Below are 72089 nucleotides of genomic sequence, written 5' to 3' on the forward strand. Positions count from 1 at the left end.
AGTTCACAAGAATGACGTGGGTAACTCTCATTAAGTTTAAGAATGAGGTGTTTACAGAATTCCAGAAGTTCAAGGTGAAGGCTGAGAAGCAGAGTGGTCAGAAGATAAAGATTCTCAGAACGGATGGTGGAGGCGAGTATAACTCTACAGAATTCCAGAAGTTCTGTGATGATAATGGAATTGAGCATGAAGTTACTGCTCCTTATACTCCTCAACACAATGGTCTTGCTGAACGTAGAAACCGTACTTTGCTTGATATGACGAGAAGTATGCTTAAAGAGAAGAAGCTTCCTCATAATCTATGGGGAGAAGCTGTTGCTACTGCAGCATATGTGCTCAACAGTTGTCCAACGAAGAGGCTGAAGGAAATTGTTCCTTTAGAGAAGTGGACTAAAGAGAAACAGAGTGTTAGTCATCTGAAGGTTTTTGGTTCTGTGTGTTACAAACACGTTCCAGAAGCAAGAAGGAAGAAGCTGGATGATAGAAGCAAAGTGATGTTATTGGTGGGGTACCACAGTACAGGTGCATACAAGCTCTATTGTCCAGAAACTAACAAAGTTGAAGTCAGCAGAGATGTCATTGTGAAGGAATCAGAAGTTTGGGATTGGAGAGAGTCTCAACCAACTTCTGATGTAGAGATAACTTTTGAAGAAAAGTTGGAGTCAGAAGATGAAGAATCTTCTGAAGACGAGTCAGAAGATGAAGCATCTTCTGAAGATGAGTCAGATGGAGAATCTGATTCTGATCCTGATTCTGATGATGATCCAGATTCTGGTGGTAGTCATGATTCTGGAAGGGAAAACTCTGAAGACATAGGGTCTGGAGGACAAGCTTCTGGAGATGATCATGGAGGTGGTGACTCAGGAGTAGCTGACTCTGAAGTAGCTCAGCGACCACAAAGAGTCAGAACTATACCAAGAAGGTTTGCAGATTTTGACATGTTGCAAGACACAGAAGTTGACTCAGAAGGAGAGGTCATTCAGTGTGCTATGTTAGTAGATTCTGAACCAGTGAGTATAGAAGAAGCGCTCAAGAAGAAGGTCTGGTTGAATGCCATGAAAGAAGAACTTGAGGCTATAGAAAGAAACAAGACTTGGAAGCTGACAGAACTTCCAAAGAATAAGAAAGCCATCAGCGTCAGATGGGTTTTCAAAGTAAAGCTGAAGCCAGATGGATCAGTTGGTAAACACAAAGCAAGGCTAGTGGCTAGAGGTTTTCTTCAGAAACCTGGACTAGATTACTTTGAGGTGTTTGCTCCTGTAGCTAGACATGAAACAATCAGACTGGTGATTGCGTTAGCTGCGAACAGAGGTTGGTCCTTGATGCATCTGGATGTAAAGTCTGCATTTCTGAACGGTCCATTACAAGAGGAGGTATACGTGTCACAACCCCCTGGCTTTGTGAAAAAGAATAAGGAAGGGATGGTGTACAAATTACACAAAGCTCTGTATGGATTGAAGCAAGCACCCAGAGCTTGGAATTTGAAGATTGATTCATTTTTCAAGAAGCAAGGGTTTCAGAAGTGTGAGATGGAATATGGAGTTTATGTGCAACATTCTGGAAGCAATATGATTCTGCTGTGTCTGTATGTTGATGACATATTGCTTACAGGGAGTTGTCCAGAAGATCTGATGAAGTTCAAGAAGGTGCTTATGAATGAGTTTGAGATTACAGACCTTGGGAAAATGTCATATTTTCTAGGGATGGAGATTCTGTACTCAGAAGATGGTATCATTCTGCATCAGTTGAAGTATGAGTTAGAACTTCTGAAGAAATTCAAGTTGGAGAATTGCAAAGCTGCTGTTACACCGTCAGAAGTTAATCAGAAGTTGGACTCTGATTCTGAAGGTGAAGATGTTGATGCTACGGTATTCAAACAGCTGGTTGGTTCTCTAAGGTATTTGTGTAATACCAGGCCTGATATATGCTATGCAGTTGGATTGGTTAGTAGGTTCATGAGTAAACCTAAGTGGTCCCATTACCAAGCTGCTGTCAGAGTCTTGAGATATGTCAAGGGAACTCTGAAGTTTGGCATATTGTTTCCTTCTGGGAGAAAGGAAGAATCAGAGTTATTGAGCTATTCTGATTCTGATTGGTGTGGAGACAGAGTTGATAGAAGGAGTACTTCTGGATATTTGTTCATGTTTCTGGGAGGCCCTATCTCTTGGAGTTCCAAGAAGCAACCTGTTGTTGCTCTATCAACCTGTGAAGCTGAGTACATCGCAGGCGCTGTAGCTGCATGTCAAGCTGTGTGGCTTCTGAATCTATTAAAAGATCTGAAGATTAGAGTGAAGAAGCCTTTGAAGCTGATGATTGATAACAAGTCTGCAATCAGTCTTGCCAAGAATCCGGTGTTACACGGAAGAAGCAAGCATATTGAGACTAAGTATCATTTCTTGAGAAGCCAAGTCCAGAATGGAACATTAGAAGTTGTGCACTGTAGCACTCAGAAGCAAGTGGCAGATGTTCTGACAAAGGCGATCAAGACGGATCAATTCCTGCTCTTGAGGGATGGAATTGGCGTTGTCAGTTTTGATTGAAGAATATGAATTAAGGGATGGTATTGAAGAGTAATTCAATATTCAGAAGATGGACTGATCTTCTGATGGTTACTCAGAAGATAGTATTGACCAGAAGATGTTGTCTGGGTCCCATTAGCTTAGCTGTTTAGTAGTAAGGGTACTTTAGTATTTTGTAGTACTGTTTGTACCTTAGACTTGTTCACTAAGTTTACTGTTTTAGGGCTTATGTGGCAAGATTTTTCTTTTCTTATAAATAGCCTTGTAATAGCTATCATTAAAGTAGAATACAACATTTATTCTCTCATCTCTTTTGCGCCGTTATTCTATTATTCTCTTTGTCACCATCTTTATTCATTGTGCACCAACAATTTTACTCATGGGTTATGAAATGGTTTCTGGCTAGAGAATTAACCTGGGTAAGAGTAAGATTTTTGGTGTTTGTTGTTCCTCATACTTCCTGCCAGCAGCCTCGACTTTTCTGGGGTGTAAGGTAGACAAATTCCCTTTTAATTTATTGGGATTTACAGTGGGCGGTAATCAAAGTCCTGTTAACTTCTGGAAACCAGTGATTAATTCCTTGAAAGCTAAGCTTTTAGTTTGGAAGGGATGGCTCCTTTCCCTAGGTGGTAGAGTCACCCTATTGAATAGCGTTATTTCTAATTTATCGAGCTATCAATTGTCTTTTTACAAAGTCCCTTCTAAAGTGATTAAGGAGATTAGGGCAATCCAAATGAGGTTTTTGTGGCAAGGTGTGGTGGATAAGGGAGGAATGTCGTGGGTTAATTGGGATACCGTCTGCAAGTCTAGAAAACAGGGGGGCTCAGTGTCAAGGATATTGGCAAGTTTAACAAAGCATTACTATCTAAGTGGATATGGATATTTATGATTGAAGAGGAGGCTATTTGGTGTAGTTTGATGAATGTAAAATATGGTGATTTGAGGTCAAGAATGTGGAATATTGATGGAGGCAATTGTGGTCCGAAAGACTCAATTTGGTGGAGGGATTTAATGGGTTTATGTGCTGATTCTCAAAGAATTATTAACAGGTTGTCTATTAAGTTGGGCAATGGTGAAGTTGCTGGTTTCTGGAATTCCCGCTGGCTTGGCATATGCAAACTGGCTGAACTATTTCCAAATCTGTTCCAGGAAATATCTTCAAAAAATGCTTCTGTTAGTAACATGGGGACCTGGTGTGGTGAGGTCGGGTCTTGGAAATTTATCCAAGCGAAAGAGGTTTTGGGTTTGGAACGACGACAAAGTTAGAAGAACTAAACTCATTACTTATTGATGTTCGTCTAAAACTCAATGTTGTAGACGAGATAGTTTGGCCCTATGATTATTTAAAACGGTTTACCGTTTGATCTTGTTACAATTTGTTAATGTAGGAGCAAGGTGGAATTGAATTGGAGGAGGTTTGTAAACAAGGGCTGAACGTGGTTTGGGGGGCCGCTGTCCCATCTAAAATTAAGCTTTTTTCCTGGAGGCTAATTCGAGACAGCTTGTCGACACGAAAACAGTTGCTATGTAGAGGAATAATTGTGCAGAATCAAGAAGCTGTGTGTGTCTTTTGCCAACTACATGTAGAAGATGTAACACATCTGTATATGCACTGTCTTAAGTTACATAATATTTCTCTGATTAGAATTATATGCATTCTTGGCTGAAGATTGTTGCAGTCACCTACTTCTTAGCACACACTCACTGTTTGGAAGGTTGCCAAGGAAAAAGGTGGGGGCAATATGGTTGACAATATGGTGGTGTACTTGGAGACTTAAAAATGATGTCATATTTAAAATTGCTGATGTTGATAGTGAGGAATTATTTTTCTTGATCCTTTGGCATAATTGGTTGTGGCTTGCAATAGGAGCTAAGGATAGGATTAAGTGTACCTTTATGAGTGGTTTAAAAACCCGTTTTTATACTTTTAATTTGTGCTGAATTTCAGGTTTGATTTCTTGGTTAATCTTGTAAGGGTTTGAGTACCCCTAATACTCAATTTCTAATACAAAAGTTGCTTATGGAAAAAAAAAAAGCATACTATAATACTAAAGAGGTGAGAATAATAAGAGTTCTAATATGATCGTGATATATAAATAAAATTATAAATAATATGAAAAAAATTTATAAAATGACATAATAACATCTTATTTTTATAGAATGACATGATAATAACTAAAAAAAATTTAAAAAATATTACAATATATCTCTTCCACTACAATAAACAAACAAAAATCATGAAAATAAAAATGGAGTTACTTGACTAACATAGGAACACAGAAGAAAAAATTAATATGTTAAGATATAATATAATTTTATTGAAAATATATTATATAAAACTTTTTTCGGATTGGACATTGAATAAATTTTTTTTTAAAGTTTTGTAAATTATAGAAAAAACACTAAAAGAATAAGTGAAAAATATAATTTGAAAGCTAAAAAAACCTACTAATCTATTAATAAAATTAAAAAAAATAAGACGTACAAGTCTATTGCCCGCCAACCTGCTACCTTAGCGGGATGGGCTAGAAAAATTACAAACCGAAAAAACTTGACTGCAAGTTATCCAGTGAAGAAAAATTACAAATTGGAAAACTTGATTGCAAGTTATCCGGTGAAGAAAAATATAAATCGAAAAACTTATTGCATGCTATCCAGTGCACTTTGGTAGGAATGTGAAATAGTAAATATTAAATAATAAAATTATTTAATAAATTAAAAGGATAGAATTTGAATATTTTAAAAAATGTAGGGGTAGAGGGATAATGGTAAGGGTATGAGGTATGAGATAAAATTTTCCCATTTTCATTTGGTAGGATTGCCGCCCCACTCTTTTTTTAGCAGACTTAAGACAGAGCAGTACAGGCGGCCCGTTTTGTCACCCTTACTCTTATATGTATTATGAATTTAATGATTAATCACAAATATTATCTACAAATAATTTAATATAACATTTTTTTATAATATTGAATTATTCACATAAATATGGCAAATCTTTCAAATTTAAAGAACATAATTAAAAATAATTTATATATAAATTATTTGGAATTCCTCATATCTTTTAAAAATTTATTTATATTTACTATAATTTTAATCACGTTTCAGCATATGATATAAATTATTAAATTATAAATTCTAATGAAACTCGTGCAATGCTTGGGCCATATATCTAGTTACAAATAATTCTCTAATATAATAGATATTTGATTATAAAATAAAAGAGTCTTTTTAAATAAATAAATAAAAAGATAAATCTACCCTTTAAAATCTTAATTTATTTTAGTAGAGCTGTCCTTTTAAATTTACAAAATAAATTTATTAAATTAGTAGTAGAGATATACTTCATATTTACATTCAACTAAATCTTAACTTTCTAAAATCAAATTATAATCTTGCAAATATTCATCATCAAAAATATTTTTTATTTTATAATTAATAAAAATTATATTTTAGTTATGCAGTATAAAATACAATTAGAAAAAAAACATGTATATAAAGATTTTAACGCTGGTATCTTATAATTTAAAATGTAAAAATCTATATACCAACATAATCATCCTAAACAAGACGACGTCTACGATACCCTTCACATTCACGGTCATCTGCCAAATCAATCTCAACAACTTTAACATAAAAAATAATCTTAAATCCCTTGTTTCCACACTTTCTCCCCAATTTAACGGCATTTTGGACCTATATAAGCTGCCAAATCAGAGCTTATGGGTAATTTTGATAATTTTTGAGCCACATCAAAGGAAGAAAAGCTTGGATTTTTAATGAAATAGAAAAGAGGAATCTTTACCTTGTACCTAATCTTTGGTGACACAATGAAATTACTTTTCGTTGCTAAAGGTGGAATAATTTTAAAGGGTTGAACATAGAACTTATAGAATCCTTGAACATGAAGTTCTATTGTTGCTACTTTTTCTTTATCTTCTGATATTTCTGTGGTTATGGTGTGAGTATAGTTTTTGCTTGGTATTTTAAATTTTGATTGATTAAAGGAAAGTGAAAAAAGGTTTGTGGGGTTAGATGAAGAAGACATTGTTGCTTTATTGAAAGGCAAAGGAAAAAAAGAAAAGATACCTAGAGAAATATGAAGAGTAAGGTGAATGTATCTCACTTTTGTAGTTTGGTTAAATATATAATATTTTCACTCTACATATAAAACTTAGAAAAAGTACAAGAAATTAAATTTGAATTTATATGTATTAAAATTGATATTATTTATTGGTTCAGGCTAACCCGTGGACACTAGTTAACAATTTGAAAGTAAAAAAAAATTATATGAAATGATATCTTTTAAATATTTTTTTAATCTCTTAAAAATGGTCCAATTTAACATAAATGTTAGGCATCGATGAAACCAAGTTTGTTATGTGAGACAAAAATGTAGTTACAAATGAATAAGGGCCAGTTTGTTTCAACTTTAAAAAAATGGATTTTTTCTTTGTATTTTTGAAAATAGATTTTCTAAAACCGTTTTTCAAAATATTACAAGTTTTTTTATATTCATTTTTTCTAAAATGAAACACTTAATTTGACATCCTATAACATAAACATACATAACTGAAGACCAAAACTTAGTCAAAATTATAATTTTTTCAAAAAGTTGTATTTCAAAAATGATTTTTATGAAAATCTATTTGAAATAACTTCAAAATTAAGTGATTTTTTGAAATTTTGATATCCAAATTTTTTCTCCATAAATAGATGAAATACCTAAAATCACATTTTAAGAATAACTATTCAAACAAAATTTTCATTTGAAGCTTTTATAAAAAGTTTCTTTGTAAAAATATTTTTCACAAAATTTGATAACACTATAAAAATCATTTTTAAAAAAGCCAAAACAAACGGGCCCTAAGTCTTTCAATAGTTATGCTAGGGCTATGCAAAGACCCAAAAATGACAAAAAAATGGTAACGTGGAGTGTAGAGGTAAGAGGGTAGCAGGTCTTTTCCACAACTATAATTTTTCTTATATGGTAGATAGTGCTTGAAAATTTTTGAACATAACTCCTTTTGACTATATTGAATTGTACTTGATAATTTTTTATAGATTAATTATTCACCAATTTATTGATACAAAATTTCTTAGATTTTGTAACAATTGATCACTCATATGAAATATCCATGCATCTCAATAAACAAAGAATATAATATGAAAAATTTATAGGAATTGATTTCCTCCTTTTTGTAGGGTTATTGGACAAGGAGCCAATTTTCACATAAATTGTATTTTATGCGATAATGGTATTGAAGATTCTCAACATGTCTTCTTTCAGACAGCTAGAATTTTTTATAAATAATTAAATTTTTAAATTTTAATACCAAACTAACCAATCTATCTCCATAATTCTCAATATAAGTGCTCCAGACCTCTGTCCATTTTATTCATGTTGAAGTGTACGTACTAGCCAAAGATCTACAATACATGGTGACTATTTTGTATGCTTTCAGCCAACTTGGAACACAGGAAGAATTTATGGCAAATTGAGTGTTCGAATTCTTGTTAATACATTATTACCCCTTCTTAATTATCTGCCACTATACATAATTAAGGGCAAATTGAGTCTAAATCAACTAAATATCAGATAATTAGTTGCTTTTGGTTACATTATAATGCTGGTTTGGAACAAAACTAGCTGCAAATGTTTTTTTAAATATTATAATATTGTAACAAAGTTTAATTTCAACCAAACCTTCCTATATGCAAAAGCTTTTTAGATGCTGCTACTGCTACTGCTACATGACATAAAGTTCTGCTGCTACAAAATATATCTTCCCAATGCATATTTTTGTTGCTTCATGTTCTTTTTCTTTCCCCTTTTTTTTTTCTTTTTCTCGATTTCCTTCTCTTTCTCATTCTCACCTTCTTTCATTTTCTTCTTCTTATTCTCTTTCTTTCTCATTTATTTCACTCATCCTTCTTCTATCCATATTTTAATTTGTTGTCTTCAAATAAATTTGGGAATACATTTCAGATTAGGGTTTTTAAAAATTTATTTATTTTCTTCTTCAACTTTCATTTTTAACCAATATCTTATTTGACCATTTTTAACTTTCTTTTGCTTATTCTATTCCAGGTTATAAATTTGTCTTTCCCCTTGATATGATGCTTTCATTAGGTATGTTTTGTTCTACTTAATCACTATATATTTCTTTTATACGTTTATCTTGGTGATATTTTTCTTTGACAAGTCATTGAATTCGTTGTGTTCTCTTCTGGTTGGTTGGTTTAGTATTTTACATAAATGTGTGAATCAAAATCCTAAGAAAAAAATTTGATAGATCTGGAGAAAATTATATTTGGAGAAAAGCGATGTAAATATGGAGAATCAAATCGGTAGAAAATCCTTTTGTTTGATTTCTGTCATTTGTATTAAATATCCATTCTGCTTCTTTTTCATAAATCTCTTTTTTACTCTACCATCCTAAGGATTTTCTAAAGAAATTTGTGTTTTAAACACAACACATGAACATTAGGTTTATTTAAATAAATTTGTGTTAAGTATACACACAAATAAAATGTTTAGTTTTTATTTTCAGGTAATCTTGCTTTGAAAATAAAAAAGATGGAAGGTAAGAAAAATGTAAGAACTACAAAATCAAGTAGCAATGAATAAAAATAAAAAATTGTTTTTATATTTATTTTGTATATACTTAAGATTTTATTTTTTTTTGTGTTTACTAACTTGGAGATCTTTGAAATAATTTGATAATTTTACTTATTTATCCTGCTTGAACACAATCCTTTCTACTGGATTTTAATTTTTATGAATTATTAATATTTGACTTTTAGATTTGATTTTCAATTGAAGCTCTAAGGAGTACATTCATGGAGTAGTATTGAGATTTAGATAAGGTGATTTATATCTCATTATCTATTTTATTAATTTTTGTGTCTCTAATTTTTTTTGGATAATTAAAAATGTCAAATTTTTCCGTCTAATTATCTGATACAATTTATAATTGTTTTGTTCAGTTTGATATTGAAATTGCAACTCATAATCAAATAATTTTACATTTAATATTCATATTCAAATCTACAAAAATATTGTGGAAAAACCTTTGAATGTGCATAGTTATTAAATTATAGAGTAATTTACATTGTATAATTTTTTTGTCATTGACCTGACTAATATGTAGAGAGATTAATGGGAGCTTGAACCATAATGATATATTGTATTGTAAAAGTATAAATTATTATGGTTTCTGTCAGCTTTTCTAGCTTGTAGCGTACACATTACTTCCATCATTAATATCACATCAACTTGCATAAAAAATACAATAAACATACAATTTATATATAATTTATATTAGGTCATAATTTTAAAAATCAATTTGAAAAATTGAACATTAATTGGAAATAGAAATTAAAGAGAAACTAAATATCATTAATGATCTTTTTTAATACAATTCATTATTTATAATTTAATTACATTTATTTATTTCTTTCTTGCTAGCAAATAATTAAGAAAATTATTTATAAAATAATAACTATTGTCGCGTTAAACTTTAAAATTTATAACTATTTAGATATTTTATTTTTCAACAAAAATAACAATTAAAATAAATTAAAAAGTATATATTTCGAATTATGAACAACCGCCTAAATATTGAAATGTATTCGATTTCTGGTATGCTGAAATGCATTTAATTGTACCCGGACATAGTTTGAAACAGCCTAAAGTTTTTCAGCATATTTTGAAACATTTAATCTTACCATAATTTTTGATACGGGCATATTTTGAAATATATAGGCTTTTGCAACCTCATTGAAACAAGTTTTTTATTTCTGGTATGCTGAAATGCATTTAATGAATAGTGACTAATATCCTCGAGATGTACATTATCATAATCTCACCATATCTCCATTCTCTGGATTTCTCATCATTGCTTTTGATTTTTTTTTCAACCCACTTTCTTCAACAAACAAAACCCATCTTCTGAAACAAACATATTTATGGATATATCTTCTCTCAACAATTTAATTAATTAATGTTATTAATTAAAATTTATGCAATTAAAATAAAAATTTATTTATTTTCTAAGTGATTTTTGTTTTTGTTTTAAAAACTGAAAAAAAAAATTAATTTTAATATCTTTTGTTACATATATTTTTATAAATGTAAAAAAATAAATTATTGATATAAATATTTTTTATAAACGGGAAACAGTTTACTATTGGAACAATTATTTTTATAAATGAGAAAAAGTATATTGTTGATATAAATATTTTTATAAACGGAAAATGTGTATTATTGAACAAATATTTATTAACACAGGAAAAAACGTATTGTTGATTTAACAATATTGATATCATTTACATTTCATCTTCTAAATAAATATACAATAAATAATTTTTTTTGATTTAACAATTTAATTTTTTTTCATTTTATTTTTATATATATTAACAACAAATGCGCGTACTATACCAGTACCCATGCGAATGCACGGGTATCCCGCTAGTTTTATTCATGTTGAAGTGTACGTACTAGCCAAAGATCTCCAATACATGGTGACTATTTTGTATGCTTTCAACCAACTTGGAACACAGGAAGAATTTATGGCAAGATATTGATAGGATTGGCAGCACCATTAATTATCCTTGGATTATTATAGGTGACTTTAATAATGTGCTCAAGAGCAATGATAGGATTGGAGGGAGTCTTGTTCAGGAAAATGAGTACAAAGACTTTGCCTTAATGATGCAAAACCTGGACCTCTTTGAAGCAAGATCTAAGGGGTGTCACTATATTTGGACCAATAAAAGAACCATGAATCCCATTTATTCTAGTATAGATAGAATGATTGGAAATGTTGACTGGTTCCAAAAGTATAACAATGCCACTATGGAAGTCCTAAAACCTAGAATATCTGATCATGCACCTATAATGGTTGAAGATATTAAACAGATGCAACAAAGAAGAACTCTTTTCAGGTTTTTGAGTTGTGTGACACAGGAAATTACATACATCTAGTTGGTCTCAATGAGCAGGCAATCTGAGTTGAGAGGCGCAACTATGTACAAGCTTTGGACTAAGCTTAGAAGACTACAACCTATCCTCAAGCCCTTGAATAAAAGGTTCATTGATATCCAAATTCAGATTCAAAAGGCTAGAGATACTCTAAAGTAGGCTCAAGATAATTTGCAACATAATCTGTTTGGTAGTAATGCTATTGAAAGAGTGAAAACTTGTACTGATCAAGTTGTTAGATTAATCAGATTGAAGAATTTATTTTGATGCAAAAAGCCAAGATTAATTGGCTGCAATTTGGAGATTGTAATGATTCTTTCTTTCATGTATCTGTTAAGGAAAAGAACAAACATAAAGGCCTATACACTCTGTCTACTTTGGATGCATCCAGCCTCACCAATCATGAATCCATTGAGGATGAAGTCTTAAAATTCTATACTAAACTAGCGGGAACTAGAACTGAGGAACATGATAGCATTGATCTTCCTGCTATAAGGCTCACCAAACCCATTGAAGAGAATGAGATTTGAAAAGCCCTGTCTAGTATAGACAGCACTAAAGCTCCAAATATGGATGGATTTAATGCTTTCTTCTTAAAATTTGCCTGGCCTATAGTTAGAAAGGATGTGACTGACGCTATCAAGGAATTTTTCCAGAAGAGGTACATATACAAAGCTTTTAACTACTCTTTAGATAATTTGATACCTAAGACTTATAATGCTGATACAATTAGAGATATGAGACCAATTTCTTGCTGTAGCACTTTTATAAGACCCTCTCTAAAATCCTTACCACTAGATTGGGAAAAGTCATAAATGAGATTATTGATGATAGTCAGTTTTCTATTTTACCTGGTAAAATTATACATGACAACTGACAACATAATGATGGAACAAGAGCTTATCAGAGGTTATGGTAGGAAACACATCTCCCATAGGTGCATGATTCAGATAGATATACAAAACCCTATAATACTATTGAGTTGTCTACCCTCATACACATCCTCCAGGAGGTAGGTTTCCCTAATATGTTTGTTGATTGGATTGCTGCTTGTGTTATAATTGTCTCTTACAAGTTATGTATAAATGGAACTCCTTCTAGAATCTTGAAGGCCAAGACGGGTTGAGACTGTTAGCTGAAGATTTCGACTAGCAGATCGTGATACCTTGAAGTGTTGGATTATGATGAAGAAATAGTTCTCATAGAGATAGTTAAGGATTTTCTCCTTGGAAGAAGTATTATTCAACCAAGAGTAATTTTCTTCATATTTACAAGTGTCCTTCGACGGAAGCGCTAACATGATCGAAATGCCAAAGCGGGAAGAATTGAATTTCAAATGGAGCAGTTTTGCTTAACGGACGCGTGGGAACATCTGAAACGAAGTGAGCGTTTGATATATCGAACGTGGCAAAGATCTTTGTAGAGACCGTTAGGGTCGAAGTAGTATAAATAGGAGTACTATTGTTTAGTTTGATATGTTCGAATCAATATACAGAAAATTCACAAAATTACTCGAAGTACCGGCGCGAGAGAAAAAAGTCTTTGCTGAAACAATGTATGCGTGAAGGACATCATGTTTACATATTTCTATGTTATTTATTCAATGCAAAGTTATATGTAAAATTTATTTGTTTATACAGTTGCTTTATTTCATTTCAAAGTCATTTATTTATTGCACTTTACGTTAGAAAGTTGTATGTTTCTGCAAACTAGAAAGATTATTGAACATGAATCAAATTACTAAAACACTATTCGACAATGTCCTAGGATCAATCTAGTCGATCCTGCGAGTAACCAGATTGTATAAACACTTTGGAGGACTAGCGGTTGTTTGTCAGAAATCACTGGTAAACAGAGACATGGTGACCCCATCTCACCCTTACTCATTATATTGATCATGGTATATCTTAGAGTTTTGCAAACTCTTGCTCTGAACCCTAACTTTAATTTCCATCCCAAGTGTGATAAGATGAAGATAACCAACATATGCTTTGTAGATGATCTCCTTCTGTTTGCTAGAGGTGACTTCGAATCTGTCAGGCTCATGACGGAGAAAATCAGAAAATGTACTGCTACTACAGGACTTAAAGCTATCTTACCCAAGAGTAAAATTTACTTTGGTGATGAGGAGAAAGAACATCGATCATAGGGTACATAGAGCACTCGTCTAAACACAACCTCCGTTCCTTCATAAAGGTGAAGTTCAACCAATGTGTTAGTTACATGGGAACGATGATGCTTATGTAACATAGCAGGCAAGCACCTTCGTCTCAAAAAAGATCTATGAAAACGTGTCTACCGTTTCTAGGCCTTGGGGATGCAAAAATCAGGAGAGGTGGTTTTTGAATCTCTTAGGAGAAAAAGTGTTTTCTTCAATTAAGTCTATAGAGGTCTGATATGTCTTCAAATGCCTAGTTGACATCTTTTAGAGGTTTACCTCCAACTCCTTTTGGAAAACCGCTAGAAGATATATGTGAATGTAGTTGGTCTCTTGATTTACTTATGGAGTCCGAGGTATCCTCACACCCTAGGGAGGAACCCATTCTTATGGGATTTGGATGGATACCTTTTTGGGATACGTTTTTGAGATGAATATGAAGCATGCATACAGTCCTAAGGTTTCATCTACCTTTAAGACTTCGCTAGTATGAATGGAGGCGTGGTTGGTGGTTTGTTATGCTTGTGTTCGCGACACATGTCCCTTGATATTTCACTGTCATAGTAAAGGTTAAGTGGGAATTCATAAGATGATTTTTCATAGATGGCACCAAATGATATGGAAAACCTTTATCTTCAAGCGTTGGGTCGGTGATATTGTTGAATATGAAATCCTCCTTGATGAACGCCTTCTATTGTTGTATCGGATGGTGAGTACCTGTCTATGACTAGATAGCTTCGTTTACTACTACGAAAAACGAATTTTACAACGGTTAGAAAAGATATATAATCACATAGGTCCTGGCGTTGTTACATATAGAGTTTTGTTGTAAATGTGTTACTTACAATCACGGTCATGGGACCGTTGTAGTATACTGGAAAGCGCACGCGATATCATAACAGTTAGTTAACTCAACCGTTGTGATAGACCTAAAGGTCCCAGGTTCGATTCTTAGCAGCGGCATTTTGGAGTTTATATTATTTCTACGTTCAATATACAACCGCCGTTAGTTTTTATAACCGTTGTCAAAATATATATTATTTTAAAAAAGAAATTCTCTGCTTTTAAAAATATACACCCATTTGTGAATTGAATATCAAAACTTGTATTATATCAATGATACAATTCCATTAGGTACCAAACAATCCATAATGTACACATCATTACATCAAATTATGCATAAGAAGGAGTTCAAGGATCATCAAAGAAGGGAAAACAATTTGAAAAGACAAAGAGATGTAATTATCCAACAGCTCGAGGAAGCTAGTCATCCAGAAGATCTTTCCAAATCCCAAGAGAAGAAAATATGTAGTACTTCTGCTGAAACTCCATCCAAAAAATCAGAGAAGAAGAACAACCAAAACACAAAATGAGTACTTCATCCAATAGTGAGATAACAAAAGCTGCTACCAAACCTTTGAGACCCAGGAGAGCTCCCAGGAAGAGGAGATCAAGAAGAATAAGAAAGGTGAAAAGGCCAGTCATCATCGATTTTGATGATGATGATGAAGCATATTATACTTGGTCAAACCTTCTCTCAGCCAAAGGATTTAAATATGATTAATAAAAATGAACTTTTTATAAGTTTATTTAATGAAATTTTTATTCTATGGTTTCTTATTTGTAAGCTTAAGGTTACATCTAATCTAGAGCTTTCTTATATGATTAAGGTTTCTTATATGATTAATCTATCAGGTTTTATCCTATGCTACTAAATCTGAATAAAACCAAATCATAGTTGCAACAAAACAAAAATAAATGAAATGCTTCATACACAAAATCTAAAACATAAACAATATCTATAATATAAGAAAATTAATGGCTCTGGAAAAGATCAAATTAACCTTTCTTCTTTACCCTCTACCTCACTGGTTTGGGGGTAAAATGTGTCCAAAATTTACTTTTTCTAACCAATGTGTACTTTTGGTTTCAACTTAATTTTAGTTACATGGAGTTGTTCTATTTATCACATGCTTTTTGAATTGGTAGTTGAAATGAGACAATAAATAACTTTTCCAAAGTACACATACATTGAAAAGGTACTCTTTTGGTTTCCCACTTCCCCGTGCGTGTACTAATGCTTTCTATGCATTTTGAAAATTTGAAACCTAATTTCACTATCTTATGGAACTGTGCCACTTTTCAGCACCTGCTAATGTCACTTCCTGAACCATTGCTTTGTACGACGAAAGCATTTGTTCCCTATTTTTTTTATATCACATCTTCATTATTTTGGAGCATAGTTTCTCTGCCTTCAAGAACTTCTACCGCTTCTTCTCTCCTCATTCCTTCCTTGAACGATTTTCAGAACAGAAGAAATGGCTAGACCTTTTGAGGAACTGAAACACATTAACGACTCAAAGGAGCTGTGGAAAATCGCTGTTCGAATCCATCACAAATGGACCATTGTTTCGAAGAACAAGGAACATTTTGAGATGATACTATGCAATAAAGAAGTAAGTTTTATTTATGTTGCTGTTGTGACCCATCTATTTTAATTGTTTGTTGTTTCATTTTCCAGTTGTGACTCTGTGTTGTCGGTTTTTGTTTTCACAAGTTCATGGTTTTTGAAGATGATGGTTTAGAAACGGTTCTTTTAGAAGTTTAAGCGATAAACATAGTTCATGGTTTTCTTTATGAAGATTGATGTTCCGAAAGTTATTTCGTTTAACATGTTGTTTTGTTTGTGGTTTATAAGTTATGGTTTATGCTTTCATGGATTTTAGGGTATTTCGTGTCTTTCGGATTCATGGTTTATGAAGATGATGGTATAAAAATGCTTCCTTTTAGAAGTTTAATTTGTTAACATAGAACATGGTTTTTAGGTTTATGGTTGATGTTTTTTCTTTCTGGTATAACCGGGTTTAAGCCATAGTTTTCAAACCATATACCATTTTGGAACTAAACATTCTGTTTTGGAACCATTTTCAAACCTGTCATGAATCCTCTGTTTGCAATGGTTTATGGTTTATGTTTGATTTTGAAACTATGGTTTATGTTTGATTTTGAAAGACTTCATTTTTTGCATTTCAGGGATGTGATATTCAATGTAGAGTTCCTACTATGTATAAGCAAGCTTTTGATTCGGTGTTGATGGTCAATAGCACATATACAATATCTAACTTCCAGGTATCCTTGAATGATATGTTGTTCAAACCTACCGAACACAAATTCCTGTTGACTTTCACTGGTGGCACTTCTGTAACTGACATAAACAAGCATGACATACCTCCTAAACCCCTGAACTTCACACCTTTTGCTGAAATTTTAACAGGGGAATGGAAGAGGGATGTTTTAATAGGTCTGCATTATTTTTTCTCCTTTTACTAATCTATTTTTAAGCATTAAAAGATAAATATTATATATGGTATTTCATGATTTCCTCAGATGTCATAGGAATGGTCTCGGAAATTGGCTACACCCAAATTCAAGCTGGAAACAAGAAGCAACAGATAAATTTGGTCTTGAAGGATTTATGGTAAGTATGCAATATATGTTTTTCATACCATCTATGCAATTCTTTAATTTGACATTCTGTTCTTTATATGTGTAGCAATAATATCCTTAATTGTACATTGTGGGAGGGATACGCTATGCAGTTTCATGAATTCCATAGACAAAGAAAAGATCTTTCTTCACCAACTGTTATTGTTTTGCAATTCGCTAAAGTCAAAGAGGAAGGTCTATTGTCTTTGCTTTTTCTTGATCGCCACGTTTAGCTATCCATTGTCCATATCGTGACCCTGCATTTAACCATTTTATCTTACATTGTATATTTCATTATTCGTAGGAAAATATCCTGTGTGTGTTTCAAACACATTTAATGTAACAATGTTGCACATCAATGATGACCTTGTTGAAATTAAGGAATTCTTTAACAGGTTTGTCACTATAGCATATAACTTAATTATCTTTTCATGCCAACTGCAAATCTATAACATGTTTTATATTTCTTAATCATGTATTCTTCTTTTCTGGTAGTATCCCAAAACTTGGATTAGGAGATACATCCATGTCTCAACTGTCTCAGACATCTGGAAGTTCACAGATGACCCCGTACGACAAGTTTATGCATAAGGCTGTCGTTCTTCCAATGTGTGATATTATAAAGCTGAATACTGTGCGTGCTATCCCACTGATACAGTTTCATTTTTTTATGGCACTGATTATTTGATATTTTCTAACTAGCCAATCTCATTATGTGCATTCTTTCCCATCTGTCAATATGTTCACATAATAGACCACACAATGTGTCACCGGTTGTAAAATCAAATAACTAAAAGCTGCACAAGGGGGTTGGTATTATCTCGCATGCCATGCTTGTCCAATGTTTGCAAAAGGAAATCAACCACCTTATGTTTGTAGTGCCGGACATGCTACGGAAACTGAAATTTTAAGGTGGCATCTATTTATTCATATGCCAGATTAATTACTTGCTCCTACCTCATCATGAAGTTATTTATTAAACATTCATTACACTTTCATAGGTATAGAATTCTCATTGATGTTATCAACAATGGATCTCGAGCTACATTTGTTTTATGGGACCGCGAGTGCACATAACTACTGGATGTTACAGCAGCTCATATGCATAACACCCTTCTTGAGGTGGGATTTTCTGAGTTTTATCAATCCTTATTTTTTATGTATGTTGCAAGTATGTTGCAAGTATGGTAATACTTTGCTATTTGCTATAGGCTGGTGTAACAAACCCATTGGAATATCCTGTAGCACTGGATCGTTTAGTTGGGCTGAAGTTGGGATTTAAGGTCAAATGGCAACCTGATTGGGATAACGGAACAATTGTTTCTATATACAGGGATGAAGCTGTCATGTTAAAGCTTTTGCACTCATTTGGACAAGAAACGGTATTTATAACAAACAATATCATTATTGACAAATGTTTTTATGTTATGATCCTCCTTAAAAATATATATCTTAGCCATTTTTTATGCATTATATACAAGTATGTTGTTTCCATCTATAACATGTTTATTTACATATCAAAAGGGTGCGACTTCTATTTTATTCACATCTGCAAATTTTCTCTTTATTCACAACTGGATGAGAGTGTTGATGAGGCTATACCAATTGAGGGATGGACTGTGGTTGCCGTAAGGATTTGTTGTTAATATATGTATCGGTTATATTCTCAGCTGTATCGATTATATTCTGTTCATAAACTGTGGTTACTCTTGAAATTGCATTAGAACTTTTATCATTATTATGTTGCATTTTTACTCTAACTTTTGTTTTCCACTAATTTTTTCAGGACCTTGAAATTACATCAGAACTTAACCCTCAACCTGTTACGCCAACCTCTGCCACTAAAAGAATTGCGCCTCCTATTTCTACCGAAGATGCAGCAAGCTCTGAAATCCAGCAGGGAGACCATTCCTCCACCAAATTGAAAAAAATTATCAAGATGGAGAAAACTGCTACATGATGCCATGTTGTTTTAATGACTGGAAAAGTCATGGATTTGTCTTATCGTATTTATATATTGCCTTTTGTTGGGAGGTTTCAAACCTTCTGTTAAAATTGGAACAAAATTGTAATGACTGCTTTTGACTATAGTTCTGTTTAAAAACATATGCAACAGAAATTATGGAGGTCATTATGTAAAAACTATGTTCTAAAAACTTAAGTTTTATCAATTTCTTAGTGGTTTTGGAGCTGAAATTTCTCCATATATCGCCCTAATATAGTTCTGTGCTTTTAATATCGTATTCATCGTGTTTGCTGAATTGTGAGATAATGTAGATCAGGAAATCCAATGTATCTTAGGAAGTTGATGTGTGGCTGTCAAGTTGCTCATAGTTTGGAGGTTTTGATTTTCAGTGTCTGCAATTGCAAGCTATCACAGCCTGTTATATGATCAATTCTATTTCTGCTGAATAAACCATGTGTTGTTAGATATTTTCTACATGTCCCATACACTTTATTGCAACATCTAAGTATTTTATAATTTGATTATAAAATAAACAAGGGTTGTTCCCTTTTTATACGCATGTGCTTATTTGGTTGTCACAAGCAAAAAACCAGTCAAGCAAAGTTATTCATTCCTATTTACAAATTCAGCCAACCAAATTCTATGATAACTCAACCAAATATTAATCAAAGGACAACCATACTACATTTCTCAAATATATCAACAACATTTTACCACCAAACATTTATCAAATATATCACCAAAAATGCTCAAATAGTTGTTTATTTCATTGTTTGACTTTGTATTTGCTCATCACATCTTACTGTCACATTCTGATTTTCACCTTTCTTTAATCACCAATTTAGTACAAATATTTGAGATACTTAAACACTGTATAGCAGTTTGATAGACACACTAATGATGGCTACTTTCCTGCAAACTGTCCACACCTACTATAACTACAATGTTTCTGCTTCACTTTTATACACTGCTTCCAAGATATATCAAAAAGCATTTTACCTAATATTTTGATGCATATTTCATACTCCCGCCTGATTTTCTTTTCTTAGTTCTAGGCTGGTAGGGGTTATATTTTTTTGATGCATAGTAGGTACTCCCGCCTCATTTTTAAATGCTATATCTCTATACACCATTGATATCACACCTTTGCCTAATTTAAGTATGAGTTCATAACAGAAAGCAACACCCACCTATGATACTAACTAAGTCAAATCTTTTGTGATATCACAAAAACTACTTAACTTTTATTTCTTCTGAGTTAACTTACCAATGGATTCATCACAACCTAACTCTTCTGAAACTGCTGCATTCATGGCTAGAAAAAGGCGCAAGCTGACATTGATGAACAAAAAAATAGCATCATCAACGACCAACAAAGAAAATCATAACCCATCGCAACCGGGGTATATAAATGTTACTCCTACATCAAACCCGTCACTTAACAATCGGACACCTCTAACAACAACTTTACCAAACACACTTCATACGGTTCTGAGAATTCTGACTCTGACTTTCTCAATTCTAATGAAGATGAATGCCATGTTACGGTTGCTAGGGGAAATCCAAGTCAACAGGGTTCTATGTTTTTCAAACACCCTGCCTTAACATTCTTTACTTATTTTCAAACTCATTAATTCCCTTATAGTTAATTACTTATTTACAAACATCAACAATGGTTTGCATATGCAGAATATTCAGATATAGGTGACCCTATTTGGGAATGCCAGCATTGTGAAACCTTACTGTGGTATCAAGAGCGCAAAGGAAAATCAAAACATACAACAATCCCAAAGTTTTCTGTCTGTTGCAAAGGAGGGAAAGTTGTGCTGCCTATGCTACAAACACCTCCGCCTTAATTGAATAGATTACTGTTCGATCACGGTAGTCCCGACACATCAAACTTTCAAAGTACCATTCGAACTTACAATGCTATGTTTTCATTTACTTCGCCGGGAATGAAATTTGACACCAAACCAATCAAGGGGACAGGTCCTCCTACATTGCAGTTGCATGGTCAGACTTGCCACCGAATTGGAAGTTTGCTACCCGAGACGGGACAAACTCCAAAATATGCTCAATTATATATCTTTGATACCGACAATGAAGTCAATAACAGAATCAAATGCTTCGGGTATAACTTCTGACTTTAATGCAGATCCAACCGTGGTGAATTTTTACATTGTTCCTGAAATATGGTCTTTTTTTGTCATTCATTTTGCAGGGACAGTGACAATATTAGAGAATCAGTGGTCGCCAGCTTATTGAAAATGTTGGATGAGAATAATCCTCATGCAAAAGCTTATAGAATGGCAAGGGATTCTCTGAAAAAGAATGCATACCAGGAATTGAAGCTGAAACTTATTTCTGATCGACAAACCGATGGTCGTGTCTATAACCGTCCTACTGTATCTAAGGTTGCTGCTCTAATAGTTGGGGATATAGACTCTGCATCTCAGAGAGACATAATTGTTCAGCACAACAATGGTCATTTACAAAGAATCGATGAATTCCATGCAAGTTACCTTGCATTTCAATACCCTCTGATTTTTCCATATGGTGAAGATGGTTATAGACCAAATATACTCAACAAATTTAGGCATGAAAAGGAGGTTACAAAGCAAAATCGACAGACAATAAAGATGTGGTTATGTTTTCGATTACAAGGACACAAAAGCGAAGCCAAAACACTGTTGCATTCAAGAAGATTATTCCAACAATTCTTGGTAGATGGCTACGCCATGATGGAGTCGGAACTCCTTAATTAGTTGAGGAAGAATCAGTCAAAACTTCGAGTTGGAAAATACCCAAAGCTATCTGAACAACAACAAGCTGGTCAGTCCACTCAACATGTCAAAAGAGGGAAACGAATTGTATTACCTTCCTCTTATGTTGGTAGCAAGAGATACATGGATCGACTCTATTTTGATGGAATGGCCATTTCCAGTGCTCTTGGCTTTCCACTCTTATTCATTACTTTTGAATGCAATCCTAACTGGCCTGAAATTACCCGGTTGTTATCGAAAGAAAATTTAAAGCCACATGATCGACCGGATATCATTTCCAAGGTCTTCAAAATCAAGTTCGAGGAGCTAATGATAGATTTAACTAAAAGACACATTCTTGGAAAGGTCCTGGCATGTAAGTAATGATATTTGTCTCCTAATGTATGAAAATATATTAGTATATATATATATTCATTTTGTTGTCACCTAATGTATGTGTATATCCTTTTTTTTGAAATTTCCCTTTATGATTAACATAGTGTGATGCTCATGATTTGGTGCAGTCATATATACAATCGAATTCCAGAAAAGAGGTTTGCCGCATGCACACATCCTACTTTTCTTACATCCACAGAGTAACTGCCTTCCCCGTCCGACATTGACAATCTCATAACCGCTGAAACTTCCTGATCCACTTATTCATCCAAGGTTGTATCACTTAGTAAAGACAAGCATGATGCACGGTCCTTGTGGTATGGCACGACTAAACTCGACGTGCATGAAAAACAATAAATGCTCTAAGTTTTTCCCCAAAAAGTTCAATGAAACAACCATTGTTGATAACGAAGGCTATCCTCTCTACAAGCGAAGTGCCAAAACACACTATATTGTTAAGAATGGTATATCCTTGGACAATAGACATGTCGTTCATTATAACACAAGGTTGCTTTTAAAATACCAAGCTCACATTAATATGGAATGGTGTAACCAAAGTACTTCCATCAAGTACCTGTTCAAGTATATTAACAAAGGGTACGATAGAATCACGACATCCATATATACAATCGAATTCCAGAAAAGAGGTTTGCCGCATGCATACATCCTACTTTTCTTACATCCACAGATTAAGTATCCTTCCCCGTCCGACATTGACAAAATCATAACCGCTGAAATTCCTGATCCACTTATTCATCCAAGGTTGTATCACTTAGTAAAGACAAGCATGATGCACGGTCCTTATGGTATGGCACGACTAAACTCGACGTGCATGAAAAACAATAAATGCTCTAAGTTTTCCCCCAAAAAGTTCAATGAAACTACCATTGTTGATAACGAAGGCTATCCTCTCTACAAGCGAAGTGCCAAAACACACTATATTGTTAAGAATGGTATATCCTTGGAAAATAGACATGTCGTTCCTTATAACACAAGGTTGCTTTTAAAATACCAAGCTCACATTAATATGGAATGGTGTAACCAAAGTACTTCCATCAAGTACCTGTTCAAGTATATTAACAAAGGGTACGACAGAATCACGGCATCCGTAGTTCCTTCAAAGAAATCATCAAAAGACCTTGAAACAATAGATGAAATCAAAGAGTACCTTGATTGTAGGTATGTCTCCCCAAGTGAGGCGTGTTGGCGGTTATTTTCGTATAAAATCCACGGACGAAAACCAGTTGTAGAACGTATGTTTTACCATCTTATTGGTGAGAATACAGTCTACTATCAGGATTATGAGAGGATGGAGAATGTTTTGGAAAAACCAAGTGTAACCAAATCGATGTTCACATCATGGTTGACTGCAAATGGACAGTTTGAAGAGGCCAAAAATCTTACATATGCACAGTTTGTGTCTAAATTTGTCTATGAAAAGAGAAAGAGAGAGTGGAAACCACGTAAGAAAGGGTTTACCATTTGCAGACTTATCTGGGTGCCACCAACAACCGGCGAACTCTATTATCTAAGAATGATGTTGACGGTCATGAAAGAGGCCAGTCAGTGGGATTCCGGACATTTTCTTAGAAAGTTGTTCGTCATTATGTTACTCTCTGGAACTATTAGCAGACCGACACATGTGTGGAATCAAAGTTGGATATTGTTGTCAGATGGTCTACTGCACTCTCACAGAATTATCGTAACAAATCCAGGTACTTTCCAAACTGCTTTAACAGTTTTTAAACTATTATGTCAACAACATAAAAACGAATTCTAAACTTCCAGTTTAATAAAATATGAACTATACCTTGATGTTAAAGCATGATATTACTCATTCACTGTGCATGTCTTCATTTACTTTTCAAAATTATTGTCTCACTTGCTGCCAAATGATTCTAACGTGTTATTCGAAGTCTAACGTGTTATTCTCCAACTTCCTATCTTATATAACAGATTTGCAACTCACTGTGGAAGAAATGCAGAATTTAACTTTAATTGAGATTGAAACCTTACTTCAAGCCAATCGTAGAAGCCTACACGATTTCAAACCAATTGCGTATCCGAGTGATTATGTCCTTCAACAGCTAGGGAACCGCCTAATTTTTGACGAAAGATCTTATAATATTACAGCCATGAAAAATGAAATCCAAGCACTACTCACTGCACTTACAGGTCTGTTTTTTAAACACACTATATTGCAATGGTTCATGCCTTAAATAATAATAATAGTCTTTACTCCAAATTTTGTGTTTTTTGGTTTTACAGAGGAACAAAGATGCATTTATGACAAAATCACGTCCGCTGTGAACAACCAAAAAGGGGGGGGGGTATTTTTCTTGCATGGTTATGGAGGTACTGGTAAAACATATATGTGGAAAACACTCGCAACTTCGTTGCGGTCCAAACATGAAATCGTATTGACAGTCGCTTCAAGTGGAATTGCTCCTCTACTATTACGTGGTGGTAGAACAGCTCATTCAAAGTTTAAACTACCAGTCCCAACATTGGAAAATTCTACTTGCGATATAACCTATGGTTATGAATATGACGAATTACTTCGCCAAGCTAAGTTGATTATTTGGGATGAGGCCCCTATGGCAAGTAAATTTTGTTTTGAAGCTCTTGATAAAACTTTAAAGGATGTCATGAGTAGCTACGGTAACTCGGAGGAAATATTTGGTGGTAAAGTTGTCGTTTTTGGTGGAGATTTCCGACAGATTTTGCCTGTCATCCCCAGAGGGAGTCGATCGGATATTGTTCACTCTACAATCAATGCATCTTCTATATGGTATTCGGTTGAGGTATTGACCTTGACTAAAAATATGCGTCTTCATGGGGGGAAAAGGGATGAAGAAAAATGCGATATTGCTGAATTTTCAAAATGGCTGTTACAGTTAGGTGAAGGTCGAATTTCTGAGCCAAATGATGGTTATGCTGAAAATGAAATACCACCTGAGCTTTTAATTCAAGACTTTGACGACCCTATTGTTGCTATTGTTGATAGTACATATCCAGCTTTCATGGATAATTACAAGTCTTATGACTACCTAAAGAGTCGGGAAATCTTAGCATCAACCATCGAAGTTGTTGATCAAATTAACCGTCACGTACTTCAAATGCTACCAGGTATGACTTCTAATACAAATTGCCTAAATTTTATTCCTTCCTCAATAGATTTCTAAATCATATATTGGATGTATGCTGCCTATAATTTCAATTTTTCTTTTTAGGTGAATCAAAAGATTATTATAGCTCTATTTCGGTTGATCGATCGGAGATACACGATAACAACATTATTGATGTCTTAAGTCCTGAATTTCTCAGCTCTCTACGCACTTCTGGTTTGCCTAACCATCTCATTACATTAAAGGTGGGTTGCCCCATAATGCTTATGCGAAACATAGACCAATCTGTCGATGAGGCTATACCAATTGAGGACTGGACTGTGGTTGCCGTAAGGATTTGTTGTTAATATATGTATCGGTTATATTCTCAGCTGTATCGATTATATTCTGTTCATAAACTGTGGTTACTCTTGAAATTGCATCAGAACTTTTATCATTATTATGTTGCATTTTTACTCTAACTTTTGTTTTCCACTAATTTTTTCAGGACCTTGAAATTACATCAGAACTTAACCCTCAACCGGTTACGCCAACCTCTGCCACTAAAAGAATTGCGCCTCCTATTTCTACCGAAGATGCAGCAAGCTCTGAAATCCAGCAGGGAGACCATTCCTCCACCAAATTGAAAAAAATTATCAAGATGGAGAAAACTGCTACATGATGCCATGTTGTTTTAATGACTGGAAAAGTCATGGATTTGTCTTATCGTATTTATATATTGCCTTTTGTTGGGAGGTTTTAAACCTTCTATTAAAATTGGAACAAAATTGTAATGACTGCTTTTGACTATAGTTCTGTTTAAAAACTTATGCAACAGAAATTCTGGAGGTCATTATGTAAAAACTATGTTCTAAAAACTTAAGTTTTATCAATTTCTTAGTGGTTTTGGAGCTGAAATTTCTCCATATATCGCCCTAATATAGTTATGTGCTTTTAATACCGTATTCATGGTGTTTGCTGAATTGTGAGATAATGTAGATCAGGAAATCCAATGTATCTTAGGAAGTTGATGTGTGGCTGTCAAGTTGCTCATTGTTTGGAGGTTTTGATTTTCAGTGTCTGCAATTGCAAGCTATCACAGCCTGTTATATGATCAATTCTATTGCTGCTGAATAAACCATGTGCTGTTAGATATTTTCTCCATGTCCCATTCACTTTATTGCAGCATCTAAGTATTTTATAATTTGATTATAAAATAAACAAGTGATGTTCCCTTTTTATACGCATGTGCTTATTTTGTTGTCACAAGCAAAAAACCAGTCAACAAAGTTATTCATTCCTATTTACAAATTCAGCCAACCAAATTCTATGATAACTCAAACAAATATTAATCAAAGGACAACCATACTACATTTCTCAAATATATCAACAACACTTTACCACCAAACATTTATCAAATATATCACCAAAAAAGCTCAAATAGTTGTTTATTTCATTGTTTGACTTTGTATTTGCTCATCACATCATACTGTCACATTCTGATTTTCACCTTTCTTTAATCACCAATTTAGTACAAATATTTGAGATACTTAAACACTCTATAGCAGTTTGATAGACACACTAATGATGGATACTTTCCTGCAAGCTGTCCACACCTACTATAACTACAATGTTTCTGCTTCACTTTTATACACTGCTTCCAAGATATATCAAAAAGCATTTTACCTAATATTTTGATGCATATTTCATACTCCCGCCAGATTTTCTTTTCTTAGTTCTAGACTGGTAGGGGTTATATTTTTTTGATGCATAGTAGGTACTCCCGCCTCATTTTTAAATGCTATATCTCTATACACCATTGATATCACACCTTTGCCGAATTTAAGTATGAGTTCATAACAGAAAGCAACACCCACCTATGATACTAACTAAGTCAAATCTTTTGTGATATCACAAAAACTACTTAACTTTTATTTCTTCTGAGTTAACTTACCAATGGATTCATCACAACCTAACTCTTCTGAAACTGCTGCATTCATGGCTAGAAAAAGGCGCAAGCTGGCATTGATGAACAAAAAAACAGCATCATCAACGACCAACAAAGAAAATCATAACCCATCGCAACCGGGGTATATAAATGTTACTCCTACATCAAACCCGTCACTTAACAATCGGACACCTCTAACAACAACTTTAGCAAACACACTTCATACGGTTTTATCTGATCGTCATCACTACGGTAGGCACAGTTTGAAGAGACCAAGGTCAGAGATTAACCATGGAATTAATCTTATGGGTGCGTTCATCTCAGCACAACCAACTTTTGCACCAAACTTTGGTAGGCCTCTTTTTAAACGATCAATTAAATCTACTGCGACTGCACCTGATGTGGCACCAAACTTTATTGCAAGCCTTTCCCAAAATAATATGGTAGCTTCTATATCTACTGCAACTGTACCACCAGTGCCTCCAAACTTTGGTAGAGTGCCGGTTCAAATAGATGCAACAGCTTCTACATCTACTACAACTGTGCCACCATTGGCACCAAGCTTTAATTTATCTCTTGAGGATGCTTTGTAGGAGAAGCTTCATCTACAGCAAATGCACCGGCATCAACCACCAGAAATATGAACAATGCAACTTATTCATCAGATGACGGTTCTGAGAATTCTGACTCTGACTTTCTCAATTCTGATGAAGATGAATGCCATGTTACGGTTGCTAGGGGAAATCCAAGTCAACAGGGTTCTATGTGTTTCAAACACCCTGCCTTAACATTCTTTACTTATTTTCAAACTCATTAATTTCCTTATAGTTAATTACTTATTTACTAACATCAACAATGGTTTGCATATGCAGAATATTCAGATATAGGTGACCCTGTTTGGGAATGCCAGGATTGTGAAGCCTTAATGTGGTATCAAGAGCGCAAAGGAAAATCAAAACATACAACAATCCCAAAGTTTTCTGTCTGTTGCAAAGGAGGGAAAGTTGTGCTGCCTATGCTACAAACACCTCCGCCTGAATTGAATAGATTACTGTTCGATCACGGTAGTCCCGACACATCAAACTTTCAAAGTACCATTCGAACTTACAATGCTATGTTTTCATTTACTTCGCCGGGAATGAAATTTGACACCAAACAAATCAAGGGGACAGGTCCTCCTACATTGCGGTTGCATGGTCAGACTTGCCACCGAATTGGAAGTTTGCTACCCGAGACGGGACAAACTCCAAAATATGTTCAATTTTATATCTTTGATACCGACATTGAAGTCAATAACAAAATCAAATGCTTCGGGTATAACTTCTGACTTTAATGCAGATCCAACCGTGGTGAACTTTTACATTGTTCCTGAAATATGGTCTTTTATGTCATTCATTTTGCAGGGACAATGACAATATTAGAGAATCAGTGGTCGCCAGCTTATTGAAAACGTTGGATGAGAATAATCCTCATGCAAAAGCTTATAGAATGGCAAGGGATTCTCTGAAAAAGAATGCATACCAGGAATTGAAGCTTAAACTTATTTCTGATCGACAAACCGATGGTCGTGTCTATAACCGTCCTCTTGTATCTAAGGTTGCTGCTCTAATAGTTGGGGATATAGACTCTGCATCATAGAGAGACATAATTGTTCAGCACAGCAATGGTCATTTACAAAGAATCGATGAATTCCATGCAAGTTACCTTGCATTTTAATACCCTCTGATTTTTCCATATGGTGAAGATGGTTATAGACCAAATATACTCAACAAATTTAGGCATGAAAAGGAGGTTACAAAGCAAAATCGACAGACAATAAAGATGTGGTTATGTTTTCGATTACAAGGACACAAAAGCGAAGCCAAAACACTGTTGCATTCAAGAAGATTATTCCAACAATTCTTGGTAGATGGCTACGCCATGATGGAGTCGGAACGCCTTAATTCGTTGAGGAAGAATCAGTCAAAACTTCGAGTTGGAAAATACCAAAAGCTATCTGAACAACAACAAGCTGGTCAGTCCACTCAACATGTCAAAAGAGGGAAACGAATTGTCTTACCTTCCTCTTATGTTGGTAGGAAGAGATACATGGATCAACTCTATTTTGATGGAATGGCCATTTCCAATGCTCTTGGCGTTCCAGACTTATTCATTACTTTTACATGCAATCCGAACTGGCCTGAAATTACCCGGTTGTTGTCGAAAGAAAATTTAAAGCCACATGATCGACCGGATATCATTTCCAAGGTCTTCAAAATCAAGTTCGACGAGCTAATGATAGATTTAACTAAAAGACACATTCTTGGAAAGGTCCTGGCATGTAAGTAATGATATTTGTCTCCTAATGTATGAAAATATATTAGTATATATATATATATATTCATTTTGTTGTCACCTAATGTATGTGTATATCCTTTTTTTGAAATTTCCCTTTATGATTAACATAGTGTGATGCTCATGATTTGGTGCAGTCATATATACAATCGAATTCCTGAAAAGAGGTTTGCTGCATGCACACATCCTACTTTTCTTACATCCACAGAGTAAGTATCCTTCCCCGTCCGACATTGACAAAATCATAACCGCTGAAATTCCTGATCCACTTATTCATCCAAGGTTGTATCACTTAGTAAAGACAAGCATGATGCACGGTCCTTGTGGTATGGCACGACTAAACTCGACGTGCATGAAAAACAACAAATGCTCTAAGTTTTTCCCCTAGAAGTTCAATGAAACAACCATTGTTGATAACGAAGGCTATCCTCTCTACAAGCGAAGTGCCAAAACACACTATATTGTTAAGAATGGTATATCCTTGGACAATAGACATGTCGTTCCTTATAACACAAGGTTGCTTTTAAAATACCAAGCTCACATTAATATGGAATGGTGTAACCAAAGTACTTCCATCAAGTACCTGTTCAAGTATATTAACAAAGGGTACGACAGAATCACGGCATCCGTAGTTCCTTCAAAGAAATCATCAAAAGACCTTGAAACAATAAATGAAATCAAAGAGTACCTTGATTGTAGGTATGTCTCCCCAAGTGAGGCGTGTTGGCGGTTATTTTCGTATAAAATCCACGGACGAAAACCAGCTGTAGAACGTATGTTTTACCATCTTATTGGTGAGAATACAGTCTACTATCAGGATTATGAGAGGATGGAGAATGTTTTGGAAAAACCAAGTGTAACCAAATCGATGTTCACATCATGGTTGACTGCAAATGGACAGTTTGAAGAGGCCAAAAATCTTACATATGCACAGTTTGTGTCTAAATTTGTCTATGAAAAGAGAAAGAGAGCGTGGAAACCACGTAAGAAAGGGTTTACCATTGGCAGACTTATCTGGGTGCCACCAACAACCGGCGAACTCTATTATCTAAGAATGATGTTGACGGTCGTGAAAGGTCCAAAAACTTATGAAGACATTCGTAAGGTGGGGGAGACCCCGCATGACTCTTTTAGGGAAGCATGCTTCACCATGGGTTTCCTAGAGGATGATAGGGAATATATTGGCGCTATTAAAAAGGCCAGTCAGTGGGGTTCCAGACATTTTCTTAGAAAGTTGTTCGTCATTATGTTACTCTCTGGAACTATTAGCGGACCGGCACATGTGTGGAATCAAAGTTGGATATTATTGTCAGATGGTCTACTGCACTCTCATAGAATTATCGCAAAAAATCTAGGTACTTTCCAAACTACTTTAACATTTTTTAAACTATTATGTCAACAACATAAAAACGAATTCTAAACTTCCAGTTTAATAAAATATGAACTATACCTTGATGTTAAAGCATGATATTACTCATTCACTGTGCATGTCTTCATTTACTTTTCAAAATTATTGTCTCACTTGCTGCCAAATGATTCTAACGTGTTATTCGAAGTCTAACGTGTTATTCGAAGTCTAACGTGTTATTCTCCAACTTCCAATCTTATATAACAGATTTGCAACTCACTGTGGAAGAAATGCAGAATTTAACTTTAATTGAGATTGAAACCTTACTTCAAGCCAATCGTAGAAGCCTACACGATTTCAAACCGACTCCGTATTCGAGTGATTATGTCCTTCAACAGCTAGGGAACCGCCTAATTTTTTAGGAAAGATCTTATAATATTACAGCCATGAAAAATGAATTCCAAGCACTATTCACTGCACTTACAGGTCTGTTTTTTAAACACACGCTATTGCAATGGTTCATGCCTTAAATAATAATAATAGTCTTTACTCCAGTTTTTGTGTTTTTTGGTTTTACAGAGGAACAAAGTTGCATTTATGACAAAATCACATCCGCTGTGAACAACCAAAAGGGGGGGTATTTTTCTTGCATGGTTATGGAGGTACTGGTAAAACATATATGTGGAAAACATTCGCAACTTCGCTGCGGTCCAAACATGAAATCATATTGACAGTCGCTTCAAGTGGAATTGCTTCTCTACTATTACCTGGTGGTAGAACAGCTCATTCAAAGTTTAAACTACCAGTCCCAACATTGGAAAATTCTACTTGCGATATAACCTATGGTGATGAATATGCCGAATTACTTTGCCAAGCTAAGTTGATTATTTGGGACGAGGCCCCTATGGCAAGTAAATTTTGTTTTGAAGCTCTTGATAAAACTTTAAAGGATGTCATGAGTAGCTACGGCAACTCGGAGGAAATATTTGGTGGTAAAGTTGTCGTTTTTGGTGGAGATTTCCGACAGATTTTGCCTGTCATCCCCAGAGGGAGTCGATCGGATATTGTTCACTCTACAATTAATGCATCTTATATATGGCATTTGGTTGAGGTTTTAACCTTGACTAAAAATATGCGTCTTCATGGGGGGAAAGCGATGAAGAAAAACGTGATATTGCTGAATTTTCAAAATGGCTGTTACAGTTAGGTGAAGGTCGAATTTCTGAGCCAAATGATGGTTATGCTGAAATTGAAATACCACCTGAGCTTTTAATTCAAGACTTTGACGACCCTATTGTTGCTATTGTTGATAGTACATATCCAGCTTTCATGGATAATTACAAGTCTTATGACCACCTAAAGAGTCGGGCAATCTTAGCATCAACCATCGAAGTTGTTGATCAAATTAACCGTCACGTACTTCAAATGCTACCAGGTATGACTTCTAATACAAATTGCCTAAATTTTATTCCTTCCTCAATAGATTTCTAAATCATATATTGGATGTATGCTGCCTATAATTTCAATTTTTCTTTTTAGGTGAATCAAAAGATTATTATAGCTCTAATTCGGTTGATCGATCAGAGATACACGATAACAACATTATTGATATCTTAAGTCCTGAATTTCTCATCTCTCTACGCACTTCTGGTTTGCCTAACCATCTCATTACATTAAAGGTGGGTTGCCCCATAATGCTTATGCAAAACATAGACCAATCTGAAGGTTTGTGCAACGGCACTAGGCTCATAGTTACAAAAATGGCAAATCATGTCATTGAGGCTCAAGTTATGGGTGGAAAAGGCCATGGCAAGGTTATCTATATTCCAAGGATGGATACATCTCCCTCGCAATCACCTTGGCCTTTCATGTTGAATAGGAGACAATTTCCAATTATAGTTTCGTACGCAATGACCTTCAATAAATCTCAAGGGCAATCCTTGGATTGGGTAGGACTTTACATCCCAAAAGATGTTTTTAGTCATGGGAAATTATATGTTGCGATTTCTAGAGTAACGAGTAAAAAAGGAATCAAAATTTTGATTCATGATGATAACAACAAATCCAAGACATCTACCGCAAATGTTGTCTACAAGGAGGTTTTCGGCAATATATAGACAGTATGATAACTCATTTTAACCTCCATTCTTTAAAATTATATAATTCTATGTGTCATAGCCTTTTCTTTTATTTTTAACAACTTTCTTTTCAAAGATTATACACTTTTACTTAAACCTCCCTTATTTCAACATATAATTCTGTTTTGGCTCAACAATGGTGATGATAAAATTTTTGTTACGTAACCTCATATGTTATTCAGAAAACCATAAAATTCTGTCTGATATCAAGTACCAAAGATTATGAAGATATCATTCTATTTTGGATATATACTTGAAATTCTGATATGGAACTTATAATTCTGTTTTGGCTTTACAATGGTGATGATGAGATTCCCGTTCTGGAACATATGATTTTTTCAAAATACTCAGATTGCAGACAAAATAGGGTGTTTCACACATGACATACTTCTTTCAATTTTATGTTCACGATTGGAATTTCAACAGAACTACAACATTAGTAAACATGATTGTTTATATCATAATCCTGAATACAACTACATTCAACCAACTTTGTCAAGATCCCAAAAACATAATATTACAATAGCACAAAAGGATATTACCAACCTAAAGTCACTACACTACCAACCAAAATAACACATTCAAATAGAAATACAAACTTCATATGGACGGCATTTCAGTCTTAACATCTAGACAACATACTTAAACCCAATCTAACTCATCAGACTGAACCTTCAACCTTTGATCACCATGCATTTGGTCTCTGCAACAATTTCACAACCAGTTTGTCAGCAGCCCGGTTAATGGTCAACCCAAGAACATCTCTTCTTCTGAGCCTCTTTTTCTTAGCGTACTCATACCAACCCTTACATATATACTTCTCCCTCCATTCAACCTTCCCTTTTCTCTTGGCATAACGGATAACTACATTGTACGTGTCTCCGTTGTCTCCATCAACTAGGATAATCGACTTCTGGTTCCGACGCAACCATTTCTGTTACTACGCGGGGAAAAGGCTGCAACAGACATTACCAGAAATGCATTATGATAGATATAGACGGCCAGAATTGCAACAAACAAATTATTTTTACAAAAAATTAATGTCCACAGCTAATACCATAACATTCTTGCTTGAAATGTATCCAAAATCTATCTCCTTCTCCCATTTATATTCGCTTGCCTCTTCTTCGTCATCGGAACTACAAAAACCAGATTTCGGCCATAAAACTTAATCATACATCTCATATAAGATTTTCACAGTAACATTATAGATCTCAAATATACCTTGCATGCACTATTGCACAGCTATAATACATCATAGAATTTGAATCAAACGCAAAACAAATATCGATTTCAGAACAACAACATTTTTTTATTTTTCCATTCAATGCAGGGTAACTGATGTCATGCAATCTCTTATTTTACCTGCTACTATCAGAAGAAATACTAATGTACGACCGACTAGGAATGGCTTTCTCAGTGGAAACACCGGTGGTCACGCCTTTCAAATTTTTTCCTCCTCTCTCACCATGGCGTGTTTTTGGATCCTTCAGTGTTAACGGACTTTTGCCTTTGTCCGCCCGTTTCTTTGCCACAAGCGGTTTCGTCTGTGTTTTCATCCTCTGAGCATCATCCTTGGTCCTACTTGATGATCTGACGAAAAACAAATACATGATTGTTAAACAGCTTGTCGGTGCAAAACACATTCGACTAACAACATTCATATGATAACACAATCGACCCATATGAACTCAACTTACCCGACGAAGCTCAAACCAGCAAACTGTGAGGCCATCTCGATCAACGATTCCTTTCCCATTGACAAAATGTTCGGGACCCTAACCAAAAGCCTTTTCCTCTCACCAATAGCTAACGTTACAACTTTTTTATCGTTTCTGTGCTTAACTTATATAACTTAAATATGGGCTCAACGTAATACATCTATATTGGCCCAATGCAATAACCCTAAACCAATAAGCTGTCGTTTCTATGCTTAGCTTTTAATATTCCAATGCAATAACCCTACCTTTCAGGTTTCCTATTATAAATGCCCAATTAATGTCACACATTTCGACCTTTTCAAAATTGAAATAACTTATAAAAATACGTTTTTTAACCAAATTTATATTCTAACTTATTTAATTGATATTAAATTTGATCAATAAACAATATATTGTCTTTATAACTTATATTTCAAATAATACACCTGAGTGATATAAAACCTAACAAAATATTTTCTTGAAAACTTCAAATCTTTAAAATTCTAATTATAGGAATATATCAAATAATGTGTAAATATAAAATACCCCCACATGGACAGACTGTCTTTATAATATTATTTTTATTTTTTTTATTGTAATCATTCTATTTTTTTCCCTTTTTTTATTCTTCGTCTACTTTTTTAACATTTAATAACTTCTTTCCAACATCCACCGTTTCTTTGATTTTTTGACTTTTAAATTATTTAAATGACAATTCATTTCTTACCCAACAATGCGTATCAAAGACCTGAACCCGTGCGTATGCACGGGTTTCCCGCTAGTAGATTCATAAGAACATAAACATTTTGAATACCTTGTTCTCTTGGCATGTGTAGTATATTGGTGTTTGTTTCCATTTACTTCCTTTAACAACACCAAAACCTAAAATAACCCAATAATAAGTTTGTAACTACACAAATTATTGTTACAAAATCTACATAAGAACAACCCAATACACATCACAATGTCATTGTGTTATTATGTTAAAAAAGAAACCCTAGCGAAATTTTTTCAGAAAGCAGTACCATTACCACATCGAGTGAGAACAATAAATAAACAACAAACACATAATTGTAACGTACAATAAGTCGAAGAGGATAAAGATTATGCTATCGTCGTCGTCTCGTTTTCTATGGCACCCTTTTGTGTTATGAACGAAATGAATTGTTTGTTATGTTTTTATTAAGTGAAAAGTATTTTACAACGGTTGCAAGAAACAACCGTAGTGAAAGCTTGAGGTAAATAAGAAAATGCGCGCCTTTACGATAAAGGAATAAAATATTTGAGGGCGCTGAGGTTCGAACCTATGAAAGTTTGATAGTATCACCACAGTGAGTTCATTAACCGTTAATATATCTTAACAATTTTTAATTAAAAAGAAAAAATATTAGCGTCTTAGTTTAGAGATATCACCACAGTATTTGAAAGAGCTACGGTGACTTTGAGCGTTGTTGAATACATGTTTTATAGTAGCGGTTTTGACTCTTGAGATTAATTGATTCATCATAACACAAATTTCCCCTCAACCTAATCCAAAAAATATGAATTGATTAAAAAAATAATAAAATGAACCCTTTGAATTAAAAAATTAATTTAACTCTATTATTTAGCATTGATTTTAAAAGTTTAATTTTGAGATTAAATTTGACTTATTTGATTAATGAACTAAATTGAACGATCTTTTTTTTAAAGAACAATCTTTTTTTAAAAAAAGAAACTCACAACATAACAACATTTTTATAAATCATTCTAAACAAGACCACATGTTTCATACCCTTCACACTCACTATAATCTGCCAAATCAATCTCAACAAACTTAACATCAAAAACAATCTTAAACTCCTTATTTCCACACTTTCTCCCCAACTCGACAGCATTTTGAACAATATGTGGTTCTAAATATGCAGCCAAACTAGAACTTATGGGTAATTTTGCCAATTTTTGAGCCACATAAAGAGGAGAAAACGTTGGCTTTTCAATGAGAAAGAGAAGAGGAATCTTTAACTTGTAACTAAGCTTTGGTGACACAATAAAATAATTTTCCATTGTTAAAGGTGGAAGAGCTTTAAAGGGTTGAACATAGAGCTTATATAATCCTTGAATATGAAGTTCTATTGTTGCTCCTTTTTCTTCAATATTATCTTGTGATATTTCTAGAGTTTCTATGCTCATGGTGTGGCTATAGTTTTTACTTGGTATTTTGAGGTTTGACTGAAAAAAGAGAAATGATAAATGGTTTGTGGGAATATTGGAGGAACAAGACATTGTTGCTTGAGTTGAATGGAAAGGTAAAGAGGAGAAGACACCTAGAGAAATACAAGAGTGAAGGGGATGCATTTCACTTTTTTTTAAATTGATTAAATATATAAGTGTAGATTATTTTTATAGAAGACTAATAAAGGGTATATGTTTAAAGACTTTTATTATTCATGGAAAATACTAAAGCGGGGATGGTATATGTTTAAAAAATTCAATATGTTAAAAACTTCAATATGAAAAATTATGTAATTGTAAACACGTTAAGTGTATATGTTAAAAAACTTAATATAAAATGTTTTTTCGTTAACCGGTGTTAAAAGTTGAGACCTCTTCAGGAAAATAGAAAAAATTAATTGTAATACTAAATTTTATTAAAAAATCATATTATTTTAAAATTTTATTTATTAAAAGAAAGAGAGGATTTCCTAATATTTTCATAGATTATTTACTATATTATAAAACAATATTAACATTTTCTAAATTTCAAAATAAGTGTCCATTTAAAAAATTTATTTGTTCTAGAATGTTTCCACTTTAATTTTTGATGCAATTTTCATTTTCATTTTCATTTTCATTTTTATTTTTATTATTTAATTAATATTATAATTAATACTATGAGTGTAACACTCTAAACTCCGTACATAAATTATCGAAGAATTTAATCATATAAATTACAACCACTTAGAGTGTCATACACAACAAAACATAATATGCTCCGTAACACGAGTTACATAAGAATATTTAGTAGACATATTTGCACCTAGGGTGTTTACACGACATCAACTCATATGATCTGTAAACATACTTATAAAATAAAACATTCAACCTGTCATTGCGTGCTCACATTTCCTTTGGGTATCATCGTACCAGAATCATTATTAAATCAATTAAAGATAATATTGCAATTCGTGACATTTAGTCTCATAAAGAGTAACTTCATAACACAAGCAGAAGGAGTTGTGACAGTCAACTTAAAGCAACTTAGAAATTCCAACAAAACAAAATAGTCTTTAACTCCAATATAAACGACATAAGAATCAAATCAAGTGTTCTTCTCCAACTCGATGTTACATGATCGGAGCAAGACACCACTACTCAAAATGGTAAACTAAAGAAGTAACTCCAAGTACTATCTTCTACTTACTTTACCAACGCTACTTCTGAGTATCTGCAAGTTGCCCATAGTGGACAACATTAAAGTAAAAGAGTGAGAATACACTTCAATAGTTAATGGTGAAAACAAGCAGGGGTAGATTATCACATAACAACAACATACACATTACTCAATCAACACCACCATATCAAGTATTCTCATCATACAACAATCATCATTTATAATAAAAAAGCAAGATGAGAACTTTGGCAAGTTTGCCAAGTGTCGTCATTTTAGAGAATATTCTATTTTTGTTATTTCTATTATAGGAAATGTTTTCATTTATATCAATATTATTAAAAGAATTATTAATTATTTGTTATTAGATTACTTTATCTTAATTATTGGTTTTTGTATTGAAAATATTGTTGTGTTGATTCACCTTCTCCAAGCAAATAATCATCACCACAAAAAGAAAATATGCACACTTGAAACCTGTGTTCTTGAAGACATCAACAATTGAATCCATCCCTTCCTCTTCCAATCATCCTCGGGTCTTCCGTAAATTAATGCTTTCTCTTTTTCAATTCCTGATTCATCAAATTTTTGATGTTTTCAAATGCTTCGGTGAATCGATTCACTACATCTGACATCAATTGGGAAGCTATTTCCAGTGTACTTTTATAGTCTATAAATATTGGGAGCATCACAATTCATTCTCCAACAAAACCCTAACCATCGAAACTGCAACGGCGCTATAAAAACCTCACCCTCTGCCTTTTTCTCCGATCAAATCACAACGACGGCTCATCCTTTATGTTCTCCTTCTCTCAAGCTCAAGAGCGATGGTGGCTCTCTTCATCTTCTCCGGCGATCTCAACCTCCGTTTCATCTTCTCTCCTTCCGATTCGCTAACGGTGGCGGTGGTGATGATTCACGATTTGGGAACTGATGATGATGTTGCTTGTGTTTTTGAGGACTGATGATGATGTTGCTTGCGTTTTTTAGAACTGATGATTCACGTTGTTGATGTTGAACGGTCCGGTCGTTCGTTGAGATCTGCAGAAATGGGTTAGATCTTTCTGATTTTGTTGTTCTTTCTTAATCTCTCTTCCTAGAGCTTATCCTTTCCATGAAATTGAACCCAAGTGGCAGCGGTTTTGGGAGCAACACAACACTTTTAGAACCCCCGATGATGATATCAATATGTCAAAACCTAAATATTACATTCTTGATATGTTCCCTTACCTTAGGTTTTGAATTGTAGTTACTTCGATTATTCTATTTTTCGATTCATACTGAGAATTACAATGAAATTTAGATTATAATTTGTGCTTTTTTGTTGTTGCAGTGGAGTTGGTTTACATGTTGGACATCCGCTTGGATACAATGCCACTGATATTCTAGCTAGCTTGCATCCAATGGAGTGGGATGCTTTTGGATTACCTGCAGAACAATATGCAACTGAGGTCTTTTTTTTCTTTTTTTCTTTCTTCTTATTATAATATTACTGCCATTTCTGTGTTATTTACAATCTTTTTGAGTTATTTTTTGTCTTTTTAATTTGCCTTTGTTTTAGACAGGAACTCACCCGAAGCTCACCATAGTGACGAATATTAATTGATTTACCTCTCAGGTAAACTGATGACAAGTTAGTTTTACTATAAGAAGACCTTTTATTTAGTGTATTTTTGTTTTGTAAAAGATGTTCCGCCCTGGTAATTTTTTCAGTCTCAAATTTTTCAAAACTGTAAAACAACAATAGCTAATAAATAGTTTCTCTGTCCTTTAAAAAGTATGAATCAGAATTTACTTCAATTTGTTTCTCAGTATGTTTATAAGACATTAAGAATGGACAGGTTGAAAATTACAATAAATGTTTTCTTAGAATATGCACAACTTCTGCACTTAACATAATTTGTTCACTCTCAATGTTTGAATAATTTTATTAAATTTATTCATAACATTGCATCATCATAGTTAAGTATAACACACTGAATATCAGAAAAAGCACATATGAATACTTGTGGCTCAATAATCATTTGTATTTTTACAACTGTTAGTAAAAATGCGCAGCTTTTCTGACAATTTAGAACAAGAACGCCTAAATAGGAGATGAAACTTATGTGGCCAATTTTAAATGATTAGAGGTATCCTAGAATTATTAAAATTTGCTGCTATTGTTGTGCCAGGAATGAAGTTATGTGGTTAACTTTGGTCCATGTAAAAATCACTATTCTTTAGAAAATTTTGTGAAGTTGTAGTCGTGAATATTTAAGTAGTTTGCTAATTATCACTATCCCTCTATCAACAAGAACCTATTCGGAAAGAAAACTGATTTTTTTTCTAAAATAAGTTCTAATTTGATGCTGGGATTGAGAGCTTTTACCTTAATTTTAACATCAATTTTACCGTTCATCTCATTTTAGTTCATGACCATAAACATGAATCATTTTAATATCTAACCTAATCTCATGTTACTAATAGGAACTTCAATAGTATGGATGTTATTATAATGGCATGCTCACCTGAAAGTTCGATCGAAGCCTTTCTAATAGAAAGCATTAGCAAGCAAAATGTCTTGGGATGAAGGTGTGATGTGATTGATACTAAGATTCTGCATGATTGGATTTGTGGCGAATTTGACGGAATAGCAGCGAGCTACTGTGATTTTGCAAAAATTATTGAGTGTATCTTATACAAAACTATGGTGGCGAATCCGTGATACGAAACACGGACGAGTTTCTAACTTCTCATTGTTTTCATTCTACTTTACTTTAAGAGTAGATTCAATTTTGTAACAAATATGTTATTTTTCTTTAAAAACAAACTTGGATCAATTGTTTCTTAACTGTAATTATTATTTCTAAACAATATTGTACTATGATAATTTTATTTATGGATAGTTTTAAGCCCACTTTAAATGTAGATATATAGAATAGGAATATACAGGTTGACAATTATTAATGGGTTATTGTTATTCATGTAGATGCTGAAAAAATATTGACCAGAACATAATTGTTTTTTGTTACTCTAGATGATTGAAGATTGTCCACCAATTTATAGAAAGCCAGAAAATGAAGTTCCTAATGCATATGTGTAATATTAAAAGAATTAGTAGCTTAAATTGTTAGAATTTTTCGGGGTCATACATGTAATAAATTAATGTGTTAGGACCATTATTTAATTAGCCAAATTAAAGTGATCTATTTAATATAAAATTTATGGCTAAGGATGTAATTGTCATGAAAAATATTGTGTAGATACCAAAAGTCTTATTTCTATTATATTTCTATTATTTGTGATGGGTAAAATTGAAATAAGAAACCTTGAATAATCATGACCCTTCATGGAAGGGCATGAGATTCTAAACTTTAATAAACATGACTCTTCATGAAAGGGCATGTGATTCTTATAAATAAGGGGTTATGGTCCCCAATTGTAGACATTAAAAAAATATCATAGAATATTTATTCTCTTTATCCCATTGAAAGAGAAGCTAAGGAATTAAGGAATCTACAATTGGAAGGTCATTTTCTTATCAAGTTCATCATCATCTCATTGAAATTATATCGATCCTAAAGGTACGCTTCCGCTTTAGTTTTCATCTTGAATTGAGTATGGATTAATAAAGTTTTTGATTAATTAAGAAAATTTCCAACAAATGGTATCAGAGTCACCTACACTTGATTCAGATGTGAATTTTTGTAATTCATAATTTTAGTATATTAATTGAATTATGAATGAATATGGATAATGTAGTTTAGTTTTTTTTTTTTTTATGGATAATATGGTTTATTGTATTTATATATGAACCATGGATTTGAATTCTTTCCGATACTGTACAATTTTATAAACATTTATTTGCTAAGGCAGCGTTTCTGGAAAACAAATGCAAAATCGTTCCACTGTTATTTGTTGGGGACCTTACTCCTCAAACATAATTGAATTTTGCTTTCAATATAGAGTTTCGTGTAAAAGGATTTGCGGGTTTCTATGAGACTATTATTGAACGGATGCAATTTCTTTTAGCATTGATTCTAGTCTTAATACATCTTTTACATCTTTTTTTATCAATACATATACATATAAAGTATGCAAGTAAATGATGGGATTTCCGGCCTTCAACTTTTTTATGCTAACTTAGAATGTTAGAATTTCTATATGTATCAAATATGTGTTTTTTTTCTTGTATAGAGATGTTCTTTTTTATGTTTAAATTTTGGATTATATATAAACGAAAATAAATATGAGGTGTAAATATATCTCAGTTTTAAAAATTAATTTAATTTAATTTGTCATAATTTTAAATTAAAGTTATTTGACATTTTAAATGATTCTATTGAAACTAGAAATCACCAAAGTGACTCTTCTTTTATGGATTTGATCAGGAGAAATGTTGAATGTTAATGTGCATATGTTTCTATGTGAGTATTAGTTGGCCCAAAGGAAAATTGATATTTGACATGATTATATACACACTTTGTAATGATAAACATGTGATAATTTTAAGGCTTCATATGTGAATGATAAATCAATCCAAAGAGGGGTTTATTATTTGACATGTTTTTATTATCAATGTTGGATTGTTATAACAAGAGTATCACTAGCAATTAATATTATTGTCCAAAGACTTGATATTGATGGTGCACTAGATATCTTGAGATGAGTTATGACATTATTTGAAAATATATTATTTTAGTTTATTTATGATTGATTTCAAATCATTAGTTTCGGTTCTTAATGGTGCCAATTTTAAAGATTGGAAAGGAAAATATTTTAATTGTTTTTTGGCTGCATGGATCTTGACCTTGCATTAATGATAAATCAGCCCCTTCTCCTATAGACTTCAGTACCTTTAATGAAAGCAAAATTATGAGAAGCGGGACCGCTCTAATCGCATGAGTCTTATGATCATAAAGTGCGGCGTTCCAGAGGCATTCAAGGATACTATATCTAAAGAAATAACAAATGCTAAAGATTTTCTTGCTAAAATTGAGAAGCACTTTGCTAAAATCGATAAAGTGGAAGCAAGCACACTTCTTCAAAGCTTGATTTCTATAAAGTATAAAGGCAAAGGAAACATAAGAAAGTATATTATGAAAATGTCTAATATTTCTTCCAACAAATTTATGGCACAAAATCTTGAGTTGTCGGATAATTTGCATTTGGTATTAATATCTCTTCCTGCACAATTTGGTCAATTTAAGATAAACTATAATTGACAAAATGAGAGAGTACAAAGTGGACAAATTTTTATAGAACATTTAAGGACAAACTCCATGATAGCGGACCCTATGACAAAGGGGCTTCCACCCAAGGTCTTTCATGAGCAAACTGCTCACATGGGTGTTATAGAATTAGAGGATTCTTTGGTTTAGTGGGAGTTAATCATTGTTATCAATTATGTTCTATGTTTGATAGTATATTCATATTACGTTTTGATCAGAAATAAAGTTTAGTTATTCAGTTTATTGCACTTTGTATGATAATATGGATTTCATTAAAGTAAGGTGGACCAGTTGAAAATTGACATGTATTGATCACCTTCATGTGATTTTCATGCTGCACATTTCATGATTAATCTATGTCATTTAGTTGTGTTTATATTTGTGATCATTGATGGGTTTAATTATGACTGATATAATGAAAACCGCTTTGGTCCTATATATTGATGTAATTAATGGACGAGATGGGGATATGTCTAATGTTTATAATGGAAAATTTTGAGCTCATAAAGTCTAACACATTTATAAGGATACATATATGACCAGTGGGAGATTGTTAGAATTTTTTGGGGTCATACATGTAATAAATTAATGTGTTAGGACCATTATTTAATTAGCCAAATTAAAGTGATCTATTTAATATAAAATTTATGGCTAAGGATGTAATTGTCATGAAAAATATTGTGTAGATACCAAAAGTCTTATTTCTATTATTTGTGATGGGTAAAATTGAAATAAGAAACCTTGAAAAATCATGACCCTTCATGGAAGGGCATGAGATTCTAAACTTTAATAAACATGACTCTTCATGAAAGGGCATGTGATTCTTATAAATAAGGGGTTATGGTCCCTAATTGTAGACATTAAAAAAAATATCATAGAATATTTATTCTCTTTATCCCATTGAAAGAGAAGCTAAGGAATTAAGGAATGTACAATTGGAAGGTCATTTTCCTATCAAGTTCATCATCATCTCATTGAAATTATATCGATCCTAAAAGTACGCTTCCGCTTTATTTTTCATCTTGAATTGAGTATGGATTAATAAAGTTTTTGATTAATTAAGAAAATTTCCAACATAAATATATTTTATTGGCATCATATTTGATTGAAAAGTTATGTTTCAAAACATAAAAATGTTGAATTGGTTAAAATAATATGTTTTCATAACTCATAAAGTTTTCTTTCTCTATAAATTTGGTTTTGAATGTCTTGAAGAAATTTCTCATTTTTTTCAATTTATTTTGTCACTTTATATCTTATTATATGACAACAATCACTAAATTAAACTAAATTAAATTGATGTTTTGTTGTCCAGTAATTAGACATAAAGCCTTTGTTATTGTTTTTTTTAAATTCATGTCAATTGTTAGTTATAAAATATGTTTTTTTTTAGAATAAAAAATTGTATCCAGTGCCTCGCACGAGTATTCATTTAAGTCATTCTTTTTGGTGCTTCTAAAATAAAATTATTGATTTTGTTTGTAAAATATTCTTTTAAATTGTTTTATTTAAATCATTATTATATATGATTTTATAACCAAATATTTGAAAATACGTTGAATTTTAGAAATAATAAATTTTAGAAGAAATGATAGAAAATAAAGATTCGTCTTAATTGAATGAAATTTTTTCAAATGATTTCGTTTGAAGTTGAATGTTTAAATTAACAAGACAAATTAAAATAATTGTTACTTATATATCAATTATATTAAATTTTAAAAAAATAGTTTATATATTAAAATTTTAATGAATAAGTAAGATTTATAAAATTGATTTATTATTAATTTGTAAATCATTTTCATTTAAAAGAATAATTTGTTGATGATGTAAACTATTTTTTGATTAGTTGTTTAAATCCAAAAATAACTTAATATATATTATTTGACATATTTTAATTGAGTTAGAATTTGCATTGATAATTCTTGACAATAAATAAATAAAAAATGAAATTATAAGTTCTTTGATATGACACCGATGGTAAAAATAAGAAGTTGAATTGTAAATAATACCTGACAATAAATAATGAAAAGTTTGTTTTTATTTATTCTTTTTAGGAGGTAAAATATTTTATTTACATAAAATATTTGTAAATTTGTAATTACAACTTTATTTGGAAATTATAATTAGTTCTAAAATATATTATTTACTTAAATAAATTTTAACCTGTGCTCGCACTTTTGTATTTATTAGTTTGATCTAAATTTATTTTAAAAAGTTATATAATATTATAAAAGATCAAATAATTAAATTATATTTTAAATTACAAATGCAACTCATATCAAAATTATTTATATCAATATATTTTTAATTATTTTTTTAAAATTATAATATAATTTACCTTGGGTAATTTTTATATGATTAAATTATTAATAAACTAAATGATTTTATATGTGTTTTGTGGTATTTTTTATTTAACGAGTTAATTTTTTTTAAACTGACACAAATTATTAATAAATTAGAAATGCCCAAATAATTTTATAATTTATAAAAAAAATTAGCTAAATTAACTTGTATATATATATATATATATATATATATATACTATTAATAAGAATGACATTTTATCTATACAATAATAATTTTACTATAAGTAAAATTTCTAATTTATAAGTGTTTTTAAAATATTTTTTTACTTAAAAAATATTTAACCCGTTACCTCGCACGGGTCTAAGTACTAATTAATATAAATACAACACTTATGCAATATGCTCAACACCAACTCGACATGCATTTGGTACCAAGTACGAACACTCAGGTTCATCTCGCACCTTGATCCCCACCATTGGAACTAGAGCACGTCAAAATCACCATCATCGCCATAGGTAACACTTCACTAATCCTCCATAATAGGAATTTGCTACTCGCACCCGATCCATCACTATAGAATCGAGTATCACCAAAAAGAACCGAAGTTCCGACAACATGAATGCATGGACTCTGAGAAAGCAACAACAACACATACATATTGGCACCTCTTATCTTATCATGTATGCCACCAACAACATAAACATAGCATGTGTACAATTAAATATGCAACATCTTTAACAATCACCACAATTATTCTTACCTAACAATTCATTATCGACACATATAAGCATCTTCAGCACAACATTATTATAATCACACCATTATAACAACATCATCAATATTCAACATTTACATTGTTAACCAATTATAATTAACATTCTCAACATCATACATCATCACAAGATAACATCAACAAATACACATAATTTTCATCAATTATTTATCTTATCACGACACATTCAGCCCCTGAAACTAATTCCATTTCATGGTAAATTGTGTTATCTTTCCAACACTTCAAACGATAACTCATTTAGACTTACGAATCAAAAGTTATGGCCAAAATCGTCGGGCAGCGCAACAAAAGACAAAACAGACATTCTACAGTTTAAAGTCAATTTCCAGCCTCTATGACTCCTGCCAGCTATGGGTCGGCTCCCAACATGTATGGGTCAACTCCTACTGTACAGTTTTTAAAAATTCTTTTTTTGTTGGTTTGTGATCGACTCCAGCTGTTGTTTTTGCCTAAAACTCAATTTTTAACGTACATGGAAAGTCTTATACTGTTATAAAATCATCCAAACACTCCTTAACACAAAAACAACTTATTTCAAAGATTTTTTTTCTCAGGATCAAATATCACTCTTATCAAGCCCTAATTCTATTAATCAACACACTAATTAACCACCAATTCTCCAAATACTCATATCTCTAAAACCTTCTACATTCAACAATGGTGGAAACACACATATACAATCTATTGAATTTTTAGATATAAATCTACATGAATTTTAATATCAATAAAACCGGGAGGATATAAGCTCCTCAACAACAACCACAAAATTTATTAGAATCAACATACAGCAATAGTCATGGCATCAAATTCAAAATTTAGGAATAAAACACTCAATCCTAATGAGGTTAAAGGTCCCCCTACCTTGACTTTCCTAGCAAGTAATGAAATCTCTCTGTTGGAGCTCTTCTTCTCCTACCTGTAGACTCTTGCCTCTTTGTCAACTCTCCAATATTTTTCCGGTAAGAAAATTCTTATTCTACACTCTCCTCCTAATAAAAGAAACCCTAATTAGATATTCCATTACCACCTTTTATATTTTCCGTAATTTCAACATTGCTTTCAATTTCTCTACTCACTCTTATTTTCTTATTATTTTCTTCTTCTAATGTATTTACTTAATTAATTTAAATAAACTCTTATTATCTAATTATCAAAATAATTTTAAATAATTCTAATTTATTCCTATTAGCTTCTACTCTATATGATTATTTAATTGTTGTTTTTTTAAAAATAAGCAATGGAATCAAAGGGAGCAAAAGGGATGCTCCACCCCAATACAAAACGGAAAGCTCCTACCTCTCAAAGAATTCGAGAGGAAGAATATTCCAATAATAAAAGCTACAAAGATTCACCTTCTTATAAGAGGAACAAAGCCACCTCCACGAATTATGAACAATCTCCGACATACACTCGGTAAAACTAAAAGACTCCTCTTTAAAGATCACCGCATTACGCTTTAACCAAATAGACCAAACCGTAGCAAGCCAAACAATAGCCGCGATCATTCTCTTATTCAAGCAAAGAACCTTCCCATAGTTATGATTATTTAATTGTCACAACCCATCAATCAAATAAAATACACAAAATCACAAGCAATTCTTAAATAAGTTGATTAAAATAAACTAATTAAAAATGTGACATTACAATGAACATAGCTTTTAAATTATTATTATCATCTCAAATTGAATTTATTATAAATATTTATTTACTTATAAATATGACATTTATTTTTGAAATAGATGGAATTATTAAGAACAGGTTGATCAGAAAAGTATAGTTTAAAATTCAATGATTTTCATTAAAATACAAATAATAATAATAATAATAATAATAATAATAATAATAATAATAATAATAATAATAATAATAATAATAATAATTCTAAATATCACTACATTTTCAATGGTACTCGATGGAGTATTATATTTAAGGAAAAATATGTAGTAAATATTTTCATAAAATCAAGTTATTAATGTACAACTAATATTCTTATTTTATATTATAGGGTTAAATGACTTTCACCCCCTACAATAGTAACGAGATTTGATTTACCCCTTTTAAAAAAATATATTTGTTTTACCCCTATCATATTAAAATTGTAAGTCTTTTGCCCCCTAAGAGGGAAAAATACCCCATGTAAATTTTTTTTTTTTTTGATTTACCACCCTCGTTTTTACACGTTTAGGGGGTGCCCAAATATTACAGGGGTAAAACAATTTTTTTTAAAAGGAGGTAAATCAAATCTCGCTACTATTGCAGGGGTGAAAGCCATTTAATCCAATATTATATTATGTTTATTATAATATATTTAAATTTTTACACATGTTAACAAATATAATTATTGTTGTGTTAAAGATAAAAATTATTAAAAATTATTCTTATTAATGATATGTGAAAAAAAAAATTTAAGAATTGTAACCAAAAAAAATTTATTTAGAAAAGAGAGTAATTAATAATAAATATTTGAAGATATAATAAGAAAAATGTCGTTGATGATTTATTGGTAGTATAAAACAACATATAATTTAGTACATTTTTTTACCAAAACAGTTTATAATAAAAAAAAACAGAGATAGTGGTGTGGAACTTATTTGGAACGACGTCATACTTTACAAAATCAAGGTGAATCATCACAGCAACAAATAAGTTTCATAAATTTCACGATGATCATGCATCAAGATGCAAGGATTGATTGGAAAAAATATGTATCCAAACAGGCGTAAAAGTTCCATATAGCAACTTCATGATTTTAACGATGATCATGCATGGGGGACGTGAGAATTGATTGGAAAACACGTATTTAAACGAGCAATGTAGATCTATATAAAATCAAAGAATTTAAGTAAAACTAATACTCTTTAATGCTATAATTTAAGTATTTGCATGTGTGACACACTAATAACTTTTTGTAAAATACAAATTAAATCAGTTTGATAATCATCATTTTTATTAGTTTTAGTTAAATATTTATTTAGAAAAGTGCTATATAGTCGAAAAAAATCTCACAACATCTCACGAATGCATGTGTTTAGAAAATGGTCACCCTTTTGAGACAATGCTACTTAATAAAAAATAGAAATGAAAAATATATTTTTCTTATGCAAAAATTTGGTCTAGTGGATTCTCCCATCAATATAATTCTTGCTTAAAAAAAAAATCATTCTAAACAAGACCACGCCTTAGATACCCTTCACACTCACAATTATCTGCCAAATCAATCTCAACAAACTTTACATCAAAAACAATCTTAAACTCCTTATTTTCACACTTTCTCCCCAACTCAACAGCACTTTGAACAATATGTGGTTCTAAATATGCAGCCAAATCAGAACTTATAGGTAATTTTGCCAATCTTTGAGCAACATAAAGGGGAGAAAATGTTGGCTTTTCAATGAGAAAGAGAAGAGGAATCTTGAAGTTGTAACTAAGCTTTGGTGACACAATGAAATCATTTTCCATTGTTAAAGGTGGAAGAGCTTTATAGGGTTGAACATAGAGCTTATATAAACCTTGAATATGAAGTTCTATTGTTGCTCCTTTTTCTTCAATAATATCTTGTGATATTTCTGGAGTTTCTATGGTCATGGTGTGGCTATAGTTTTTACTTGGTATTTTAAGGTTTGACTGAAAAAAAGGAAATGATAAATGGTTTGTGGAGTTGGAGGAAGAAGACATTGTCGTTAGATTGAATGGAAAAGTAAAGAGGAAAAGACACCTAGAGAAATATAAGAATAAAGTGGATGCATCTCATTTTTTTTTAAATTGATTAAATATATAATAGTCTACATTATTTTTTATAGAAAATGCTAGTAAAGGGTATATGTTTAAAAACTTTTATTATTACATGAAAATACTAGTTTAGAAAGTACAATATGTTAAAACATTCAATACGAAGATATTATATGAACACGTTAAATGTATACGTTAAGAATTTTAATATATTGTTATTTTGTTAAGAGGTGTGAAAAAGTCAAGACCTCTTCGAAGAAAATGCGAAAAAATAATTTTTTCTAATTTTTAATTAAATTTGATATTCCTTTAATAAATTATTTCTTAAGAGAGAGAATGAGAAATAATTAATATTTTTCATAGATTATTATTATACTATAAAAAATATATAACATAATTTTTGCAATTTAAAATAAGTGTATTTAAAAAAATTATTAGTTCTAGAATAGGGTTCACTTTATTTTTCAATGCAGTTTTAATTTCAATTTTAAACTTTATTCTTTAGTTAATATTATGTGCACCACTCTCAAGTTATTATAATAATACTTTTAATCTATAATAAAAATATTACAATAATAATTAATAAAAATAATTTGGTAATATATTATCCTCTCGTTTATTTATAAATATGACACTTAATTTGAAAGAGTAGGAGTTATTAAGAAATGTTGGTCAAGAAAAAATTAATATAGATAAAGTTTAATGATATTCTTACAAATAATAATAATAATAATAATAATAATAATAATAATAATAATAATAATAATAATAATAATAATAATAATAATAATAATAATAATAATAATAATAATAATAATAATAATAATAATAATAATAATAATAATAATAATAATAATAATAATAATAATAATAATAATAATAATAATAATAATAATAATAATAATAATAATAATAATAATAATAATAATAATAATAATAATAATAATAATAATAATAATAATAATAATAATAATAATAATAATAATAATAATAATAATAATAATAATAATAATAATAATAATAATAATAATAATAATAATAATAATAATAATAATAATAATAATAATAATAATAATAATAATAATAATAATAATAATAATAATAATAATAATAATAATAATAATAATAATAATAATAATAATAATAATAATAATAATAATAATAATAATAATAATAATAATAATAATAATAATAATAATAATAATAATAATAATAATAATAATAATAATAATAATAATAATAATAATAATAATAATAATAATAATAATAATAATAATAATAATAATAATAATAATAATAATAATAATAATAATAATAATAATAATAATAATAATAATAATAATAATAATAATAATAATAATAATAATAATAATAATAATAATAATAATAATAATAATAATAATAATAATAATAATAATAATAATAATAATAATAATAATAATAATAATAATAATAATAATAATAATAATAATAATAATAATAATAATAATAATAATAATAATAATAATAATAATAATAATAATAATAATAATAATAATAATAATAATAATAATAATAATAATAATAATAATAATAATAATAATAATAATAATAATAATAATAATAATAATAATAATAATAATAATAATAATAATAATAATAATAATAATAATAATAATAATAATAATAATAATAATAATAATAATAATAATAATAATAATAATAATAATAATAATAATAATAATAATAATAATAATAATAATAATAATAATAATAATAATAATAATAATAATAATAATAATAATAATAATAATAATAATAATAATAATAATAAAGGTACTGCATGTTTAATGATATTCAATGGAGTATTATATTTAAGGATAAAGATGTAGTAGATGTTTTTATAAAATCAAATGGTTTATGTAAAATTAATATTTCATGTTTTTTATTATCTCCATATTTTTTATTATAATATATTTTAATATTTTTATACATATTAAAAAATATAACTATTGTTGTATGAAAAAAAGAAATTACAACTTATTTTATAAAATTATTATTTATTAATGAAATGGGAAAAATAATTTAAAGAATTGAAAAAGAAAAGAATAATAAATATTTGAAGGTGTAATAGAAAAAATAATAAAACCCAAGAGGGTTGGTCTAGTGGTGGAGCTTGGGCCTCAAGGACGCGCTTTCCTTGAGGTTCTGAGTTCGAAGGAGCCCGGGGCCAATTTTTGGAGGCTACGTGGGGGAGCTTAAAATATTCCTCTCGGGTGGCAATTCATAAAAAAAATAAGGGTACATGAAATAAGGGGCATTCACTGAGGTAATCATCATAAATCAAACGTTTCATGTTAACACAGCGGATATTAAATCAAATGGACTAAGTTTAACATCTTTAAAACTTATCCTTTCAAACATCAAAACATAACTAGAGTCAAAATCATAAACTCTAAACAATCGCGTCCCCAGTGTTACAACTACCAGAGCATGACACCTGATGCTAACTAAAACGCTAACTCATGAGCTAATCCTCACCGAGTCGAACAGCCGCTATCCTCAATCTGAAAATGACAACATGTAAGGGTGAGTCTCATCATAATTAACAAATGTTATAAGGTTATAAAGCAATAACACATCACAGTTGCATCATTCACCCAATTGTTTCATAAACAGACATTCAAAACAAGTCAAACAACAATCAACACATTATCAACATTTACAACACTAGAATACATCCAATCATGTTATAAGTTATGCATATGTATGAACTGACACTATGCATGTGGTACCAACATCATCCGATGGGAATGACCCATGACCGATCCAACATCATCAAGATACGGCCCTGCCAGCACAGATTCTACACAATGGGAATCATGCCCTTCACTGATCCAACACACCCTTATGGATACAGTATCATCAATGAACATGAATGAATGCAACATATACAACATACTTATACCATCATCATCATCAACATCATCATCATCATCATCATCAAGTATGTTCATATATATTAACATCATTCAATCACAATTCTATCATCATCATATAGAAAACATACACATATTTTTGCACCAATCATCATCCTCAATAAGAAATAGCATACATGTATTTTCATCATTCTAAAACCAATCAATCGTCATCATATAGATTATTCTATAAGGTTCATTTAGCTCAAAACGGCACATCAAACGGACCAATAGTTAAAAAGTTATGCATCGTTAAACTTTTTTAAAAAAATCCCAAACATCAACAGCACGCGGCGCCAGCTTGGTTCGCAGCGCGAACTGAGCGTTCCAAAAGTCCTTGGCTCTCTGCCAAGCTATTCGCGGCGCAAACATCTGCACGCGATGCGAAACGAGGAAAAAGTTACGCCTTCGCGGCGCCAACATAGGTACGCGGCGCGACCTGTGCGTATCACAACATCCTGGCATTCTGCCCACCTGTTCGCGGCGCCAACCCTGTGCAAGCGGCGCGAACCGGCGATTTCAGAATCCCCAACCTGCAGAAAACTGCATTCTACACATCCTAAACTCACCCAATTCATACCAGTACGAACCTAGGGAAATAGAATGCACAAACAACACGAAATACACCTCATAATACCCCAATTACGCATCAATTGAGATCATAATAACACAGACATCGTGGATTCAAACATAGATATCAAACATCATACAATTTGCCTCAATCCCTAAACCTATCATATGACTCAATCGACCCGAATTCTACATCTATTCAGTATTATCAACTCCTAACCCGATAATAGATGATAATCAGATAAGTTCCCCCTTACCTTAGCCAATTCTTGAACTCTTCCCTTTTCTCTGCTTCTGCACTTTCACGTTCTTCCACTCTTCTCCTCTTCTGCTCTTTTCACGTTCCTTCTCTAATTTCCTTTTTTTCCTTCTTTTATGAAAATAATATAATTTAGTAAAAAGGCCTTGTGACTAACACCCCCCTCCTTTTACTAACTCTACCTCGGCCCAACTCTATTATTTTCCATATTTTTTAGAGAAATGCCAAATAATTCCATTAAAATAATTTAAATCCCAATTAAATTAAATTAAGGAAAATTACGGATGTTACAAATCTCCCCCACTAAAAGAGTTTTCGTCCTCGAAAACATACCTTAAGCAAAGAGTTCCGGATAGGAATCTTTCATCTGGCTTTCTAACTCCCAGGTGACGTTTCCATCAGCTGGTCCTCCCCAAGCTACTTTGACTAAAGCTATTTCTTTACCCCGCAATTGCTTCAGTCTTCTATCTTCAATCCTCACAGGCAACGTTTCAACTGTTAAGTTGTCTTTAACCTGTACATCATCCACTTGGATCACGTGGGACGGATCCGAAATGTATTTCCTCAATTAAGACACATGAAATACATCATGCAAGTTGGCAAGCATCGGTGGTAACGCAATACGATATGCCACTTCTCCCACTCTTTCAGAAATTTGAAATGGTCCAATAAATCGCGGAGTCAACTTCTTTGACTTCAAATCTCGACCAATACCCGTCATAGGAGTAACCTTCATAAACACATGATCTCCCTCTTGAAACTCAAGTGTCTTACTTCTTTTATCATAATAACTCTTCTGACGACTCTGAGAAGCTTTCATCTTCTCTTAAATAATCTTAATCTTCTCTGTAGTCTGTTGTGCAATTTCTGGTCCAATCATAGCACTCTCACCAGCTTTGTACCAACACAATGGAGTTCTACACCTCCTACCATACAATGCCTCAAACGGAGCCATACCTATACTCGAATGGAAACTGTTGTTGTAGGTAAATTCAATCAAAGGCAGATAACTATCCCAAACACCTCCTTTTTCTAACACACAAGCACGTAACAAATCTTCTAACGACTGAATTGTCCTCTCAGTCTGTCCATCCGTCTGCGGATGATAAGCAGAACTCAATCTCAACTTAGTTCCCAAAGCCTTCTGCAAACCTTCCCAAAACTTAAACGTAAATCTCGAATCTCTGTCTGACACGATACTCGAAGGAATACCATGTAGACTGACTATCTTCTCAATATGTAATTGAGCCAGCTTTTCCATCGGATAATCCATTCTTACCGGTATAAAATATGGAGACTTCGTCAACCTGTCCCCAACAACCCAGATAGCTTCACAATTCTTCATAGTTCTCGGCAGACCCGAAACAAAATCCATCGATATGCTATCCCATTTCCACTCAGGAATAAACATCGGTTGCACAAATCCAGGTGGCTTCTGATGTTCCACCTTTGACTTCTGACAAGTCAAGCAAGAATACACAAACTCGGCAATCTCTTTCTTCATTCTAGGCCACCAAAACAGCTTTCTCAAGTCATGATACATCTTGGTAGCACCAGGATGAATACTTAATCCACTACGGTGTCCTTCTTACAAAATACGTCTTCGAAGTTCCACAATATCAGGAATACAAACTCGGTCGCCAAACCTCAGTATACCATTCTCGTCAACTCTGAATTCACCGCCCTTGTCTTGGTTAATCAAATTCAACTTGTCGACTAATTCGACATCAGCTTTCTGACCCTCTTTGATCTCTTCAAGAATACCACTGGTCAGCTTCAGCATACCCAACTTAACACTAGTAGGAGTACCTTCACATACCAAACTCAAGTCTCTGAATTGTTCGATCAAATCTAATTCCTTCACCATTAGCATAGCCATATGCAAAGTCTTCCTACTTAAAGCATCAGCAACCACGTTTGCCTTACCCGGATGGTAATTCAAACTAAAATCATAATCTTTGAGGAATTCCAACCACCTCCTCTGCCTCATATTCAGTTCTTTCTGGTCAAAGAGATACTTCAGACTCTTATGATCACTAAACACCTCAAACCTCGAACCATACAAATAATGTCGCCACAAATTCAAAACAAACACCACAACTGCCAACTCCAAATCATGAGTCGGATAATTCCTTTCATGCACTTTGAGTTGTCTCGATGCATAAGCGACTACTTGTTGATTCTGCATCAATACACCACCTAAACCCATCAGTGGTGCATCACAATAAACCACAAATGATTCTGTCGGATTCGGCAAAATCAAAATAGGAGCACTAGTCAACCTCTTCTTCAGCTCTTGGAATCCTTCTTCACATTTCAAGTCCCAAATAAAGGCCTGACCCTTCCTGGTTAATTTAGTTAACGACAATGCTAACTTTGAAAATCCTTCGATGAATTTCCTATAATAACCTGCAAGGCCAAGAAAACTACGGATTTCGGAAACTGACTTTGGAGCTTCCCACTGAGATACAACCTCTATCTTCGTAGGATCAACAGCAATACCATTCTTAGAAATTACATGTCCAAGAAAACTGACCTCTTCTAACCAAAATTCACACTTCGACAGTTTGGCAAAAAGTTGCTTCTCTTTTAACAACTCCAACACGGTTCTGAGATGTCCCGCATGCTCTTCCTTACTCTTAGAATATATTAGGATATCATCTATAAACACCACCACGAAATTATCGAGATAAGGATGAAATATCCTATTCATATACTCCATAAATACACCAGGTGCATTAGTAACCCCGAACGGCATTACCGAATACTCATAATGCCCATACCTTGTTCTGAAAGCAGTCTTCTGAATATCACCGTCTTTCACACGAATCTGGTGATACCCAGACCTCAAATCAATCTTACTAAATACACATGATCCAACCATCTGATCCATCAAATCATCAATCCTCGACAATGGATACCGATTCTTGATAGTAACCTTGTTCAATTGTCTGTAATCCACACACAACCTCATTGAACCCTATTTCTTCTTCACTAGTAACACCGGTGCATCCCACGGAGAAACACTAGGCCGAATGAACTTCTTCTCAAGTAATTCTTCTAACTGCTTATTCAGTTCAGCCAACTCAGACGGCGACATACGATACAGTGCCATCGATACTGGGCTAGTTCCCGGAATCAATTCAATGGAAAACGCTACTTCTCTTTCTGGTGGTAATTCATTCACTTCTTTCGGAAAAACTTCTGGAAAATCACATACCACTGGTAGTTCGCCACTTACTACCCTTTTCTTCGAATTTGTCAATGCAAATAACATAAACACCATTGCACCATTCTTGATAGCTTCATCCACCTGTCTAGCTGTCATCTCCAAATCATCAGAATTAACTCCTTCGGGAAAGATTACTGTCTTCGAAAAACAGTTGATGTGAACACGGTTAAATTCTAACCAGTTCATCCCCAAGATCACATCGAGTTGTTTCAACGGAAGGCACACTAAGTCCATCCCGAATTCTCTACCAAAAATGTCAACCGGACAATTCAAGCATGCAGACGAAGTAGTTACTGAACCCGACGTCGGAGTATCAATAACCATACTTCCATTTATTTCAGATATTTTCAAATTCAACCTCTTAGCACAATCCAAAGAAATAAAAGAGTGAGTTGCTCCAGTATCAATAATCGCAACCAAAGGTGTGCCATGAATAAAACACGTACCTTTAATTAGTTTGTCCTCCGGAGTGGTCTCTGATTCAGACAAAGCGAAAACATTTCCTCCAGCTTGGTTCTTCTTCGGTTTAGGACAATGTGGGCTAATGTGACCCTCTTCACCACAATTGTAACAAGTTACAATCTTTTTCTTACAATCAGCCGCAACATGACCCACTTCCTCACACTTGAAGCACTTCTTCTGGTTCAGCTTACACTCATTCCTAGGGTGTCCAACCTCACCACAGTTATAGCACCTGACAAAAGCACTGGAGTCTCCCCCACTAGGCTTCTTCCAACCACCAGTCTTTGGATTACCTCTACCATATGGCTTACCCTTATCCATAGGCTTCTTCCCTTTTCTATCAACTAACTCGCGAGAGTGAGATGATTTCAGCTTGAGATTATCTTCTTCAAAGATCCTACTACAGTCCACCAAGTCTACAAATCTCCGGATCCTCTAATATCTGATACCCTGCTTAATCTCATCACGGAGACCGTTCTCGAACTTGACGCATTTCGAGAATTCACTAGCTTCATCATTGTTGTAGTGGACGTAGTACTTTGTTAACTTAACGAACTTCGAAGCATACTCTGGTACTGTCATGCTACCTTGAACTAGTTCCAGAAATTCAATTTCCTTTCGACCTCTTACGTCTTCAGGAAAGTACCTTCTCAAAAATTCTCTCGTGAACACAGCCCAAGAAATAGCCACACCATCAGCTTCCAGTTCAGTCCTGGTGGCCATCCACCAGTCGTCAGCTTCTTCAGACAACATGTGAGTACCATATCTCACCTTCAGATCTCCAGTACAATTGATGACTCTAAAGATTCTCTCCATCTCCTTAAGCCACTTCTGAGCACCTTCAGGGTCATGCGTGCCCTTGAACAATGGAGGATTGTTCCTCTGAAAACTGTTTAGTTGTCTGTCAGCACCAATCGCAACTCCATTGGCATTTCCTCCTAGCACACCAGCAACCATGCCCAGAGCCTCAGCAATAGCATCATCGTTTCTTCCTCCTCTTCCAGCCATTGTTTTGCTTAAATCACAACCAATCTAATCAGAACAGGAGTATCGACAATTAACTCTTACTAGTCGCATACACAGGAAAAACAAAAATTAACACTAAGACTCTGGTCATAACGACTGACTATGCTCTGATACCACTGTTGTAACACCCCTTACTAACCCCGCGGCAATTTAAATAAATAATCAGAGTACATGAAATAAGGGTGTCACAATTCATTAAAAAAATAAACATCATTCAGTCATGTCATGCATTCACTGAGGTAATCATCATAAATCAAACGTTTCATGTTAACACAGTGGATATTAAATCAAACGGACTAAGTTTAACATCTTTAAAACTTATCCTTTCAAACATCAAAACATAACTAGAGTCAAAATCATAAACTCTAAACAATCGCGTCCCCAGTGTTACAACTACCAGAGCATGACACCTGACGCTAACTAAAACGCTGACTCATGAGCTAATCCTCACCGAGTCGAACAGCCGCTATCCTCAATCTGAAAATGAAAACATGTAAGGGTGAGTCTCATCATAATTAACAAATGTTATAAGGTTATAAAGCAATAACACATCACAGTTGCATCATTCACCCAATTGTTTCATAAACAGACATTCAAAACAAGTCAAACAACAATCAACACATCATCAACATTTACAACACTGGAATACATCCAATCATGTTATAAATTATGCATATGTATGAACTGACACTATGCATGTGGTACCAACATCATCCAATGGGAATGACCCATGACCGATCCAACATCATCAAGATACGGCCCTGCCAGCACAAATTCCACACGATGGGAATCATGCCCTTCACTGATCCAACACACCCTTATGGATACAGTATCATCAATGAACATGAATGAATGCAACATATACAAGATACTTATACCATCATCATCATCACCAACATCATCATCATCATCCTCATCAAGTATGTTCATATATATTAACATCATTCAATCACAATTCTATCATCATCATATAGAAAACATACACGTATTTTTGCACCAATCATCATCCTCAATAAGAAATAGCATACATGTATTTTCATCATTCTAAAAACAATCAATCGTTATCATATAGATTATTCTATAAGGTTCATTTAGCTCGAAACGGCACATCAAACGGACCAATAGTTAAAAAGTTATGCATCGTTAAACTTTTTAAAAAAAATCCCAAACATCAACAGCACGTGGCGCCAGCTTGGTTCGCGGCGCGAACTGAGCGTTCCAAAAATCCTTGACTCTCTGCCAAGCTATTCGCGGCGCAAACATCTGCACGCGATGCGAAACGTGGAAAAAGTTACGCCTTCGCGGCGCCAATATAGGTACGCGGCGCGACCTGTGCGTATCACAACATCCTGGCATTCTGCCCACCTGTTCGCGGCGCCAACCCTGTGCATGCGGCGCGAACCGGCAATTTCAGAATCCCCAACCTGCAGAAAATAACATTCTACACATCCCAAACTCACCCAATTCATACCAGTACGAACCTAGGGAAATAGAATGCACAAACAACACGAAATACACCTCATAATACCCCAATTACGCATCAATTGAGATCATAATAACACAGACATCATGGATTCAAACATAGATATCAAACATCAAACAATTTGCCTCAATCCCTAAACCTATCATATTACTCAATCGACCCGAATTCTACATCTATTCAGTATTATCAACTCCTAACCCGATAATAGATGATAATCAGATAAGTTCCCCCTTACCTTAGCCAATTCTTGAACTCTTCCCTTTTCTCTGCTTCTGCACTTTCACGTTCTTCCACTCTTCTCCTCTTCTGCTCTTTTCACGTTCCTTCTCTAATTTCCTTTTTTTCCTTCTTTTATGAAAATAATATAATTTAGTAAAAAGGCCTTGTGACTAACACCCCCCTCCTTTTACTAACTCTACCTCGGCCCAACTCTATTATTTTCCATATTTTTTAGAGAAATGCCAAATAATTCCAATAAAATAATATAAATCCCAATTAAATTAAATTAAGGAAAATTACGGATGTTACAGCAAACGGGACAAAATAGGTATTTTGGGCTTTTATAGTTTTGAGCATTGGCTTAGAGAGCAAGCTAACCTAAATCTATAAATAGAGTGAGTAACACATATTTTTGTAATCAAGTTAATTGAGTTGTATTCACAGAATTTATAGTTGCAAGTGAATAACAAAGTTTTCTACAGTTGGTGGGCAGAGAGTTACTCTGCAGAAACCCTAATATCTTTTCTTCTTTAAATTTCTTTTCTCTTTTCATTGTTATCGTGTGGTAATAACAATCTTGTTCATCAAGATTGATAGAAATTCATCATAGGTTTTGGTGAATTTGCATCATCTGGTATCAGAGCTCCGGTTTATTGATCAAGGGAAGAAGAAGAAGAAAATCATGATGGTGGTAAATTATGGGAATGAAAATTATCCAGCAAGTCTACCAATTTTGAAAGTAGATAACTATGAGAATTGGTGCAAACAGATGAAGGTTCTATTCAGGTGCCAAGGTCTTTGGGATCTTGTAAAGGATGGAGTAGAAGAGCTTGAAGAAGACGCTTCAGGAGAAGAAAAGAAAGAACATGGAGAATTGAAGAAGAAGAGTTATAAAGAATTTTTTATAATTCATCAATGTTTGAGTCCAGACAACTTCGAAAAGGTTAGTGATTCTGAATCTGCAAATGAAGCTTGGGAGATTCTTGAAAAATCGTTTAGAGGCGAGGAGTAGGGGAAAGAGGTGAGGTTACAAACTCACAATAGAACGTGTGAATTACTTCAGACGGAAGATAGTGAAAGCATAACTGATTTCTTCATTAGGGTTACGAAACTAGGGAATCAAATCAAGATATATGGAGAAACGTTAACAACAAGAGTTGTTGTTTTGAAGATTTTAAGGTCTATGGCCCCTAAATTCGACCACGTGGTGGTATCCATAAAAGAGTCAAAAGATTTTTCAAAGTTGACAAAAGAAGAGCTTCAAGGAACACTTGAATCTCATGAACAACGGATGACTGAAAGAGCTCCAGGCAAGTCGAAGAGTGACGTGGCTTTGGCTCAGTCGACAAACAAATGCAAAGGAAGCTGGAATGGAAATAAAGGTAGAGATGGGTACAACAATTCGACTGGTCGAAATCAATAAGAAGGAAGTTGGTCAAATCAAAGAAAGCCCTCATACCAAGGAAACCAAAGAGATGGTGATGCTGGTAGAGGAAGGGGTGGTGGTTGAAAGCCTGACAAGAGTTACATTTAGTGTTATTGTCAGAAGTATGGTCATTATTCTACAAAGTGATGCAAAGTTTGCAAAGCAAGAAGAAGAAAAAGAAGAGATGATGATGATGCTAATGCTGATGGTCATAACAAAAGATGAAGATAAATTCAAGAACCAATGGTACTTATATTCAAGATTCTTATCACACATGTTTGGAAGGAAAGATTGGTTTGTCAACACAAAGCCCTCAATGAAGAACATGGTTAAATTCAAAAATGACAATACTCTAGCAGCTGAAGGTATTGGAGACGTTCTAATTATGAGGAAAGATGGAAAAAGGTCAGTAATTTCTAATATGTTGTACATACCAGGCATGAAGAGCAACTTGCTCAGCATCGGGCAATTGGTTGAAAATAACTACAAAGTGTCGATCAAAGACAAGATGATGAGATTTGTCGACCCAGGTGGAAGTTTAATCTTGAAGGCTCTTATATCTCAAAATAGAACCTTCAAGATTGAACTCGATGTGATGGAGCACAAGTGCCTTTCGACTGCAGCTAGCAGAGATGAATGGATGTGGCACTATCGACTAGGTCATCTCAACTTCAAAGACACTAGAGACTTGAAAAGAAAGAATATGGTTTCGAGATTGCCAAAAATCGACATTCCAAACGAGGTATGTGAGGAATGTGTGCAAGTGAAGCAGCACAAGAATAGCTTCGGCAAGGATGCAGGAAGTAAGTCAAAGGCTATTCTCAAAATCATATACTCTGATGTATGTGGTCCTACCCCAGTGGATTCGAATGGAGGTAACAAATAATCAGTTACATTTCTAGATGATTTAAGTCAAAATTATGGACTTACCTGATCAAGAAGAAAAGTGAAGTGATCGAAGTATTTGTCAAGTTTAAATCGAAGGTCAAAAGACAAAGTGGTCGAAAGCTCAAAATTTTGAGAACTGATGATGGTGGAGAGTATGTGTCAAAATACTTCGACATATTATGTGAGAAAGAAGGGATTGTGAATGAGGTGGTTCCACCCTACACTCTGCAGCAGAATGGAACTACAAAAAGGAAGAATCAAACCATCATGAATATGGTGAGAAGTATTTTGAAAGGAAATAATTTACCTAAATAATTTTGGCGTGAAGCTGTGTCGACCCCCACATATATTCTTAACAGATGTTCGACGATTAAGCTAGAAGGAATTACTCTAGAAAAATGTCGGTCTGGTATGAAGCCTAGCTTGAGTCATCTGAAGGTATTTGGATCTATAACACATAGACATGTGCCAGATTAGTTAAGAAGAAAACTTAATGACAAGTTGAGTCAGATGACCCTAATAGAATATCATTCGACTAGAGGTTACAAGTTGTTCGACCCAGTGAATAAGAAAGTAGTGATCAGCAGAGACATGATCATGGATGAGCTTAAAGAATGGGATTGGAATGAAAATGTCAAGAAAGATTCAGTGAGAATCTTACTTGAAGAACCAGAAACTCAAGTCAAAAGAGAAGTTCAACAAGAGGAGGTTAAAGATCAACCAAGTAAAAGCAGAGCTCAGAGAACAAGACACATTCCTAAAAGGTTGCAAGATTGTGTCATTACATCAGATGATATGGTCAATGATAAAATTGAGCTAGTATATTACGCTTTCTACGCATATGTCAAACCTGTCAATGCAGCTGAGACATTGAACTATTCAAAGTGGGTGAAAGCTATGAATGGTGAATTAAATTCCATCGAAGATAACAACACTTGGTCACTTTTCGAATTGCCTTAAGGCAAGAAGTAAATTGATGTGAAGTTGGTATACAGGGTGAAGTGTAATCCCAAAGGGCAAGTGACTCGACACAAGGCAACGCTTGTGGCAAAAGGATTTCTTCTGAATGAAGGAATAGACTTTGATGAAGTGTTTGTACCTGTTACCAGGATCGAAACAATCAAGTTTGTTTTAGGTCTAGCAGAAATAAAAATATGGCACGTATGTCAGATGAACGTGAAGTGTGCATTCCTAAATGGACCCTTAGACGAAGAAGTTTATGTTAAACAACCAGTTGGGTTTGTGAAACATGACGAAAGGAGTGCAAGTCGAAGTCTTCTTAAGACTAAGAGCTATGATGAGCATAGATAGCTTAGACACAATGAATTAGGTGGTGTGTTAAATTGTAATTCCTTGTGTCGAAAAGATTTGATTTGATTTAGAAGTGTGGAAACAGTTTGTTACATACAAATTTGATTTAGATCTAAATTAGATAGATTTGATTTAGGTCTAAAATAAATTAGATTTGATTTAGTTCCAAAATAGGTATTTTGGGCTTTTATAGTTTTGAGCATTGGCTTAGAGAGCAAGCTAACCTAAATCTATAAATAGAGGGAGTTGTTAGAACAAGATTTGTTTTGATCAATATTCTTTTTTTGATGATAAAAATGTATATGAATTTTGTATAAGACAATGTGGTACTCTAATCCTATGCATTTTCCATTTCAGGAAATACCGAAGGAGTGTGAAAATTCAGCGCTAAGAAGCAGTGACTCAGAAGGTTCAGGATTGCAACATCAGAACATGCTCTCGCAAGACATCAGAAGATGGTCAAGCAGAATTAGAACATGGTCTATGAAGCATCAGAAGAACTTGAAATCAGAAGCAGAAGCACTGAAGTTCTTATCTTATCACGCTAAAGCTCTTCAAAGTCAAAAGACAAGAAGATGCTCTGCACCAAGCTGTAACTCTGATTCTGATTATTCAAATGTTTTATTCACAAAATCTGAGAATAGAAGTTAGTACTAGATGACAGGCTACGAAGTCTATCTCTGACTGACAAAAGGAACGTTAGAAGCTACAAAAGGAAAAGTCAGTAAAAGCATAGAAAAGCATGGCTTGAGGTAGTTGACAAAACAGTGAAAACATTAAATGCAAATCTTTCCAGACACGCAACGCATTAAATTCATTACAACGTTCATCTTCTCAAATGCCTATATATAGTGAAGTTCTGATCAGAAGCAAACTACAACTCTTGCAAACTTACTGAAACATTGCTGAAACTAATTCAAACGAACTTCATCTTCAACCTCACTTTCATTGTAATTTCTTAGTATAATTAAGTTTAGAACTTAGAGAAATATCACAGGTATGATTATAGCTTTCTAAGAAGCATTTCAATACTCTTGTAAACATTTATTTTATATTGATTCGTAAAAGGTTCCTAGAGTGATGAAGTTATGATCAATAGACTCTAGAAGTTTTTAAGTGTTGTTTTCCTAGAGTGATCAAGGTGTGATCAGTATACTCTACAAGGCTTAGAGTGTTTCTAAGTGGATAACCATTGTAATCAAGATTGATTAGTGGATTAAATCCTCAGTTGAGGTAAATCATTCTAAGGGGGTGGACTGGAGTAGTTTCATTAACAACGAACCAGGATAAAAATATTGTGTTCATTTTTTTTATCGTAAGAGTTTTTAAAGTTACACTTATTCAAACCCCCCATTTCTAAGTGTTTTTCTATCCTTCAATTGGCATCAGAGCACCGGTTCTAGGTGCAAGCACTTAACTATGTTAGAAAAAGATTCAGGGAGAAAAACACAAAGTCAATATGGTTGATATTGTTACATCCACTTCTACATCTACTTCAAATGATCAACACAACAATGGAAATGGATATTCTAGACCACCAGTATTTGATGGAGAAAATTTTGAATACTGGAAAGACAGATTGGAAAGTTACTTTCTTGGTCTAGATGGTGATTTATGGGACTTGCTTGTGGATGGTTACAAACATCCAGTAAATGCTAGTGGAGCAAAGATGTCAAGATAAAAAATGAGTGATGATCAAAAGAAACAATTTAAAAATCATCATAAGTAAAGGACTATTCTGCTGAATGCTATTTCTCATTCTGAATATGAGAAGATATCAAACAGGGAAATTGCCCATGACATCTTTGAATCATTAAAGATGACTCACGAAGGAAATGCCCAATTCAAATAGACAAAAGCTCTTGCATTGATCCAGAAGTATGAAGCCTTCAAGATGGAGGATGATGAAAACATTGAAATAATGTTCTCAAGATTTCAAACTCTAACTGCTGGATTAAGATTACTTGACAAGGGATATATAAAGGCTGATCATGTCAAGAAGAGCATCAGAAGCTTGCCCAGAAGATGGGGCCCAATGGTGACTACATTCAAGATTGCAAAGAATCTGAATGAAGTATCTTTGGAAGAGCTGATCAGTGCTTTGAGGAGTCATGAAATAGAGCTGGATGCTAATGAACCTCAAAAGAAAGGTAAGTCTATTGCTTTAAAATCTTTGAATAAAAAATGCACTAACGTTTTTCAAGCGAAGGAAGAAGATTCTGAAGAGTCAAAATCAAAAGAAGATGAAGACGGATTGTCCATGATCTCTAGAAGGGTAAACCAACTCTGGAAGAGTAAGCAAAGGAAATTCAAGAACTTCAGAAGTTCTAAAAAGCCTGAAAGAGGAGAATCTTCTGGAATCAGAAGATCTGACAAAAAGAAGGTCACGTGTTTTGAGTGCAAGGAGACAGGTCATTACAAGAGTGAATGTCCAAAGCTTCAGAGGGAGAAACCCAAGAAGAAGTTCTAGAAGAAGAAAAGTATTATGGCAACTTAGGATGATTCAGATTCATCAGAATCAGAATCAGACTCTAAAGACGAGCAAGCCAACATAGTGCTGATGGCTACTGTGGATGTTGGATCAGAATCTGATTCTAAAGAGGTATTTTTTGAACTATCTAGAGATGAGCTAGCTTCCAGTTTAGCTGAAATTCTTGAAATCAAGGCTAAGCTTAGTATCAAATACAAAAGGCTGAGAAAGCTCTTTGCATCTGAAACTAAGAAGCTTGAATTAGAAAATTCTGAACTCAAACAAAAAGTTTTAAAACTATCCAAAGATGCTGAGTCATCTTCTGGTTCAGAAAAATCTATTCAAAGCCTGAACAATATTCTTAAAGAATATGACTTGAGTTTCAGGAAGTTCTTATCTAGAGGTATTGTAAGAAGTCAACTTGCCTCTATGATATATGTTGTTTGTGGAAACAAGAGAGTTGGCATTGGTTATGAGGGTGAAACCCCATACAAACTTGAATCTGTAAATGATATGAAATCACATACAAGCCATTGTATGATCAGTTCAAGTATGGCCACTCCCATGATATTAGGCTCACATCACATGCTAAAAGTTTTCACGTTACACACACTAAGAAGCATGTGACACAGAATAGAAAATATCATGTTGCTCAATCTAAGGAATATCATGTTGTTCCTCCTATTATTTATCATGCTAAACCCAAGTTCAATCAAAACTTGAGGAAAACTAACAAGAAAGGACCCAGGAAAATGTGGGTACCTAAGGAGAAGATAAAAAGAAGAAAAAGCAAAACATGTCACGGTACCTGGACTCTGGGTGCTCGCGGCACATGATGGGAAAAAGGTCTATGTTCCAAGACCTGGTGCTTAAGTCCGCTAGAGAAGTCAAGTTTATAGGGAATCAGAAGGGCACGATTATTGGCTCTGGAACCATAAGTATTGGTAAATTTCCTTCCATAACTAATGTACTTCTTGTATATGGATTAGCTCATAACTTATTGTTCATAAGTCAATTAAGTGACAATGGTTATGACATAATCTTTAATCAAAAGTCTTGCAAAGCTGTAAGTCAGAAGGATGGCTCAATCCTATTTACAGGAAAGAGAAAGAACAACATTTACAAGATTGATCTTCTAGATCTTAAGAATCAGAAGGTAACTTGTCTTATGCCTGTTAGCGAAGAGGAATGGGCATGGCACATTAGATTAGGCCATGCTAGTTTGAGAAATATTTCTCTGATTAACAAACTAAATCTGGTCAGAGGACTCCCTAATCTGAAAAATAAATCAGATGCTCTTTGTGAAGCATGTCAAAAAGGGAAGTTTTCTAAACCTGCAGTCAAATATAAGAATGTTGTTTCTTCCTCTAGGCCGCCAGAACTTCTGCACATTGATCTGTTTGGCCCAGTCAAAACAGCATCGTCAGAGGGAAAAATATGGATTAGTCATCGTAGATGATTATAGCCGATGGACATGGGTAAAGTTCTTGAAACACAAGGATGAGTCTCATACAATATTCTTTGACCTCTGCACTCAGATCCAATTTGAGAAAGAGTGTAAAATCACAAAGGTCAGAAGTGATCATGGTGGTGAATTTGAGAACAGATTCTTTGAGATTTATTTCAAATAAAATGTTATTGTCCATGATTTCTCTTGCCCTAGAACTCCACAGCAAAATGGAGTTGTAGAGCAAAAGAATAGGACTCTACAAGAAATGGCCAGAACCACGATCAACGAGACCAATATGTTTAAGCATTTCTGGGCAGAAGCAATAAATACTGCATGTTATATTCAGAATAGAATCTCTATAAGACCTATTCTTAATAAGACTCCTTATGAATTGTGGAAGAACAGAAAGTCCAACATTTCTTATTTTCATCCTTTTGGATGTATATGTTATATTCTGGACACTAAAGATCATCTGAGTAAGTTTGATTCTAAGGCACAGAAGTGTTTCCTTCTTGGATATTCTGAACACTCTAAAGGCTACAGAGTATACAATACTGAAACATTGATTGTTGAAGAATCAATCAATATCAGATTTAATGATAAGCTTGGTCTTGAAAAACCAAAGCAGTTTGAGAATTTTGCAGATATTGAAGTCTCTATCTCAGAAGCTAAAGAACCCAGAAGCAAGGAGTCAGAAGATCAAGTTGCTGCTTCATTAGAAAATCTCAGAATTTCTGAAGAGCCTACTATCAAAAGATCTTCCAGACTCAACTCTGCTCACTCAGAAGATGTTATTCTTGGGAAGAAAGAAGATCCTATCAGAATCATATCATTCCTTAAGAACAATGCAGAATGTCAATTTGGTCTAGTATCTCTTATCGAGCCAACTTATGTTGATCAAGCTCTAGAGGATGCTGACTGTGTAACACTCCACTTATTTTCATAATTTAATTTAATTAAATTAATTGAATTATGAGGAATTAAACAATTGGGCTTGAGTTGTGGTTAGTAAGGAAGGGGGTGCATTAGTAGGCCCTATTACTAAGTAAAACAATTTTATTTCAATTTTAATAAAATAGGAGGAGTTGTGGAATAGAGAAGGTTACAGCATTTTGGGAAAAGAAGTCTGAACGTGAAAAGAGAAGAGGAGCGGAGAAGTGCGACCGAGGAAGAACGAAGAATCAACCTTCAGGTAAGGGGGGACTCTTCCGTTTATCTTCTATTATGGGATTATAGGTGGTAGGATAGGATTTGATCATGTTATTCGGATCAATTGGGTTATGCTTAGGTTGTAGAATTGTTAGGTTTTGGGAGGATTGATGCATAATGATTATATTGATCATGTATTGGTGATAATTGGATGTTTGAATGTATTATAAATGTGTTATAATATGTGCTATTTCACTGTATGCGAAATCTGGTTGGAATGAGATTGGTTTGGTAGTGATTCGGTGAAAGGGGGACGAAATCGCAGGCTGTTTTCTGCTATTCGGAGCGCAGGAAATCGCCAGTTCGCGCCGCGTCCAGGAGTTGGCGCCGCGAACTGCGTGGCAGAAGGCCAGGAAGTTTTGTTGTGCTCAGTACGCGCCGCGAGGGTATGGCCGCGCCGCGAAGGCGTAGTTTCTTCTCGTTCCGCGCCGCGAAACCTTGTTTGCGCCGCGAAGGCGTTGTTCCTATTCGTTCCGCGCCGCGAACCGTGTGTGGCGCCGCGTGCTGTTAGTTGTTGCGACTGTCCACTTTGAAAAGTTTTAAAGAGGTGTAACTTTTAAACCGTAAACCGGATTTTGGTGCCGTTTCGAGCACAGTGAAGCTAATCAAATAATTTATATACTTAAATGGTGTTTTGAGTTGTGGCCTGAATTATTTTTAAAACACCGATGTTATTTGTTGTGGTGGAATATGTTTATAGGTACACTAATGAACGTTTTACCTGTATGTTGTTGTGGTTATAACTGGTGTTTATTATACATGTATTATTGGTATGAAATATGTATTTTATTGATGATTATGACATTAATTGATGTATGTGGGTGATGAGCATGTTATGGTTGATGCATGCATTCATAATCATTTGTGGCTGGTCCTTGAAGATGGTGGATCAGTAGTAGCTAATTCCCATTGTGTGGAATTAGTGAGTGGGTGTTGCCGTATCCTTGACGATGGTGGGTCGGTGAGTTGGGTTATCCCAGATTTTGGTACCACATGCATGTAGTTGCATTGCATTAGACTGTTTTGATGTTATAACATGAATGGAAGATTGTCCAATGTTATAATATGTGTTAAATTGGTTGGTTGCTTACTGATTGTATGTTTTGAATCTGATCATAACTGTAATTGGGTGAATTGCATGTGAAATGATATTTTATTATCTATATCTTATAACATTAGTTAAATGTGAATGAGACTCACCCTTACTGTTGTTATTTTTCAGATTAAGGAGTAGCTCTCGTACTTGGTGAGGATTAGCTCGTCAAGTAGTTCGTTAGAGTCAGTTGGGTCCGTGTCATGCTCTGGTCGTGTAACACTGGGGGCGTCGTTTAGAGTTACTTGTTAAACTTTTGTTTTGGATGGATTTTATGTTAACGCCTTAAGTCTGTGACTTGGCTGTTTGTTATTCAGATGTTAAAGATAATTCCGCTGTGTTAAACATGATGCTCTGAATAAATTCGATTGACGTTCTCTTTTATGGCATGACATGAGTACTATTGTTAAATTATTTGGAAGTTGTAATGCCCTTTTTCATGTTTACTCTGATTATTATTTATTATTTATGCGGGGTATTAGAAGGGTGTTACAATAGTGGTATCAGAGCATTGTCGGTCGTTTGAGTCAGAGTCTTAGTGTCGGTTAATCCCTCGTATGCGATTAGTGTAAGGTTGACACTGTCGATACTTCTTGTTCTAATAGATATTGTTTGATATTTAGCAGAACAATGGCCGGAAGAGGAGGAAGAAACGATGATGCTATCGCTGAGGCTCTGGGCATGATTGCTGGTGTGCTGGGAGGGAATGCCAATGGAGCTGGAATTGGTGCTGACAGGCAGCTGAATAGTTTTCAGAGGAACAACCCTCCGTTGTTCAAAGGCACTCACGATCCCGAAGGCGCCCAGAAGTGGTTGAAAGAGATTGAAAGGATCTTCCGGGTGATTGATTGTGACGAAAATCTGAAGGTGAGATATGGGACTCACATGCTGTCTGAGGAAGCTGATGATTGGTGGATGGCTAGTAGGGACGAACTGCAAGCTGCAGGTGTTGCAATCACTTGGGCTGTGTTCAAGAGAGAATTCTTGCGGAGGTACTTTCCTGAGGATGTTAGAGGCAGGAAGGAGATTGAATTTTTGGAGCTGACACAAGGTAACATGACTGTGCCAGAGTATGCGTCTAGGTTTGTGGAGCTAGCAAAGTATTATGTCCACTACAATAATGATGAGGCTAGTGAATTCTCGAAGTGTGTTAAGTTTGAGAATGGTCTCCGCGATGAGATTAAACAGGGTATCAGATACCAGAGGATTCGCAGGTTTGTCGATTTGGTTGACTGCAGCCGAATCTTTGAAGAGGACAATATTAAGCTGAAGTCGTCGCACTCTCGCGAGTTAGTCGACAGGAAAGGGAAAAAGCATATGGATCGTGGTAAGCCGTATGGTAAGGGTAACCAGAAGGCTGGAGGTTGGAAGAAGCCTAGTGGGGGAGACTCTAGTGCCCCTATCAAGTGCTTCAAGTGTGGAGAACCTGGACATCGCATTCACGAATGCAAGAGTGAGGAAAAGAAGTGCTATAGATGTGGGAAGGCAGGTCACATTGCTATTGAGTGCAAAGGGAACACTGTAACTTGTTTCAACTGCGGGGAAGAAGGTCATATCAGTCCTAAGTGTCCTAAGCCGAGGAAGAATCAAGCTGGTGGTAAGGTATTCGCCTTATCTGGTTCAGAGACTACTCCAGATGATCGGTTGATTAAAGGTACGTGTTTTATCCATGGCACTCCTTTAATTGCAATAATAGATACTGGAGCAACTCACTCGTTTATTTCATTGGATTGTGCTAAACGTCTGAACTTGGAAATATCTGATATTCATGGAAGTA

At 33.6% G+C, this 72089-nt stretch overlaps 6 protein-coding genes and 2 pseudogenes across 6 annotated transcripts in view; 5 read left to right on the forward strand and 3 right to left on the reverse strand.

Annotated features, from left to right (window-relative positions):
• Positions 1–6077: 6077 nt before the first annotated feature.
• Positions 6078–6564, reverse strand: LOC131656978 (uncharacterized; annotated as a pseudogene).
• A 16538-nt stretch (positions 6565–23102) lies between these two features.
• Positions 23103–26059, forward strand: LOC131659479 (uncharacterized). The gene is made up of 5 exons (XM_058928666.1): positions 23103–23985; positions 24227–24445; positions 24539–25399; positions 25504–25727; positions 25886–26059. Exons 1-5 carry the CDS (start codon positions 23103–23105, stop codon positions 26057–26059), a joined length of 2361 nt encoding a protein of 786 aa, XP_058784649.1.
• A 3952-nt stretch (positions 26060–30011) lies between these two features.
• On the forward strand, positions 30012–31429 carry LOC131659480 (uncharacterized; annotated as a pseudogene).
• A 257-nt stretch (positions 31430–31686) lies between these two features.
• LOC131659481 (ATP-dependent DNA helicase pfh1-like) lies at positions 31687–33124 on the forward strand. The gene is made up of 3 exons (XM_058928667.1): positions 31687–32118; positions 32211–32442; positions 32547–33124. Exons 1-3 carry the CDS (start codon positions 31687–31689, stop codon positions 33122–33124), a joined length of 1242 nt encoding a protein of 413 aa, XP_058784650.1.
• A 3470-nt stretch (positions 33125–36594) lies between these two features.
• Positions 36595–37110, reverse strand: LOC131656979 (uncharacterized). Its single transcript, XM_058926511.1, has one exon. The coding sequence runs from the start codon at positions 37108–37110 to the stop codon at positions 36595–36597; it is 516 nt and encodes a 171-aa protein (XP_058782494.1).
• Positions 37111–43098: 5988 nt separating this feature from the next.
• On the forward strand, positions 43099–43422 carry LOC131659482 (uncharacterized). Its single transcript, XM_058928668.1, has one exon. The coding sequence runs from the start codon at positions 43099–43101 to the stop codon at positions 43420–43422; it is 324 nt and encodes a 107-aa protein (XP_058784651.1).
• Positions 43423–49690: 6268 nt separating this feature from the next.
• LOC131656980 (uncharacterized) lies at positions 49691–50203 on the reverse strand. The gene has a single exon (XM_058926512.1). The coding sequence runs from the start codon at positions 50201–50203 to the stop codon at positions 49691–49693; it is 513 nt and encodes a 170-aa protein (XP_058782495.1).
• Positions 50204–71590: 21387 nt separating this feature from the next.
• The window catches only part of LOC131656981 (uncharacterized), a gene marked incomplete at its 3' end in the record, with an annotated part of 1038 nt that continues 539 nt past the window's right edge, over positions 71591–72089 (forward strand). Inside the window, exon 1 of the mRNA XM_058926513.1 lies at positions 71591–72089. This exon is cut by the window's right edge and continues 539 nt beyond it. Coding sequence (XP_058782496.1) covers positions 71630–72089 — 460 coding nt within the window.

Source organism: Vicia villosa, linkage group LG3, assembly GCF_029867415.1.
Source record: "Vicia villosa cultivar HV-30 ecotype Madison, WI linkage group LG3, Vvil1.0, whole genome shotgun sequence".
Lineage (NCBI taxonomy): Eukaryota > Viridiplantae > Streptophyta > Magnoliopsida > Fabales > Fabaceae > Vicia > Vicia villosa.

Bases quoted from the DNA above. Each gene is read 5' to 3' on its own strand.
- LOC131659479 (XM_058928666.1), top strand. From the start codon at position 23,103: ATGAAAAACAATAAATGCTCTAAGTTTTCCCCCAAAAAGTTCAATGAA. The intron at 25,400-25,503 runs GTATGACTTCTA...TTTTCTTTTTAG, and splicing joins CGTACTTCAAATGCTACCAG to GTGAATCAAAAGATTATTAT. The intron at 25,728-25,885 runs GTAAGGATTTGT...TAATTTTTTCAG, and splicing joins AGGACTGGACTGTGGTTGCC to GACCTTGAAATTACATCAGA.
- LOC131659481 (XM_058928667.1), top strand. From the start codon at position 31,687: ATGTGGAAAACATTCGCAACTTCGCTGCGGTCCAAACATGAAATCATA. The intron at 32,119-32,210 runs GTTTTAACCTTG...TGGCTGTTACAG, and splicing joins ATATATGGCATTTGGTTGAG to TTAGGTGAAGGTCGAATTTC. The intron at 32,443-32,546 runs GTATGACTTCTA...TTTTCTTTTTAG, and splicing joins CGTACTTCAAATGCTACCAG to GTGAATCAAAAGATTATTAT.
- LOC131656979 (XM_058926511.1), bottom strand. From the start codon at position 37,110: ATGTCTTGTTCCTCCAATATTCCCACAAACCATTTATCATTTCTCTTT.
- LOC131659482 (XM_058928668.1), top strand. From the start codon at position 43,099: ATGAGTCTTATGATCATAAAGTGCGGCGTTCCAGAGGCATTCAAGGAT.
- LOC131656980 (XM_058926512.1), bottom strand. From the start codon at position 50,203: ATGTCTTCTTCCTCCAACTCCACAAACCATTTATCATTTCCTTTTTTT.